Genomic DNA, 72,089 nt, shown 5'->3' on the forward strand with positions numbered 1-72,089 from the left:
CAAGAGAAAGCAGGCATGTGCATGTAGAGACTCCTTCCAAAGAAGGAGCTCAAAGACTCCTTTTTAAGTGAAGATGTATAAACTTTCTCTGCTCACTGGTTACAGACCTTATTTGATTTACTTTTGGTTTTCCTGTCTCATTAGTACAGAGTATTATCTATCAGTTCCATCAGTCTGATACAAATCCGTTTGACAGTTTAACTTAAAAGTAAACAATACAACAAGAATAAATGAAATACAAATCAGTTTGATAGTTCAGACTTGAAAACAAACAATATGATAAGAGTATATGATTTCTGGGGCAGCTAGGTGCCGCAGTGGATAGAACACGGGCCCTGGAATCAGGAGGACCTGAGTTCAAATCCGACCTCAGACACTTGACACTTATTAGCTGTGTGACCCTGGGCAAGTCACTTAACCCCAATTGCCTCACCAAAAAAAAGAAAAAAGAAAGGTATTAACATCTGCTTTGCTGCAGTATCCTAAAGACCACAGGATTTTTCCATGTGACTTGCAGCTGAAACCTTCCACGTGTTCTCAGAATGTGAGCTCTTTTAGAACAGATACCGTCTTTTTTTTTTTTCAAAAACAAAAACAATTTTATTTAAAATTTTGAGTTCCAAATTCCATCCCTCCTTCCCTCCCTTCTTCCCCTCCCCTCTCCTTGAGGCAGTAAGCAATCAGATGTAAGTTATATAAAACATTTCCATATTAGTCATTTTGTATAAGAAAACTTGAATAAAAGAAAAAATGAAAGTGAAAAATAGCATGCTTCAGTCTGTGTTCAATAAATATCATTTCTTTAGGATTTCTTGGATCACTGTATTGCTGAGAATAGCTAAGTCATTCACAATTCTTCATTGAACAATACTGTTGTTACTGTGTACAACGTTCTTCTGGTTCTGCTTTCTTCACTACACATCAGTTTATACAAGTCTTTCCAGGCCTTTCTGAAATCATCCTACTTGTCATTTCTTATAACACCATTATATACCACAGCTTGTTTAGCCATTCCACAATTGATGGGCATTCCTTTGATTTCCAATGCTTAGCCACCACAAAAAGAGCTGCTAGAACTATTTTTGTACAAATAGGTCCTTTTCTCTTTTGGGGGAATGTCTTTGGGATATAAACCTAGCAGTGGTATTGCTGGATCAAAGGGTATGCACAGTTCTGTAGCCCTTTGGGCATAGTTCCAAATTGTTCTCCAGAATGGTTGGGATCTTTTCACAACTCCACCAACAGTAGATTATTGTCCCAGTTTTCCCCACATCCCCTCCAACATACAACATTTTACCTTTTTGTCATATTAGCTATTCTGATAGGTATAAGGTTAGAGGTTAGACATTTCACTAAACAACAGTGATTTAGAGCATTTTTTCATATGACTATATATAGCTTTGATTTCTTTGTCTGAAAACTGCCTATTCATATCCTTTAACCACTTATCAATTGGGGAATGAATTGTATTTTTTTAAATTGCTTCTATTCTCTATATATTTGTTGCAAAAATTCCCAGTTTTCTGCTTTCCTTATAATTTTGGTTACATTGGTATTGTTTGTACAAAAGCATTTTAATTTTATATAATCTATATTATCTATTTTATATTTTGTAATGCTCTCTATATCTTCTTTGGTCCTAAATTCTTCCCCTGTCCATTAATCTGACAGATAAACTAGTCTATGCTCTCTTAATTTGATTATGGTATCACCCGTTATGTGTAAACCATGTGCCCATTTTGACCTTATTTTAGAATACTGTTTGAAATGTTGGTCTAATACCAAGTTTCTCCATATTGTTTTCCAGTTTTCCTGGCAGTTTTTGTCAAATAATGAGTTTTTGTTTCAAAAGCTTCAATCTTCAGATTAATCATATACTAGATTACTATGGTCATTTACTATAGTGTAACTTGTACTTATTTATTCTATTCCACTGATCCATCACTCTATTTCTTAGCCATTACTACTTTATAATATAGTTTGAGATCTAGTATAGCAAGAACACCTTTCTCATCAGGTACTGTCTTATTTTTCCATTTGTATTCCCAGCACTTAGCATAGTGTATTATTGCACATAGTAAGTGCTTAATAAATTCTTCATTCATTCATTTCCTATTTTTCCTTTGCCTTTACTATTACAGTCCAGGAACTAAAGTTGGGCCTGCTCCCTATCTTCCCTTTCCATTTACTTGTGAGTGCAGAAGAGTATTCAGAGATGTAGTCATCAACCATGTAACAGAGTTTAAAACCTTTTGTTGGTAGTAGTAGTATATTAAATAAACTGGTCACAGAAAGATAACTACTTATGAACTCTAAAGAGAGAGAATAATTTCAACTGGAGGAGAAAATTCTAGATGCAAGATAGGGTCATAGATGAAATGGTAAGGTCAGTTACATAGCTTATCTCTATTTTAAAAAGATATTTTTGAGAAACATTGTGATTTTTATCTCTTAACATAAATTATTGTTTGATTCTAGCCAGCCTTTTTTTTTCCTTTTTAACTGCTCATCACTGTCACCTAGAACCACAAAGACCTGAGCATAGGAGGCCACACATGTGCCAAAAGGGCTCTGCAGAGACCACTTGGTCTAGACCAGCTGGTGACTAGAATAGATTGCCACCTGGTGGATAAATTGTCTATTACATCCCATGACAGGTTAATTGTGACAAATCTGTAGGCTTGAGGAAAGCAGCACATAAGCTGATGTGGACTGCTTGACAACTTCAGCACCCCAGGTATCACATCTCAGCATATTGCAAGGCCTTGGCCATTACAGCGCCCAAAACACTTATATCACTCCATGAGAACCAACATGAGGCCCAGGGCTATCAACCTCTCTGAACAGCTGCATAGATTGAGGTTAATTCTGCCCAGCCTAGAATGTATATCCTAGGCACCTCGGAACAAAAATGCTTCCAAGGATCTGAATTGGGACTACCCTTCCTTTCAATAACTCTAACTACAAGATTAGCTACAAGGAAGAATTTGAAACAAAACAAAACAAAACAGATGTAGAATATAACACAATACAATGTGAATAAAACAGAATATAAATATTCAGCAAAAAATTAATAGAAAGAATTCATGCAGGGGCAACTAGGTGGAACAAGAAACAAAAACAGGTGGCAAGTGGCAAAAGCAAGAAACAAAAGTCAATACTGAATGATTATAATACTCAAGTTTATCTCCAAAGACATGACAAAATGCAATTCCCTCCCTTCATTGGTGAAGTGAGGGAACTATAGGTATGGGATATTGTATATATTATTAGATTCAGTTTATGGGTTGGTTCTTGAACTGCTCTTGTCCCTCCCTCCTTCCTTCCTTCCTTCCTAATTATAACCAATAGCCAATTATAGCCAATATAATAGCCAATAGCCTAATTATAACCAATCTGGGAAGGGGAGGGGGAAGGATCTATTCATAAATGAAGTAGATGTGAGAATAAAATATATCAATAAAATAGCCCTAATACTACCTGTAGCTAGGAAGAGAAGACAAGAACTAAAGGTCCACTTAGTCAGAAACTATTCTTTTTCAGTGGCCAAAAAGGAGTTTGTTTTGTTATCCTGAAAGCAGCCAAGTCCTTCAGCACTCACCAGAAGGCAGGGTAGTTCTAGGTATGCTTCATGGCCCCTAATACATTTAAAAATTTTTAATTGGCTGCAAGGGTCTTTACTTGGACACCCTTTCTTCCTTCACATTCGCTTTGTAGTACTGTATTCCTGCTCTACACTCAACTGATCTAAACTCAATTATCTTACTCTCCCATCACACTCTGTTTCACTCAGTAACTGTTCCAGAGCTCAACCCAAACATACCTAGGAGTCAGATCTTGCCACAATCTCAAACCACCAGATCACTACCATCAAAGAAGTATACTGATGCTCTTTAAATACCTTAGGAGCAAGATTTAAAATTGGCCTTACTTAAGATTATTAACTTTGACTAACATTCCTAATGAACTTTCTTTTCCCTTTCCTATCCAATCAGTTTCCAAGAATTCAGATTCTAAGAGTCAGAAAAGACACTTCAGAGAATATCTAATCCAACTCATACCTAAGTCAGGATTGTCTCTACAATATAACAATAGCTAAAATAGTTCATTTATTTTTATGCTTCCTATACATACTGTACTTATACTGTGCTAAATGCTTTATAATTATTATCTCATTTGATCCTCACAACTTTGAGAGGTAGGTGCTACTCTTCTTATCCCCACTTATAGCTGAAGAAACTGAGGCTAACTGGTTAAGTGACTCGCCCAAGGTCACATAACTAGTAAGTGTTTGAGACTGAATTTAAACTCGGGTCTTCCTGACTCTAGGCCCAGTGCTTTATCCAGTGAGCTACCCACTTGCCCCAAACATACCCAACCAGTGGTCGTTCAGCCTCTTCCTGAATACCTGCAGGGAAAGAAAATCCACTATTCCCTGAAGCAGTCCATTCAACCGAGGGATAGCTCTAATCATTAGAAATTTTCCCTGCCTCAAGCTAAATATGCCTCTCATAATTTCTACCCATTACTACTACATCTGACTTCTGTAGCCAGACAAAAATTGAGTCCAATTCCCCTTTTCTATGACAATGTAGACTGTAGACGACTTGAGGATACTTCAAATACTTGAAAAATAATTTCTCCCTTGTCTCTTCTCTAGCAGAATCCTCAGGCCCTTCAAATGATCTTCATGATATGCATCATCCAGGATGTGGCCCTTCCACATCCTGGCTACCCTCCTCTGAAAGCTCTCCAGATTAACACTGCCTTTCATAAAACATGAGGCCCAAAACTGAATACAGTACTACAGAGATAGTCTAGTAAGGCCCAACAGTTATTATCAACTTCTTCCTCTAGACATTCTTTCTCTCTTAACGCAGCATATTCTATTAGGGTTTTTTGATAGCCATATCAAACTGTTGGGTCTGAAATCCACTAAAACCTCCAAATGTTTTTCAGATGAAACGCTATCTAATCATGACTCTGTCTTGTATTTCTGAAGTTGATTTTGTTTTTGTTTTGTTTTTGTGGGGCAATGAGGGTTACTTGCCCAGGGTCACCCAGCTAGTAAGTGTCAAGTGTTTGAGGCCGCATTTGAACTCAGGTCCTTCTGAATTCAGGGCTGGTGCTTTATCCACTGCGCCACCTAGCTGCCCCTCTGAAGTTGAGTTTTTGAACCCAAGCATAAAATCCCTCTTTTTATTTAGCTCTCTGAAGTCAATTAACTTTCATCTTCTTGGATTCAGCCCAGCATCCTCTCTAGTCTAGAGCTCTAGTCAAGATCTTTTTGGATCCTCATCAACACTGACTCTGTTAGTTATCTTTCCTAGTTTTGTGTCATTTGCAAATTTAATAAATATACTATTTATGTCTGTATCCAAGTGTAGCACTTGGGTATCTCCTGCTCACAAATAAGTTCCCCTTAAAAGTTACCTCAGGTTGAAAGTATTCTGTGGATCTTCATCCACTTAAAAAGCATAAATCATGACTTTGCAATAAGATGTTTACTTTGACTAATCATCAAGAGGACACAATTAGTTGAAAGCTAATGTATTTTATGAAATAGTATTAAAGGTAGCAATAGAATGTTTTCCTTGTTAATGTGGGCCATACTCTCCCACAAATAAACACAGCAAAAATTGGATGCGTGCACAGACCTACACTCTCTACTCCTGGGCCATGTTCTCACAAGCAGTTTTGCTGCTCAGACAAGTGACCATGCTTCAAAGATTTTAATTCATTCATCTCCTATTGTTCTGATTGATGAGTTCCTCACCTGGCCTAGTATTTCAAACAAGCCCCAGCCAGGTTTCAGCTTACCCCCTACTCTCTAGCAATCTTCCCAATAACCTTGCCATGACTGAGGTACATTGATTCTACCCTAACTCTACACTTCTGGAGTCATTATTGAATCAACTGCCATTGGGGGCAGCTAGGTGGCACAGTAGATAAAGTACCAGCTCTGGATTCAGGAGGACCTGAATTCAAATCTGACCTCTGACACTTGACACTTACTAGCCGTGTGAACCTGGGCAAGTCACTTAACCCTCATTACCCTGCAAAAATAAATAAATAAATGGAATCCCAAGTCTAGACATACATGTACACACATCTACATAGAAATATACAATGTACATAAGATATATACATGTATATACATATAATCTCATATATACTGAATCAACTGCCATTGTTCCTAGAAGGGATTTGTGCCCTCCCCCATAGCTGTCACCATCCCTGTAGCTTTCCAGATCAAAATGCTACTCCATGAGCACTACTCCTCTATAACTCATCTTTTTCCTTGATATATATATATATACACATATATATATATAAAATACACACATACATGTAACATATAATCATATATTATTATGATATAATCTCCTTAAAGCAGGGACTATCATTGCTTTTGTATTTGTATCCACAGCATTTAGCAGAGCTTGGCATACAGCAAGTACTTCTACATTCATTCACTCATATATAGTGGGATATGTGTAAGCATCATTTAACTTGAGAGTCACACATCAAGGGGTACTCACACTTTTAATGCTGAAAAGCCACTGATACCTTCTGGTGATATAATCTTGCTAATCCTGCTGAGCCTTCTCCCCACTGGTCCAATGTGGCATGTAGTCTTTGCTGGGCAATGTTCCACTGGTGGATGGGGCTTTGTGGGTATCATGGAATTAATCTGCCTCTAGCCTCTGATTTCAGCTCGAACTTTCAAATGAGGTATTTTATCTTCACCATAAAGGAAAAAGTACACTTTATCATTTCTCGTTTAGCTTAGAGGGCTAAACTTCAGCTCGTTTAGGGAGGCAGACCTTACATACACCTTGTTAAAATACTAAGGAAAAACCTGTTACTTTTCTGCCCGTAAAGAGGAGGATATTCATTTATTCTCCGAGTTTTGCTGTGGGTAGCTTTTTTCTCTGGAAGAAAGTTTCCACCTCAAGGAGACAAATTTTCTTGAACATTGAACAGCCAGCTAAATTGAGCCCATAGATATTTAATATTTTTTGAAACTATTCCTCCTCATAAGCAGATTCTCCCCATCTCAACCTTCTAACTGATTAAAGAATTAGAAAGTTCTTATTACTATTTAATTTTATCATGGAGACCTTGTTCTCCCAAAACCCATTTTGGAGAAATGGAAGTGACCAAATGATGTGGGATGGAATTTGGGTCAAATTGATCATGAGTCGTCCCAAAAGAATTACAAGACTCAGTGACTCAGTTTCCCAAGTTTTATTGCAATACTGTGAGTGACCACAGGGAGAGAAACAGAAATGTGGAAAGGCATCTTTTGAACAGTGAAAGGAAAGACAGTTATATTTATAGTATGGATAAATTGATTATCAGTCTCATTATAATCTACACCATGGGGAGGTACAGGGGAGGGCCTGTCCTTCTCATTATAATATTCTCCACTTAGGGGTGTTACAAGAGAGGGCTTATCCTAATTTGGAGTTCCTGGGGGTCCTAAGCCAACCCCCGAGGCAGATACCTTTTTCAGTGGAGGTGTGTTTTGGGGGTTTACACATCATAAGGTGAATCTGGGGACAAATTTGGTCTTTTCTGCACATGTCTCTTTCCGGTTCCTATGGCTAGTTTTAAAATATCTCCATTTTTCATTAGAATTTCTATACCCTTGTCGTTTAGTCTTCGGTCATCATGGCCTTTCTCCCTCTCCCTCTGTTACCGTTATGGGCACTGATTTCTGTGGGTACAAGAACCTAGTATAAGTTGTCCATTAACTAGGATCTGACTCCCTTTTAGAGCTAATATCTGAATTAGAGCTTGGTTCTTAGGTTTTTCTATTAACCTCTTTTTGCCTCCTACATCAGAAGGACTCTTCTAAAGAAAGTGTCAAACAGTGACATTTTATTCTAAGTTGCTTTCCTCTCCACAAAGATTCCTTCATCTTCCACTGAAATGAAAGGAAATGGGAAAAGATAAGAACAAAAACAAGTCAGGTGGTATCACCATTGAACATCACACTCCATCTCAGTCTGTGTCTAAGTTTTAGCCTACAGTGTAAATATGTAACCATAGCCAGTGACAAGGTAAAATTTATTTTCCCTGTTTCCAGAGCTAAGGCCCAGCAAGCAAGTTGTGCCCTGAGCTTGGCAGGACAACAATCCTTTCCAATTACCCTTTGGATGATCTCACCCTCTGGGCTAGTCACACAATTCACCAGGTGTTCTCTGGTCAAAGACAAACACTGGACAAAGTTAGAACATACTGCAGTGAATCAAACTTGTCATAAGTTTGCTACTTCTTCATTTTTAGGGCTAAAATTCACTGGGCAGTCACTAATATAAGTACTGAGATCTCCCCATGCTACTAGGTTACAGACCCCACCAGGGGTGGGGCCCTGGCACATGTGTCTGTAGCTCCACTTTGCTTGCAAGCCTTTTTCTTCACTTAGAAAATCAACTTTCTCTGTAATTCCTGACACCTGTCTGACATAGGTTAGAAAGTGGTTCTGGAAAAAGTCAGGTTGACATTTTTGGTGGCAGTGGTGGGACTAAACACAGAACTGGGGCAATTGGACCTTCTAGAACCAGTGGGAGTGGACTAGGCACCAGAGATTTCTCCAGAGGTTTCTTCCTGCTCCAATCCATTCTGAGCTCTCGCCTTTGGTCCAACCTGCCTTTCCTTTGTGAGTAAAAACCCTTGGGTGTCTACAGCGATTCATTTCAGATCACTCTGTTAAGATGGATACCCTTTTATAATGGCATTCCAGCATTGTATTGTGCTAGCACACTCAGGTCCATTTGCAAAGGTGGTGTGCCAATACACTCAGCTCCGTTTGCAAGCCTCTGTCTCCCCGCATGTCTAAGTTTGCAAATCATGTGCCTCAGGTTCCCTGCACATCTGGTCTAAAATCTGCAACTATGTGTTTTCTGGTTTTTTTTGGTGAGGCAATTAGGGTTAAGTGACTTGCCCAGGGTCACACAGCCAGTAAGTGTTAAGTGTCTGAGGCCGGATTTGAACTCAGGTCCTCCTGACTCCAGGGCCGGTGCTCTATCCACTATGCCATCTAGCTGCCCCTACTATGTGTTTTCTGTTGAACCAGTTAAACCCAAGGTAAAGTTGAGATTTTAATCCCGTGCTCTGTGAATTTGTGGTCTAATTTGTCTTTGTCGAATGGTGCCTGTGTTTGTTGTTTAAATGGTGTTTGTATGAAACTGTAAGCTTGTGTCTGTTGTATCTGTCCTGTCATTTTGTCTGTGCATCTTTGTAGAATATTTGTGTCCTGGGGCAGCTAGGTGGCACAGTGGATAAAGTAAAGGCTCCAGATTCAGGAGGACCTGAGTTCAAATCCTGCCTCAGATACTTGACACTAGCTGTGTGACCCATGGCAAATCACTTAACCCTCATTGTCCCACAAAAAAAAAAAAAATGTCTGTGTCCTGTTTGTGCTGTTTGTAGATTCTGTTACCTTGAAAGATTTAAAATGCAGCCAGCCAGAAAAACTTCTAAGGTCCCTAGCTAAAGAGTTGAAAACACTGGGAAAGATTAATGAACTTTCATACTTGAAGCAATTGTCTCAGTAAGCAGATCTAACTCCCACTTTAGGCTTTCTGTGGGAGAAGGTTAGAAGAAAAGAGGAAAAACCTGCAAAACAGGCATATTTAGCTTGAGGCAGGGAAAATTTCTAATGATTAGAGCTATCCCTCGGTTGAATGGACTGCTTCAGGGAATAGTGGATTTTCTTTCCCTGCAGGTATTCAGGAAGAGGCTGAACGACCACTGGTTGGGTATGTTTGGGGTAAGTGGGTAGCTCACTGGATAAAGCACTGGGCCTAGAGTCAGGAAGACCCGAGTTTAAATTCAGTCTCAAACACTTACTAGTTATGTGACCTTGGGCGAGTCACTTAACCAGTTAGCCTCAGTTTCTTCAGCTATAAGTGGGGATAAGAAGAGTAGCACCTACCTCTCAAAGTTGTTGTGAGGATCAAATGAGATAATAATTATAAAGCATTTAGCACAGTATAAGTACAGTATGTATAGGAAGCATAAAAATAAATGAACTATTTTAGCTATTATTATATTGTAGAGACAATCCTGACTTAGGTATGAGTTGGATTAGATATTCTCTGAAGTGTCTTTTCTGACTCTTAGAATCTGAATTCTTGGAAACTGATTGGATAGGAAAGGGAAAAGAAAGTTCATTAGGAATGTTAGTCAAAGTTAATAATCTTAAGTAAGGCCAATTTTAAATCTTGCTCCTAAGGTATTTAAAGAGCATCAGTATACTTCTTTGATGGTAGTGATCTGGTGGTTTGAGATTGTGGCAAGATCTGACTCCTAGGTATGTTTGGGTTGAGCTCTGGAACAGTTACTGAGTGAAACAGAGTGTGATGGGAGAGTAAGATAATTGAGTTTAGATCAGTTGAGTGTAGAGCAGGAATACAGTACTACAAAGCGAATGTGAAGGAAGAAAGGGTGTCCAAGTAAAGACCCTTGCAGCCAATTAAAAATTTTTAAATGTATTAGGGGCCATGAAGCATACCTAGAACTACCCTGCCTTCTGGTGAGTGCTGAAGGACTTGGCTGCTTTCAGGATAACAAAACAAACTCCTTTTTGGCCACTGAAAAAGAATAGTTTCTGACTAAGTGGACCTTTAGTTCTTGTCTTCTCTTCCTAGCTACAGGTAGTATTAGGGCTATTTTATTGATATATTTTATTCTCACATCTACTTCATTTATGAATAGATCCTTCCCCCTCCCCTTCCCAGATTGGTTATAATTAGGCTATTGGCTATTATATTGGCTACAATTGGCTATTGGTTATAATTAGGAAGGAAGGAAGGAAGGAGGGAGGGACAAGAGCAGTTCAAGAACCAACCCATAAACTGAATCTAATAATATATACAATATCCCATACCTATAGTTCCCTCACTTCACCAATGAAGGGAGGGAATTGCATTTTGTCATGTCTTTGGAGATAAACTTGAGTATTATAATCACTCAGTATTGACTTTTGTTTCTTGTTTTTGCTATTTATATGATTGTCATTATATTTATTGTTTTCCTGGTTCTGCTTACTTCATTCTACATCAGTTTATATAAGGCTTGCATGAATTGGGGGGGGAATGGGACAATGAAGGTTAAGTGACTTGCCCAGGGTCACACAGCCAATAAGTGTCAAGTGTCTGAGGCTGGATTTGAACTCAGGTCCTCCTGAATTCAGAGCCGGTGCTTTATCCACTGTGCCACCTAACTGTCCCCCATTGAAACATTTTAAATGCACAAAAGAGAACAGAATAAAGTTTATAAAGCAAACCAGATAGACAGTTTTAAAAGTAACATATATAATTTATTATACTATTTTTAAAGTAATATTTTATTTTTCCCTGATTGCATGAAAAACAATTTTTAACACTTGGGGTTTTAAAAGTTTTGAGTTCCGGGGCAGCTAGGTGGCGCAGTGGATAAAGCATCGGCCCTGGATTCAGGAGTACCTGAGTTCAAATCTGGCCTCGGACGCTTGACACTTACTAGCTGTGTGACCCTGGGCAAGTCACTTAACCCCCATTGCCCTGCAAAAAAAAAAAAAAAAAGTTTTGAGTTACAAATTCTATTCCTCTCTCCTTACTCTTCCCCCTCCCTGAGACATATTATTTACTATTTTTAAAAAGCAAACAGTATAGGGGCGGCTAGGTGGCTCAGTGGATAAAGCACTGGCCCTGGAGTCAGGAGTACCTGAGTTCAAATCCGGCCTCAGACACTTAACACTAGCTGTGTGACCCTGGGCAAGTCACTTAACCCCAATTGCCTCACTTAAAAAAAAAAAAAGCAAACAGCATAGAATTGAAGCTAGGTAGATAAAATGCCAGGCCTGAAGTCAGGAAGACTCATCTTCACGAGTTCAAATCTGACCCCAGACACTTGCTAGCTTTGTGACCCTGAGCAAGTCACTTAACGCTGTTTGCCTCAGTTTCCTTATCTGTAAAATGAGCTGTAAAAGGAAATGGCAAGCTACTCTAAGTATCTTTGCCAAGAAAAGCCCAATTAGGGTCATGAAGAGTCAAACATGACTGAAAAACAACAACAAAATGAAATGGGGATTCACAATTTTAGATATAATTCTCTTTTGTGTTCTGCTATGTATATGGAAAAGCTCTTTTTGGTGTTAAAGTTCAAAACAATTTTTTTAATTCAATGATTCATTCTAGAATTGTCACAGGAATCAAATTCAAGTTCATTGGGTATAGTTTGTGGACTCTGTTCCCTTCCCTTTTTTAGAAATTAGAACATTTGCTCCAATTAGTGGTGCCTTTCCTGTTTTTCATGATCTTTCAAATACCACTGACAGAGACTGACAATTCACTCCAATGATGTAGACTGCAACCATATATGGATGGCTATTCAACCTATGTGACTCTCAAAAGTTCACTATGGAAGAGTTCACCCAAGATCATCTTTGCTTTCTTCCAACATTACAAGGTACCAGTGGGGCACTCTAGCCACCTACTTATCATATCATACCTCAATCAATGTCAACAGTACCAGCTCATCTTCTCTTTCTGTTCAACAATTCTTTGATAACACTTTTTGCTCTGATTCTTCTTTGAAGTTCCTTTTTGGTCATATATGTTGCCTGCTCATATCCACCATGCACCTTTCCACTGCCTTCTTTGGAAACAATGGCATTCCAGGTCTCATTACCATATAGCAACATCAGGAAAATATAGAAAAGGAGCCTTTGTTGTTATAAGAATCTTAGAGTAGATAAAAGTGTTTTGCAATTTCCTTAAATTATCCAGTCCATTCTCCTCCTTTTCAGTTTCAGTGAACTGAACTGGGCTCAGCTCAGTGTCCATCTGTACTGTCTGATCAAGATATACATTCTGTTGACCAAGATCTATGGGGCAACCATTCACATATATGTTGAAATTTAGGCAAAGAGATATTTTTCATCCATTTGGCCTTTTCTGTTTGGCTGAACTTCTTTGATTGATTACAGATCTCTTACAAGAAGATCTCTAAATCTTGGGGATTGATGCAATTATCACAATATCACCTATAAACAGGAGAATTGGGAGGAATTCATCATCCACAGGGAATATCTTATTGATCCAGACTCAATCTCTTCCATTACAATGATGAATTTTTTAGTAAATGACATCTAGTCTGATGTTTATTATTAGAGGGCCAAAGAATCTTGAATTATCTTGCTATATAAAAGTGAGACACTACCTGTAGGATTTTGTTCTCTCACGTCAAATGTGTTCTTATAACCAACAAACAATAAGAACAATGTGATCTATTCTCTACATCTTTCAATTGTTAAATGGTGAAGTGACATATTGTTGAATACTATTTGTGAAAGGTTGTTTGTTCCCTTAGGAATACTCTTATTAATACTGATGCTATTAATATTGAGGATACTCTGTTTATATATAGATGACCCTCATAAATATTTTATATAGATGGAAAGGTAAGGATATAGGTCAGTAGTTGCTGGTACTTTGTTACCTTTTTTTAAATCAATAGAATCTGAGACTTTTTTATTGTCTTTGATAACCTCTCCTTGTGATTTGGATCTCCCTATTTTATCACTTCCAATTTGAATTCCTCTATATAGAATTGATTCTGTCCAATGACTTTAGGGTCATTTGTAATTCTTCTGTTAAGCACCTCAGAATCTGTGATATTAGGGTTCAACTGTAGTGATTCCAGTACCCTTGACAGAAAGAACAGTTTGTTGTAATAATTTTTGCAAATCTTTTCCACTCTTCTTTCTTCAGTGTCCCTGGGATGACTTTGCTTAGGTAGCTATCTTGCCAGTTTCTCTTTAGACTGGTTTTATAACCTAAACTGCTTCTTTCTACTTTGAGAAAATACTGATCATAATCATCAATCTACCTTTTTTGAAAGCATTACAAAAAAGTTTATATTCTAACACAGGATTGCCTTTGGAAGACATCTTTTTTCCATTTGGGAAGGAAGTCAAAAGTTTGCTAATTATGACATTTTCTGTACTCTTCTCCTGTAGCAGTTAATTAATTTATATTGGTTTAACTTTTGGATGAAATTATTATTTTTATTATGTTGTTGTTGTTGTTGTTGTTGTTGTTTCAGTCGTGTCTGACCCTTTGTGACTCCATTTGGGGTTTTCTTCACAAAGATACTAGAGTGGTGTACCATTTCCTTCTCCAGCTCATTTTACAGATGAGGAAACTGAAACAAACAGGGTTAAGTGATTTGCCCAGGGTCACACAGCTAGTAGTCTAAGGCTGGATTCAAACTCATGAAGATAAATCTTCCTGATTTCAAGTTCAATCCATTGCTATTTAGATGCCCAAAATTATAATCAATATCAATGTAATTTCTGTAGTTCATTTCCTTTTATTTTGAATATCTTGTTTAAATTCAAGGTTAAATCTTCTTAGTTGTGTGCCATATCTTTTTTCTTTACTATTTAGTTGACATGATGATGTTATGATGATGGGGTAGCTGATTTATTATATTGTCATAAAGCCATATCTTTTTCTCATTGTTATATTGTAATGTAACGTAAGTCATTTAAAACCAAAAGAACATCAATAACATTTTTTTTTAAAAAACAGTGTAAAGAAAGATAAAACTGTATCTAAATCAATGTATTATTGACCTATGTATATTTCATTTACTCAGGAGTGTTTTGAGGAGATTATAGTCAGCTACACAGAAAGAAGGAAATGCTAAGTCTCTGGCTTTCCCCAACAGATAGCTCTACTGAACCAAGGTGATTTCATTTATAAACATTTTTATAACTCAAAAAATTAGAATATCAAAGAACAAATATTAATATGGTAACTCTGAGTTTTAGGAATAAATCTGACAGAAATGATTTAATGTTAATCTAATATCCAAGCATTTCTAGCCTACAGAGAGAGAGAGAGAGAGATGTTCAAACTGTCATAGTACCCCTATGCTCCCGGATGTGTCCCTCACCATAAGATTTCAAGGTGATATTATTTACAGGACTATATTATGCTTTTGTCTTCATCCTTCATTACCTGGACTTTCTCTCATCTTTTGGTATATACCATTGAAAAATCTAAATTGGACTCTGTAAATTGGCAAAGATAACAAATGATGAGAATAGTCAATGTTCAAAGGGTTGTAGGAAGATAGGCACACTAATGCATTGTTGGTAGCGCTAATACAACAATTTTAGAAAGAAATTTGGAATTATATAAATTAAAGTGACTAAAATCAATCCTTTGATTGAGGGATTTCATTACTAAGCTTATACTCCAAGAGGCCACTAATAAGAAGAAAGACCCCATAAAGTTATCCATTGATTGGGGAATAGCTAAATAAACAAGAAATTACAAATGTGAATACAGAGAAGCAAGGAAAAAATCTACATGAAATGATACAAAATGAAGTAAGGAGAACTAAGAAAATAATATATACAATGACTATAACAATGTAAACAAAAATAATCATGAAAAAATCAAACATGATATTGCAAAATTGGTAAGATATTCAAGAGATGTGGGACTTCTGGGGTGGAGCCAAGATGGTAGAGGAAAGGCAGTGAGCTTCTGAACTTATGATACGATCACTCCAAAAAACATCCAAATAACACCATAGGAAAATGCCCAGAGAAGCAAAACTCACAGAAGAATGTGCTGAAATCATCTTCTAACCAAGAACAGCTTGGAAGGTCAGAAGGAGGGAGCTGCTGTGCTGATACAGGAGTCAAGCCCAACCCCACAGTCACCCTGACACAGATCCAGTCCCAGGAAGGCCTCACCAGAGAAGCAGACCCCCAGAGCCTCTGAATCAGCTGAAGCGCCAGTGTTGTCTGGAACTAAGCTCACAGTCTGGTGAGTGGGCTGAGCCCCGGGCACTGGGGAGACTACAGGGGTCTATGCTGGTGCTAAGGCAGAACTTGGATTTTACACCCCTGCTTAGAACCAGGAGGTAGGCTCGAGTAGCAGTGGCCCAGGTGGGGGAGGGGCACAGGCTCATCAGAGCTAACAACCACAACACACAAAGCTGGTTGATTAGCAAGTTGGTCTGGGGTCATCTAAGGACCAGGGAACAGGCCAGGTGAGTGAAGAACCTGATTTTCCTTAAATCATACCACCTGGGACTTCTTAAGCTTGGGATACTGCAACAGTGGCCCACTTTAAGGAGCTAAAAGTCAAGTAAAAGAAAGAAAAGATGAGTAGACAGAGAAAGGTGAGGACCAAAGAAAGTTTCTTCAGTAACAAGGAAGACCAAGGGGCACCCTCAGAGGAAGATGTCAACATCAGGGCCCCTATATCTAAAGCTTCCAAGAAAATTACGAATTGGTCTCAGTCCATAAAGGGGCTCAAAAAGTACTTTGAAGATAAAGTTAGAGAGGTAGAGGAAAAAAAGGAAAGAGAAATGAGGGTGATGCAGGAAAGACATGAGAAAAAAGTCAACAGCTTTGAAAGTCAAATTGACCAAATGGAAAAGGAAGTACAAAAGCTCTCTGATGAAAATAATTGCCTAAGAATTAGGATTGAACAAATGGAAGCCAGTGATTTTATGAGAAAGCAAGACACAATAAAGCAAACCCAAATGAATAAAAAAAATAGAAGGCAATGTGAAATATCTTCTGGGAAAAACTGCTGACCTGGAAAATGGGTCCAGGAGAGATAATCTGAAAATTATTGGTCTACCTGAAAACCATGATCAAGGAAAGAGCTTAGACACCATCTTCCAAGATATTCTCAGGGAAAATTGCCCTGAAATTCTAGAAGAAGAAGCTAAAATAGAAATTGAAAGAATCTACCGATCACCTCCTGAAAGAGATTCCAAAAGGAAAACTCCTAGGAATATTATAGCCAAATTCCAGAGCTCTCAGGTCAAGAAGACAATATTGCAAGCTGCCAAAAAGAAAGAATTCAAGTACTGTGGAGCCCCAGTCAGGATAGCACAAGATCTAGCAGCTTCTACATTAAAGGACGGGAGGGCATGGAATATGATATTCCAAAGGGCAAAGGAAATGGGATTACAACCAAGAATCACCTACCCAGCAAAACTCAGCATTATCTTTCAGCAGAAAAAATGGGACTTTTAATGAAAAAGAAGACTTTCAGATATTTGTGATGAAAAGACCTGAACTGAATGGCAAATTTGATTTTCAAATAAAAGACCCTAGAGAACCATAAAAAATTGGAGCTGGGGGACATACCTGGGGTCATACAGTGGGCGACTGTCTTGTGTCTGAGGCCGGCTTTTAGCTGGGATCCCCCTGGGTCCAGGGGTGATGCTTTGTCCACTGTATCACTTAGCTAGGTGATGACATCTTTAGGGTTAAATTGAGAGGTGAAGGGAATTCACTGGGGGAGGGGGAAGGGCAGAAGTGAAATCCTACAGGAAAGTAACAGGAAAAGGCTTATGGAGTGAGGGAAGAGATGGGAGAGGAGCAGGGCAGTAAATGAATTTTACACTCATCAGAAAAGGCTCAAAGACCTTAAACTCATCAGAGCTGCCTCAAGGAGGGACTAACAGACACACCCAACTAGGTGTAGTAATCTGTTTAATCTGGGCAGTAAATGAGCCTAACACTCATCAGAATTGGCTCAAAGACCTCAATCTCATTAGAATTGGCTCAAGGAGGGAATAATGTACACACTCAATTGGGTGGAGTAATCTCTCTAACCCTGCGGGGAAAATAGGAGGGGAAGGGGATAAAGAGAGAGGGGCAAAAGAAGGAAGGGCAGAGTGGGGGAGGGGACAGACAGAAGCAAATCCCTTTTGAAGAGTGCTAGGATGAAAGAAGATGGATAATAGAATAAATATCATAGGGAAGGGAATAGGATGGAAGGGAAACAGTTAACAATAGTAATCATGAAAAAGAGAAAAGGGGGGAAGTTGTACAAAAAATATTTATAGCAACTCTTGGTAGAGGCTAAGAATTGAGAATCAAGGGAATGTCCATCAATTGAGGAATGATGGAAAAAGCTGTGTTATATGATTGTAGTGGAATGGTCTTGTGCTACAGGAAATGACAAACAGAATGATCCCTGAAAAACCTGGAAAGACTAATGAACATAGATATATAGTGAAGTGAGCAGAGCTGGGAGGACAGTGTGAGTAGTGACAACAGTAACTGTTCAATGAGCAACTGTGAATGACTTAACTACTCTCAGCAGTGCAATGATCCAAGACAATCCCAAGGAACTAATGAGGAAGCTTACTATGTACCCCTATAGAAAGAACTGATAAAAAGAACACTTGTGGATTGTACGTATATAACCTGATTGCAATCTTGTGGAAGGGGGAGGAAAGAGAGGGAGGGAGGGAGAAAAATTTGAAACTCTAAATCTTATGAAAAGGAATGTTGAAAACTACCCTTACATGTAATTGGAAAATAAAATAAATGTTTGTTGCTGGAAAAAAAAAAAGATATTCAAGAGGTGTGAGAAGACATGTCCATTCAATCCTTTTGCACAGACAGGAGGTCTACAAGTATTCTACATTACACATATTTTCATGTTTTTTCTCTGCATTGATACATTATGCTGCTTTTTTGTCTTACTTTTTTTGTCTTTAAATAAATGCTTTGGGGGCAGCTAGGTGGCACAGTGAATAAAGCAATGGCCCTGGATTCAGGAGGACCTGAGTTCAAATCCTACTTCAGCCACTTAACATTTACCAGCTGTATGACCCTGGGCAAGTCACTGAACCCTCACTGCCCCACCCCCCACCCCCCAAAAAGAAGCTTTACTGTATGAGATGGCTCCCTGGGAGAAGAAAGACAGATATGAGAAAATTATGGTGATTTATTTTTTAAAAATCAAAGTTGGCCTAAGGGTAGCTAGGTAGAGCAGTGGATGAAGCATAGGCCCTGTATTCAGGAGGACCTGAGTTCAAATCCGGCCTCAGACACTTGACACTTTACTAGCTGTGTGACTTTGGGCAAGTCACTTAACCCTCATTGCCCTGCCCCCCCCAAAAAAAAGTTGGCCTAAGTCTCCCATGCAGCCACATCAGTTTCTTTTTTTTTTTAATTAATAAAGTATTTTATTTTTTTCTGTTACATGTAAAGATAGTTCTCAACTTTTGTTTATACAAGCTTTACAATTTCAGATTTTTCTCCCTCCCTCCCCTCCCTCCCCCCTCCCCTAGACAGCAGGTAATCTGATATAGGTTTTATATATATATATATATATATATATATATATATACACATAATAACATTAATCCTATTTCTGCATTAGTCATGTTATAAGAGAAAAAATCAGAGCAATGATGAAAAACCTCAAAATAGAAAACAACAACAGCACCAAAACCAAAAGAAATAGTATGGTTCATTTAGCATCTATACTCTGCAGTTCTTTTTTTTTTTTTTCTTGGATTTGGAGATCCTCTTCTATCATGAGTTCCCTGGAACTCTTCTGTACCATTGCATTGGTGAGAAGAATATAGTCCATCACAGTAGTCCAACACTCAATGTTGATGATACTGTGTACAATGTTCTGGTTCTGCTCATCTCACTCATCATCAGCTCACGCAAGACCCTCCAGGTTTCTCTGAACTCCTGGTCATCATTTCTTACAGCACAATAGTATTTCATTGTATTCATATACCACAACTTGTCCAGCCATTCCCCAATTGATGGGCACCCCCTCACCTTCCAATTACTTGCCACCACATAAAGAGCAGCTATAAATATTTTTGTACATGTGGGTCCCTTTCCCCCCTCCATGATTTCTTTGGGAAAAAGACCCAAAAGTGGTATTGCTGGGTCAAAGGGTATGCACAGCTTTATCGCCCTTTGGGCATAATTCCAAATTGCTCTCCAGAATGGTTGGATCAGTTCACAGCTCCACCAACAATGAATTAGTGTTCCAATTTTCCCACAGCTTCTCCAACATTTATTATTTTCCTTTTTTGTCATTTTAGCCAATCTGGTAGGTGTCAGGTGGTACCTCAGAGTTGTTTTAATTTGCATCTCTCTAATCATTGGAGATTTAGAGCATTTTTTCATATGGGAATAGATAGCTTTGGTTTCTTCATCAGAAAACTGCCTGTTCATATCCTTTGACCATTTCTCAATTGGGGAATGACTTGGATTCTCTCTTTTTTTTTTTTTCCAGGGCAATGAGGATTAAGTGACTTGCCCAGGGTCACACAGTTAAGTGTCAAGTGTCTGAGGCCAGCTTTGAACTCAGGTCCTCCTGAATCCAGGGCTAGTGCTTTTTCCACTGTGCCACCTAGCTGCCCTGACTTGGATTCTTATAAATTTGATTTAGTTCCCTATATATTTTAGAGATGAGGCCTTTATCAGAAGTACTGGCCACAAAAATTGTTTCCCAGATTTCTGCCTCCCTTCTAATTTTGGATGCATTGCTTCTGTTTCTACAAAATTTTTTAATTTAATGTAATCAAAATCATCCATTTTGCATTTCATAATATACTCTATCTCTTGTTTGGTCATAAACTGTTTACCTTTCCAAAGATCTGATAGGTAGACTATTCCTTTCTCTCCTAATTTACCTATGGTATCACCTCTTATGTCTAAACCATGCATCCATTTTGACCTTATTTTAGTATAAGGTATAAGATGTTGGTCTATGCCTAATTTCTGCCATACTATCTTCCAGTTTTCCCAGCAGTTTTTGTCAAATACTGAGTTCCTATCCCAGAAGCTGGAGGCTTTGGGTTTATCAAACACTACATTACTAATGTCATTTACTACTGTGTCTCCTGTGCCTAGCCTATTCCATTGATCTATTTCTTATTGACTCTATTTCTTAGCCAGTACCAGATAGTTTTGATGACTGCTGCTTTATAGTAAAGCTCCAGGTTTGGTACCGCTAAACCACCTTCCTGTGAATTTTTTTTCACTATTTCCCTGGATATTCTTGATTTTTTGTTTTTCCAGATGAATTTTGTTATTATTTTTTCTAGCTCTATAAAATAATTTTTAGGTAGTCTGATTGGTATGGCACTGAATAAGTAAATTAATTTAGGCAGTATTGTCATTTTTACTATATTAGCTCTGCCTATCCATGAGCAATTGATATCTTTCCAATTATTTAGATCTGATTTGATTTGTGTGAAGAGTGTTTGGTAGTTGTGTTCATAGAGTTTCTGGGTTTGTCTTGGCAAGTAGACTCCCAAGTATTTTATATTATCTACTGTTACTTTAAATGGGATTTCTCTTTCTATCTCTTGCTGCTGGACTTCACATCAATTTCTTTAGACAGTTTCTTTACTTTCTTCTTTTTCCTCCCCAACAAAATTGTTTCTCTTTCTGTCACGAGAAGTTCATTTGTGAGGTCTTCCTATCCTTTCTCAGACTCAAGTCTCTGGAGAACTTTAGTATAATAGATCCTACCTATCCTTCTCTGAATCCTCTGAAATAAGCTCAACGTTAAATTAATTATCGGTATCTATTTTTTTCTCCTCTACTATAAATTCTAAGATAGAGTTTCCCCTCAAGTGCCCTATCATTTCTATTTTAGCAACGAGTGCTTCTTTGTTGATAGGAGTACTTAGTAACATTTTTTTAATTAAGCCATCCTTTTCTATATCACTCTAGACCAGTTCATCTTCTTAAATTTAGATTAATACTCTTGACTACTTGATGAACTCAATACCTCTACTTTGTGTCTCAATCTATTCTATACATCACTACCATATTATTTCTGAAACAGCTTTCATCACTTTCCTCCTCAAGGACATAAAAATGACAAATTCTAGAGGGAATGAGGGAAAATAAGTACATTAATGTACAACTATTGATGGAGTGGTGAACTGGTCTAACTATTCTGGGAGCTATAAAACTGTGTATACCCTTTGATCCAGGTCTATACTCCAAAGAAGCCAAAGGCAAAAAAAGAACATATATGTACAAAAATATTTATAGTTCTTCTTGTGGTGGCAAAGAATTAGAAACTAGGGGATACTTATTAATTGAAGAACAAAGGAACAAACTATGGTATATGATTGTGTAGAAAACTATTGTTGCCATAAGAAATTATGAGGGTAGTGATTTCAGGGAAAAAACCATGGTGGGGAGGGCAGCTAGGTGGCACAGTGGATAAAGCACTGACCCTGGATTCAGGAGGACCTGAGTTCAAATCCAACCTCAGACACTTCGCACTTAGTAGCTGTGTGACCCTGGGCAAGTCACTTAACCCTCACTGCCCCACCCCCCCAAAAAAAATTTTTTTCAGGAAAACAAAACAAAACAAAACATGGCAAGACCTATATAAATTGATGCAAAGTAACATGAGAAGAACTGGGGGAATAGTGTGCATAGTAACATCAATGTTGTAATGATCAACTATGAAAGACTCTGATCAGTATAATGATTCAAGACTATTCATTCCAAAGGACTCATGGTGAAAAAAATGCTATCCACCTCCAGAGAAGAGAACTGATAAACTCTGAGTGCAAACTGAACTATAATTTTCTCACTTTATTTTTGTTTTTTTTTTTCAATATGGCTAATATGAACGTGCATTTTGTGTTATTTCATATGTATAATTGATATACTGTTTGTCTTCTCAGTGGGTGGGAGAAGGGCAGGCAGGAGGGAATGAATCTGGAACTTGAAATTTTAAAAGGATGTTAAAAAAATTTTTTTTTTTAAGAGCATGTCCAGGTCCGCAGAGTCATGGCGGTGGGCAGCCTGGACAAGGACCCCTCCACTTCAGCCTTCGGGGTGGCTGGAACCAGTGCTTTTCCGGATCAAGATACAGCAGTGGAGAAAAAGTCACCCAGAAAGAAGAGAGGCCCACGCAGAAAGACCTTGCAGGTTCCTCTAGAGGTAGAGAAGTCTAACAGTAATGAAGAAAGAGATGAGACTAGCAAGCCAACCTGCCCTGACGAGGAAGAGGAGGAAGAAGATGAGCCTGCTGGAACAGGTTTGGGAAACCTACAGCAGAGGACTCAGTCCAGGATTGAAAAGGTCTGTGAGGTGGTCCAGTACCTGCTAGTGAAGGATCAGACAAAGGTGCCAATCAAATTAACTGATATTGTGAATACCATAATTAAAGAATACAAGGAAATGACCAGAGAAATCATCAACCGAGCTGGGCAGATGTTGCAGCAGGTGTTTGGAATAGAGTTGAAGGAGATCAATGACAAAGCTCCTGCTTATGCACTCCTTAACAAACTGGAGCCCCCTGGAAGATGACTGCATGCAGCCAAAACATGATACAGCAAAGATGGGGCTTCTGATGGTGATTGAGCCTCATTTTCATGAAGGGGAACTCTGCTAAGGAGGCTGTGGTTCGGGATATGCTCAGGAAGATGTGACTTGACCCAGACAAAAAAGCATCCACTCTTTAGGGATGTAAAGAAGCTGGTCACTGATGAATTTGTCAACCAGAGGTATTTGGAGTACAACCGGATTCCCTTCACCGACCCTCAGGAATATGAGTTCCTCTAGGGACCCAGAGCTTTCCTAGAGACCAGCAAGATGCAGGTCCTTCACTTCATGGCTAAGATCCAAAGGAGGGACCCTCGTAGCCAGGCGGTCCAATACAATGAAGCCCTTCGGGAGAAAGTGGCAACTAACTCTGCCTCTGCCTCTGCCTCTCCCTCACCCTCGGTCTCCGGTACGTCTATGCCTCTGCCTCAGCCTCTGCCTCCACCTAGGCTTCAGCTTTGGCAGAGGCCGAGTCTGAGGCTGAATCCAAGGCCAAAGCCTGTGCCTCTGCCTCTGCCTCTGGGAGTTTCCTGGAGTATGAGAATGGCCTATCTGAGTGCCCCATTGAGGTGGCAGTTCCAAAGCACAGAAAGTGTCGTTCCACACGAGCTATGTGCACAATAGTTATGAATTAGGATCCATCCCCTCTGTCGTCTGGGTCCAATAAACTTGCAAGCTGAAAAAAAAAAAGCATGTCTAGTCTTTCCATCCTTAAAACACTCTCAATTGATCCTTTCATCCTGATTATTATCAGTAATCTTCCCTTTGTGGCCTCCCTGAAAAGGCCATCTACAATAGGTGCCTTTCTTTCCTCTTAATCACTTCATAGCCCCTTAATTCAGCTACCGACCTCATCATTCCACCAAAACTGCTCTCTCCAAAGTTCCCAGGGATATCTTAATTGCCAAATCTAATGACCTTTTCTCAAACCTCAACCTTCTTGATGTCTTTGCAGTCTTTAGGTATTGATCACCCTCTTCTCCTTGATACTCTCTTCTCTCCAGCTTTTCAGGACACTACTCTCTCCTGATTCTCCTATATGACCTTCTTAGTCTTCTTTGCTGAATCTTCATCCAGGCAATGTCTCCTAATAATGGGTGTCCCACAAGGTTCTCTCCTGGGCCCCATTCTTTTCTCCTTCTATACTTTTCCAAGGTCACAGTTAGTAAGCGTCTGACACTGAATTTAATTCGTCTTCCTGACTCCCTATCCAATACCCTATCCATAGCACCATGTAGCTTCCATCTGCCACCACCTTTCTAGTTTTCTTAAATCTTATACCCACATACTCTTTGAAGTAGTGACCTTAGTTTCATTGTTCTTCCTCAAACAAGACTCCATCTTCCAACTCTGGTCATCTTCACTGGTGGTATCCCATGTCTGGATTGCTTTCCCTCCTCACCTCTGCCTCCTGACTTTCCTGAAGTCCCAGCTAAAACTCTACCTTCTAAAGGAAACCTGCCCTAATCCCCCCCAATTTTATTGCCTTCTCAAGTTTGTCTGATAAAGGCCTCATTTCTCAAAGATGGAGAACTGAGACAAATTTATTAAAATAAGAGCCATTCTCTAAGTGATCAATGATCAAAAGATATGAACAGTTTTCAGATGAAATAATCAAAGCTATATGAAAAAATGCTCTAACTCACTATTGGCTGAAAATATGAAAGTCAAAACAATTCCGGGGTACTACCTCATATCTATTATATTGGCTAATAGGGCAGAAGAGGAAAATAAGAAATATTGTGGGAGATGTGGGGAAAATGAGACATTAATGCACTGTTGGTGGAGTTGTAAACTGATTCAACCATTCTGTAGAGCAATTTGGAACTATGCCCAAAGGGCTATAAAACCACATATATTCTTTGACCTAGCAATACCACTACTTGGTCTATATCCAAAAAGACATTTTTTTTAAATTAAGAGGACCTATATGTACAAAAAATATTTACAGCAATTGTTTTCTGGTGGCAAAAAATTGGAAATTGAGAAGATGCTTATCCGTTAGGGAATGGCTAAACAAATTGTGGTGCCGTATTATGATGTAATACTATTATACTATCAGAAATGATGAGCAAGATGCTCTCAGAAAAACCTGGAAAGATTTACATGAGTTGATACAAAGTAAAATATACAAAGTAACAGCAATATTGTGAGATGATCAGCTGTGAATGACTTAGCTATTCTCAGCAATACAAGACAACTCAGAAGGACTTATAAAAATTATAATTATCCCCAGAGAAAGAACTGATAGTGTATGAATACAGATTGAAGCATATTTTTTACTTTATTTTTCTTGAGTTGTTTTCTTTCACAACACGACTAATATGGAAATGTTTTGTATGAGACTACACATGTATAATATATTGAATTGCTTGCCTTCTTAAAGGGAGGTTGAGGAGGGGAGGAAGGAAAAGTTTGGAACACAAAGTTTTAAAATGGATGTTAAAATTGTTTTTACATGTAATTGGGGAAAAATAAAATGCTAAATATGAAAAAAATTAGTGCCTTCCCTCTGTTGATTTCCAATTTATCCTAAATATGACTTGTTTCCATATAGTTGTTTGCATTTATTGTCTCCATTAGAGTGTGAATTCCTTGAGAACAAGGACTGTATCTTTTTTTTTATTCCCAGGGCTTAGCATAATGCCTGGCACATAGGAAGTATTTAATAAAAGTTTACTGAGGGACTGGCATAAACTAGGTTACCTCACAACATACATCTAGATAAGCTCTAAATGGATATGTGACTTAGACTTAAAAGGTAACATGGTAAGCAAATTAGAAGTACAAAGAAGAAATTACCTTTCAAATCTATAGATAAGGAGAAAAGTTCATAATCAAACAAGAGCTAGGATCACACAAAATAAAATAGACAATTTTGGATTTGATTATATAAAATTTTTAAAGGTTTTGCACAAACAAATCTAATGTAGTAAAAATTAGAAGGAAGATGGGTAACTGGAGGTAAAAAAAATCTTTGCAACAAGTTTCCCTGATAAAGCTCTCATTTCCTACATATATAAGGAACTGATTCACATTTATAAAATTTGTCATTCCCAACAGAATGCTAGAAAAGTTACACATGATAGATGTCTGGAGAAAATTGAATGGGGATAGAAAGGAATATACCTTTTTCTCAGCAATACATGGCACATTTTCAATAACTAACTATGTATTAGGGCACAAAAACATCATAGTCAAATGTAGAAAGGCAGAAATAATAAATGCATCCTTCTCAGATGATGATGCAATAAAAATTACATGTAAGAAAGAGCCAGGGAAAAGTAGACTGAAAATCAATTGGAAACTAAATTATTTCATTCTAAAGAATGAATGGGTCAAACAACAAATCATAGAAACAATCAATAACTTTATCCAAGAAAATGACAATAATGAGACAACATACCACAATCTATGGGATGCAGCCAAATCATTGCTTAGGGGAAAATTTATAGCTCAAACTGCTTACATGAATAAAAAAGAAAGAGAAGATCAATGAATTGGGAATGTAACTTAAAAAGCTAGAAAAAGAACAAATTAGAAATCCCCAATTAGATACTAAACTAGAAATCCTGAAAATTAAAGGAGAAATTAATAAAATTGAATGCAAGAGAACTATAGAATTAATCAATAAAACTAAGAGCTGGTTTTATGAAAAAACCAACAAAATAGATAAAATATTGGTTAATTTGATTTAAAAAAAGAAAACCAAATTACCAGTATCAAAAATGAAAGGGATGATGTTACCACCAATGAAGTAGAAATTAAATCAATAATTAGGAATTATTTTGGCCAACTGTATGCCAATAAGTTTGACAATCTAAATGAAATGGATAAATATTTACAAAAATACAAACTGCCCAGGTTAAGTGAAGAGGAAATAAAATCCTTAAATAAGCCCATATTAGAAAAAGAAATTGAACAAGCCATTAATGAACTCCCTAAGAAAAAATCCCCAGGGCCAGATGGGTTAACAGGTGAATTTTACCGAACATTTAAAGAACAATTAATTCCAATATTATACAAAATATTTGGAAAAATAGGTGAAGAAGGAGTTCTACCAAATTCGTTTTATGACACAAATATGGTGGTGATACCAAAACCAGGCAGAGCAAAAACAGAGAAAGAAAATTATAGACCAATTTCCCTAATGAATATTGATGCTAAAATCTTAAATAAGATATTAGCAAGGAGATTACAGCAAGTGATCACCAGGATAATACACTATGACCAGGTAGGATTTATACCAGGAATGCAGGACTGGTTCAACATAAGGAAAACTATTAACATAATCAACCACATCAATAAGAAAACTAACCAAAATCATATGATTATCTCAATAGATGCAGAGAAAGCTTTTGACAAAATACAACACCCATTCCTGATAAAAACATTAGAGAGCTTAGGAATAGGTGGAGCTTTCCTTAAAATAATAAGCAGTATCTACCTAAAACCATGAGCAAGCATTATATGTAATGGAGATAAATTAGAGGCCTTCCCAATAAGATCAGGGGTGAAACAGGGATGTCCATTATCACCTCTATTATTTAATATATTTTTTTTACATTTTTTTGTGTGAGGCAATTGGGGTTAAGTGACTTGCTTAGGGTCACACAGCTAGTAAGTGTTAAGTATCTGAGGCTGGATATGAACTCAGGTCCTCCTGAATCCAGGGCCAGTGCTCTATCCACTGGGCCACCTAGCTGCCCCTCTATTATTTAATATTGTACTAGAAATGTTAGTGTTAGCAATCAGAGAAGAAAAAGGAATTAAAGGAATTAGAATAGGCAAGGAAGAAATCACTCTTTGCAGATGATATGATGGTATACTTAGAGAATCCTAGAGAATCAACTCAAAAATTACTTGAAACAATTAACAACTTTAGCAAAGTAGCAGGATATAAAATAAATCCACATAAATCATCGGCATTTCTATATATGACCAACAAAGTTCAGCAGCAAGAGATAGAAAGAGAAATTCCATTTAAAGTAACAGTATATAATATAAATACTTGGGAGTCTACTTGCCAAGACAAACCCAGGAACTCTATGAACACAACTACCAAACACTTTTCACACAAATCAAATCAGATCTAAATAATTGGAAAAATATCAATTGCTCATGGATAGGCAGAGCTAATATAGTAAAAATGACAATTCTACCTAAATTAATTTACTTATTTAGTGCCATACCAATCAGACTACCTAAAAATTATTTTATAGAGCTAGAAAAAATAATAACAAAATTCATCTGGAAAAAAAAGTCAAGAATATCCAGGGAAATAATGAAAAAAAATGCACAGGAAGGTGGGTTAGCTGTATCAAATCTGGAGCTTTACTATAAAGCAGCAGTCATCAAAACTATCTGGTACTGGCTAAGAAATAGAGTAGAGGATCAATGGAATAGGCTAGGCACAGGAGACACAGTAGTAAATGACATTAGTAATGTAGTGTTTGATAAACCCAAAGCCTCCAGCTTCTGGGATAGGAACTCAGTATTTGACAAAAACTGCTGGGAAAACTGGAAGATAGTATGGCAGAAATTAGGCATAGACCAACATCTTATACCTTATACTAAAATAAGGCCAAAATGGATGCATGGTTTAGACATAAGAGGTGATACCATAGGTAAATTAGGAGAGGAAGGAATAGTATACCTTTCAGATCTTTGGAAAGGAGAACAGTTTATGACCAAACTAGAGAATATTATGAAATGCAAAATGGATGATTTTGATTACATTAAATTAAAAAGGTTTTGTACAAACAGAAGCAATGCATCCAAAATTAGAAGGGATGCAGAAAGCTGGGAAACTATTTTTATAGCCAGTACTTCTGATAAAGGCCTCATTTCTAAAATATATAGGGAACTAAATCAAATTTATAAGAATCCAAGTCATTCCCCAATTGAGAAATGGTCAAAGGATATGAACAGGCAGTTTTCTGATGAAGAAATCAAAGCTATCTATTCCCATATGAAAAAATCCTCTAAATCACTATTGATTAGAGAGATGCAAATTAAAACAACTCTGAGGTACCACCTGACACCTATCACAAAAAAGGAAAATAATAAATGTTGGAGAAGCTGTGGAAAAATTGGAACACTAATGCATTATTGGTGGAGCTGTGAACTGATCCAACCATTCTGGAGAGCAATTTGGAATTATGCCCAAAGGGCGATAAAGCTGTGCATACCCTTTGACCCAGCAATACCACTTTTGGGTCTTTTTCCCAAGGAGATCATAGAAAAGGGGAAAGGACCCACATGTTCAAAAATATTTATAGCTGCTCTTTTTGTGGTGGCAAGGAATTAGAAATTTAGGGGTTGCCCATCAGTTGGGGAATGGCTGAACAAGTTGTGGTATATGAATGTAATGGAATTCTATTGTGCTCTAAGAAATGATGAGCAGGAGGAGTTCATAGAAACCTGGAAGGACTTGCATGAACTGATGATGAGTGAGATGAGCAGAACCAGGAGAACATTATACACAGTATCATCAACATTATGTGTTGATCAACTGTGACAAACTGGATTGTTCTCACCAATACAATGGTAAAAGAAAGTTCCAGGGGACTTATGATGGAAAAGGCTCTCCAAATCCAGGGAAAAAAAAGAACTGTGGAATATGGATGCTGATTGAGCCATACTACTTCTTTTATTTTGGGTGCTGTTGTTTTTCTATTTTAAGGTTTTTCCTTATTGCTCTGATTCTTCTCTTATAGCATGACTGATGCAGAAATATGTTTAATATTATGTATATGTATATGTACGTGTGTGTGCACACATGTGTGTGTGTGTGTGTGTGTGTGTGTGTATAAAAATAACCTATATAGGGGCGGCTCGGTGGTGCAGTGGATAAAGCACTGGCCCTGGAGTCAGGAGTACCTGAGTTCAAATCCGGCCTCAGACACTTAACACTTACTAGCTGTGTGACCCTGGGCAAGTCACTTAATCCCAATTGCCTCACTAAAAAAATACAAAAATAACCTATATAGGATTGCCTGCTGTCTAGGGGAGAGGGAAGGGGGTGGAGGGAGAAAAATTTGAAATTGGAAATCTTATATAAACAAATGTTGAAAACTATCTCTACATGTAACTGGAAAATTATAAAATATTTTTATTTTTTAAAAAGTTGTCATTCCCCCTATAAATAAATAATCAAAGGTTATGAATGTGTATTTTTTGAAGGAACAAATCTGAGCTATAAACAATACTATGAAAAAGAATCTCTAATTAATAATGAGAGAAACACAAATTAACCTTTGAGGTTTTATTTCATACCTACCAAACTGGCAAAGATGACAAAAGTGGAAAATGACAAATATTTAAAAAGTTGTGGGAAAACAAATACACTAGAGCATTGGGGGCGGGGAGGGTGTTGGGTTTTTGTTTTTGTTGTTGTTGTTGTTTGGTTTTTTGTGAGGCAATTGGGGTTAAGTGACTTGCCTAGGGTCACACAGCTAGTAAGTGTTAAGTGTCTAAGGCCGGATATGAACACAGGTCCTCCTGACTCCAGGGCCGGTGCTCTATCCACTGCACCACCTAGCTGCCCTCTAGAGCATTGTTGATAGAGCTGTGAACTGGTTCAACTATTCTGGAAAACAGTTTGAAACTGCTTTAACTCAGCTATACCACTACTAGACCTATCTGCCAAAAAAAAAAAAAAGGAAAAAGGGTTATATGTACAAAAATATTTATAGCATATCTTTTCATGGTAGCCAAAAATTGTAAATATAAGGGACTTTCCTCCTATTGGAGAATGGCCAAACAAATTGCAATATATGACTGTAACAATATTATTGTACCTTAAAAATGATGAAATGGACATTCAGAGGGAACTAGGAACTTTAATTATTTTTTTACTTTTATTTTTATTTTCGGTTCCAAATTTTCTCCTCCCTCCACCCATTGAGAAGGCAAGAAATGAAATACCCATTGTATATATGAAGTCATATAAAACATATTAGAAATGTTCAAAATAAAAACAAGAAAAATAAAGAAAATGTGCTTCAATCTGTGCTCTGAGTCTATCAGTTCTCTATCTGGAAGTGGATAGCATTTTTCATCAAGAATCTTTTAGAATTGTATTAGATCATTGTTTTGATCAGTTACTAAGTCTTTTGCAATATTTCACAGTAATCTTTACATATTGTCCTGCTGTTACTCTTGGTTACAGTGTGCTCCTGGTTCTGCTCACTTCACTTTGCATCAGGTCATATGTCTTAGGAAGATTCTTATGAATTGATTCAGAATGAAGTAAACAAAACTAGAATTTATACAATAACATTTTAGATTTAAAAAAACACTTTGAAAGATTTCAGAATGCTGATCAACAGAATGATAAAACTGTCAGTCCAAAAGAATGGCAATTAAACATGCCTCTTATCATCTAATAGAAAGGTGGTAAACTTAAAATACAGAAATATACATTTTCAGTCATAGCTAGGGTAGAATTTGCTTTATTGAATTATGTAGATATATATTGAAGGATTTGTTTTAGGGGTTTATTTGTTTAATGAATATGAGAGAGGAGGAGAGTATGAGGGGCAGACTAATTAAAAAAAAATTTGTTAAATTTGAAAAGTTAAAAACAAAAACAAATATGTAAAGGCCAAAAGCCTTTTTTTGCTTAGCTCTCCATAATTTGGTCCCATTTTGCATATTCAATTCTTGTTTCATACTACTTCACAACAGAAACCACTCTGCTCAGTTTGAAAGATAAATCTTATTTCTAAACCCAGGGTGTTTTAGGTGCTGTTGTTCAGCTATAACTCTGAATTGGTGGAAAGAAGACTGATGAAAGGCTAAGTGCATGTGTGACGAGAGGGTTAGTGAGACAGCTTTGGAGAGGGCAAATGTTATTCATTCTGGCTTCGAGAACAGATACACGAGGTTCTAGACTCTACTGGTGACCAACTCAAGATACATGGAAAGAGAGACAAACTTTGGAAGCCAGACTTGTAAGCAAAGCTGGTCCCTCACCATGTCTGGGATTAACAACTTTCTTCCCTAAACTTTGGGGAATTTCCCCTTAGGTGGAAATTAGGGCCTCTCTTTTGATTGAGTACAGATCTCATCTTGCTCCCTCCTTTTCAGTATTCTGTATATTCGGATCTGTATAACTTCTCCAATTTATGCTTGCTATTTGCTTTAATAAATGGTTTCATTCAACGGCCTGCTTATAGGTAATTAGCATTTGGTCAGAAAAGACCAAACTGATGGACATAAGCTTAGGGTACCCAGTGGCCATGGAAGCTTAGTGGTTTTTGAACCTAAAAACTGTGTCACTAGAGTAGCAATATTTAATAAAGTGGATAGATATAATTCTAGGTTACTAGCACTTTCTCTCAAGAGAATAAAGTGGCCAGTCACATGTTCCTTCTCCCATTCCCTGAAAGGCAAGAATTACATTCTCCCTTAGTAAAATATAAATAAGATTTTTTTTTTTAGTGAGGCAATTGGGGTTAAGTGACTTGCCCAGGGTCACACAGCTAGTAAGTGTCAAGTGTCTGAGGCCGGATTTGAACTCAGGTACTCCTGATTCCAGGGCCGGTGCTCTATCCACTGCGCCACCTAGCTGCCCCCTATAAATAAGATTTTAAAGATATCTATCCATGCTTCTTCTTCTTCAGCTTTCTGTCTTTATTTTTAGACATTCTCTGTGAATACACATGCCTTCCGTGGACAGTACACCTTAAACATAGAATTGTGGGACAAAATGCACATTTCAGGAGCTTAAAGAGTAAATGAGTGGGGCAGCTAGGTGGTGCAGTGGATAGAAAACCGGCCCTGGACTCAGGAGGACCTGAGTTCAAATCTGGACTCAGACACTTGACACCAGCTGTGTGACCCTGGGCAAGTCACTTAACCCTCATTGCCCAGCAAAAGAAAAGAAAAGAAAGAGTAAATGAGTAAAGGAAATGAATGCAGCAGCAGCAAACCAATGTTTACAGTGGGAGAAAAGTACAACTCTAGGTTCAAGATAAAGTATTTTCAATACTTTTTAAGCCAAAGATGTAGAAATCAAGAAGGACAATACTGAAGATGCCTGAAAAAAAGATGAACTTGAGAACAAAGTTCCTTAAGGAATAGCTCTTCTAGGACCTAGTATAGCAGATGAGAGGGAGTTCTCTCATGAACAGTCAAAGGAGACTATGGTTCCAATTATCTCAGTACTGTCTCCTGTTACACAATTCTGGTATGCTTATGGTTTAAACTATACCTAGGTCTAGTTAAAACTGACTGCTGATACTCTCCAGCAAGATTGCTGATGCAGCATAGTTATAATTCCACCTTCCTTGCCCTGGCAAATTTTTAGAAACCCCCTACCTTTTGCTACTGATTCATCCTCCCTGTCCCCATTGTCCCACTAGGCACAAGTCAGCTGCCAAGCTGAAAACTCTATGAAAACCTAGGTTCCAAGGGTCTCTGGGTGTTTGATAAGAAAACAATGCTGAGTGAGATGAGCAGAACCAGAAGAACATTGTACACAGTATCATCAACATTGTGTTGATCAACTGTGATAGACTAGATTCTTCTCACCAATACAACGGTACAAGAAAATTCCAAAGGACTTGTGATGGAAAAGGCTCTCCAAATCCAGAAAAAAAAAAAAAAGAACTGTGGAATATGGCTGCTGATTGAACCATACTATTTCTTTGGGTTTTGGTGCTGTTGTTTTTCTTTTTTGAGGTTTTCCCTTATTGCTCTGATTCTTCTCTTATAGCGTGACTAATGCAGAAATATGTTTAATGTTTTTTATATATACACATATATAACCTATATCAGATTATCTGCTGTCTGGGGGAGGTGGAAAGGGAGGGAAGGGAGGAAGAAAAATTTGAAATTGGAAATCTTATATAAACAAATGTTGAAAACTCTCTCTACATGTGGCTGGAAAATAATAAAATACTTTTATTAAAAAAAAAAAGAAAAGAAAAGAAAACACATCCCACTACCTATTTAGGCTACTACCCAGCATGCTGACTTGTGGGAGTGCCCATCCATATCTACCTCCTGAGCTAGTTGGCTAAGTATCAAAACATCACTCCAACCCATCCACCCAGATTCAGCCTTTATTACTTCCATTACACTCTATGTCCACTTAAATATTTCCTCTTCCCATTAAATCAGCCAGGATGTATTTGGCACAGTTCTCCACATTCCCAATTCTGGAAAGTTTTCTGTGTACCTAGGAAGGCTCAGACATCCTTACACTAAATAGCTTCCACAGATTTCGTGTGACACAGATCTTAATGTTAAATATTACAACATTTACAAGTATCTCATTTTACTCCAACATGGAACCTGAAACTCCTAATTGGCCTGAGTCAGACCTGGTCTGGAAGAATATAAAAAAACAATCCCCACTGTACAAGAAAGTAGGAATGGTTTGCAGTCTGTAGCAGTACTCACATTGATGAGATCACAGATGCACCATAGTATTTAAACTGACAATAGTATGATAATTTCCAATTACTTAGCACAGTAAACCAGAAGGGCCATATTATGACATGTAGCTGAATAACACAATACACAATGACCTGGTCCCAGAATTCAAAAAAAGGAAGAGAATAAACTGAATTGCTTTTCGATAATTATGCACTATGTAAGACAATCCCACGCTACTTCCTGACACAAAAATCCATCTTTTAACACCAATTTTCAAACATGTTGCTATATGACTATGAATTATGACCAAAGTTTCAAAGTCATAATTAGTTAAAAGAGCAATGAAAAGATATATGGTAGCCATAAATAGGTTGCAAAGATATTACAAACAAAGACAAGCACCAGAAGTGGTATAAAGGATGTTATCCAGGAAATATATGTATGAATAATAAAGGTAGCCTGTCACGTAAAGACCAAGGGATTACAGATGAACAGACCTGGGTCTACATTGGTGTTTATCCACCTAGTACAAAATCCTCCAGTAAAATCCTTCATAATGGTGTGAATGTGGAATTATTTAAGACAATGCCATTGGTGCACAAACTTCAGTATGTCCAACTGGCTGGAAATGCTCTAACACATTCTACAAGCTGTCACCTGAGGACTAGCCTAAGCAAAAACAAAACAAAACCCATGACCAAAAGGCTAACCACTTGATGATGAATTTTCTTTGGCCAAAGCACTTCATGAAACCCTACTAAGGCATGGAGATAGCTATGGGCGTAGTATCTGATATAGGTATAGTATCTATACAGATAAACTACTTCTTTTAAGTATTGATTAGGCACTTGTATGCCAGAGACTATGCTAAGCATCGATAAAGACAAAAACAAAACAATCCCTGCCCTCAAGGATCTTACATTCTCCAGGAGTAAGTGGAAATTTTATTAATGAGGCCCTGGAAATAATTATGGGACATATAATAATGTAAAATAACTGACAGAGGTCTTGGTCTGCTCAGAGAAGGGCAGCACCCGGTTCCACAGTAAAGTCCCTCTTCTTTCATCCCTAAACTATTTACTCAGGACCTTGCACAGAGTAAGTGCTCAGTAAATATCTGCTAACACACACACACACACACACACACACACACACACCCCTATCTCTCAACTCTCTTCTCCCCAGTCACCTCTTTTTTCTCTCCTTTCCCTCCCCTTACATCCCCCATAGAGCCTCCACCCTGACCCCGCAACTGCCTCAAAGACGAACCCTTTTCGCGCCACTTCTCCACCTACGCTCCGGAACCTGAGGCCCCGCCATCCCCATTACCCAATCTCTGCTTTAGTGCGGGCCAAAGTCTCCCGGTTGCTAGGGGCAACAGCGGGGCCAGGAACAGCAAGGCCCAGCGAAGGGAGTTGTCATGGTTTCCACTCCTCCTATTTCCCCTCCACCTTAGGCACAGCCCCGCCTCCGCACCCCTTGGCGCCGGCGCCTACGCAATACGCTAGGGTGGAAACCAGCCCCACCTGGCGGAAAGGGGGTGGGGCTGGGGTCCTGTGGCGGAGGGGGAGGGGGAGGGGGAAGGGACGGGAGAGGGGGGTGGTTAAGAAAAGGGAAAGAGAGGAAGCGGAGCCGGCCCGTACGGTGGCCGAAGAGGGACGCGCTGTGCCAGAGGCTGCAGGATGGTAGGGAGTGCGAAGCTGGGGGAGGGGAAGTGAGGGGCGTGGGCTACACCCGCTGGGACATCTCGGGGGCCAAAGCCCGTAGGGGCGGCGCACGCCTCCTCAACCCCAAAGGTGCCCTCCTTAGGACTGGCGGGCCTGCAAGGGAAAGGGGGGAGGGGGGGCGGGGAGGAGAGGAGATCGTGGAAGCAACGCCGCCGCCCCTGGTGGAACTTCCTCCCCCTTCTCCCCCCCCCCCGCCCCGGTCCGTAGGGGCTGAGGGGAGGGGGCGTCTAGAGCCCCTGGACCTGCAGGGGGGAGGGGGGACCAGAACGCCTTAGCGACGAGCCATGCGTGGGCGTGGGGGTTCTAACCGGAGGCACAGAAGGGACTCGGCCTGAGCTGCGGGCGCCCGTATGTGTGGATTGGCACCGGGCAGAGGACGATGGTCAGTCTCGGGGGAGATGCCTCTGCCCCCTCGCCTGCCTCCCCGAAGGGTGGAGAGGGCGGGCTCTTCGGGCAGGAAGTTTCTGCATTTCAAGAGGCACTACGCTCTTGGAAACACAGGCGTCCAACTCCCCACGTCCCACCCTGCCCTCCTACCCTTCCCCAAATCAGACCCTTCCCTTTCGTACTCTCAGCACACAGCTCTCCCACATGCACACAGGCTACCCTTCACTTCTCCCCACCCCGGTTAATTTCCGGCCCTGCTGCCCTCCTCTGCTGTTCAACCACCGCCACCTCAGTGCCCCATTCCCACCAGCACCAGACTCCTACACTCTTTCCTCCCACCTCAGCACCCTGCTTCTTTCGTTAAACCCCAATAGCCATTCCCCACCTGCTTCTGTTCCCCCAAGTCTGTTGTGTAGTTTGCCTACACACATAATACACTCTCCACCATTCTCTGCCTGCTGTACATTTCACTCCCTCCCATTTCCTTCCCACGCCACCATAGCAGCATACTCCGTAGCCCACAGAGAGGAACCCATCGAAAAACACAACTGACCGATCATACAGGGGGTATCTTTGATAGTATTGGGTCTCTTGGAATAGGAAAGACAATGTCATCTTCTGTTTGCCAGATTAAATATGACCTAACCTAACATTGCTGTTTATTTCTCAGTGAAGAACTAGACCTGTTCAAGTTTCTAAACAACTCCATTCCTGTATCTTGAATGAGGACTAGGGGGTCAGGAGTGTGACTACCAAGGAAATGATATTAGAAATGCGAAATTATAGAAATGTATATGTAGGTTGTGGAAGGGATAGGTCGTTGGAGAGAAAGAAAGTGGTAAGCGAATGAAGGTTAAATGCCTGGGGGAAATGAGAGCTTTGTGGGATGAGTAGGATGTTTAGGATCTAAGAATCCCAGAGCTGTAAGGAACCTCAGAGTTTATCTAGTTTAACCCCCACCTGAAGCAACCCCTTCCTAGAGAACCTTTGGTAGTGTAAACTATAGGAATCTTGAATTGGAGTCAGAGGATCTGGTTTCACATTTCTTTTCTGCTGCTTGCTACCTGTTTTATCTCTGGCCTCAATTTCCTTCTATAAAATGATGGGTTGGACTAACTTAGAGGTACTTAACTTGAGGTACAAACTTGTTTTAAAAACATATTTTGGGGGCAGCTAGATGGCGCAGTGGATAAAGCACTGGCCCTGGATTTAGGAGGACCTCAGACAATTGACATTTACTAGCTGTGTGACCCTGGGCAAGTCACTTAACCCCAATTGCCTCAACAGAATAAACAAAAAGAAACCCCACATATTTTGATGACTATTTCTATATAATTGGTTTCCTTTTTAACCCTATGTATTTTATTTTTTGTATTTAAAAATATTCTGAGAAGGGATCCCTAGGTTTCCTCAGACTACAATAAAAGGTTAAGAAACCCTGGACTGGATGATCTCAAAGATCCCTTTCTGTTATGCAGTCCCTTCCTGTCTGCAATCATAGGATTGCATGTGGTTATCTAGCTTATGGTGATGACTTCCATTAGGGAGCTATCTCCTGAGGTAGACTATTCCACTGTGAAAAACTCTTCCTTAGGACTTTTTTCACTATCTTTGTTTTGGTTTTTTGTTTTTTGTTTTTGTTTTGTTTTTGGAGGGGTTTTTTTGCAGGGCAATGAGGGTTAAGTGACTTGCCCAGGTCACAGAGCTAGTAAGTGTCAAATGTCATAGGCTGGATTTGAACTCAGGTCCTCCTGAATCCAGGGCTGGTGCTTTATCCACTGCACCACCTTGCTGCCTCGACTTTTTTCATTATCTTAAGCTAAAATCTGCCTCCCTGAAGCTTTCACTCATTGACCCTAATATTGCTCCCTAAAGAGAGGGTTAAGTCCTAGAAATCTGTGTAGTGGGGGTAGGGGAAGTTGGAAGGGAAAAAGAGGGGAAGAAACAGGATTTCATGGGTTAAGAGTAGGAGACTTGTTTCTTTTATTCAAGTTTTCTTATACAAAATGACTAATATGGTAATGTTTTACGTAATCATACATGTATAATCCATATCTGATTGCTTACCGCCTTGAGGGGGGGAGAGGGAAGGAGGGATAAAAATTGGAACCCAAAACTATAAATAAAAATGTTTATTACTTAAAAAAAAAAAAAAGAGTAGGAGACATGATTTCAGTGCTGTGTATTAGACCTTCAGATCTACAAACACTACTGTCACCTCCACCCCACCCCTAGATGCGGTTCATGCTACTGTTCAGCCGGCAGGGGAAGCTGCGGCTGCAGAAATGGTACCTGGCCATGTCAGACAAGGAGAGGAAAAAGATGGTTCGAGAGCTTATGCAGGTCGTCCTGGCCAGAAAGCCCAAGATGTGCAGCTTCCTGGAGTGGAGAGACCTCAAAGTTGTCTATAAGAGGTGATACCCGATTCTTGGAAGCCCCTATTCTCATCTCACATTTGCCTGGGTCCTACTGAATCTCCATTTGGAGATGTCTGGGAGAGGAGGGGCTGCTTCAGGACTAGGTATGGGGTATAGGTGGGGACTGAGATTAAGGAAAGAATCAGTCTCTGACCCCAATCTCCTTTCATGACCAGACCCTCATTCACAAACTTTTCTCCCCCATATCTCTAAAACCTGCCTTTTGTCACAATATCCTATTCCTGAGCAGCAAGTTCTTCCCCCTCTTCTAACCTTATTTTACAGCCCTATGTATATTGCCTCTGGCCCTCCACTTCACATATTCTAGTTCCTGCTCTGAGGAGGTAAATGATTGAGGTTCTTGCTGGGTCAGACAAAGTAGGTCAGAGGGCAACAAGAAAAGTTTACATATATCTTCCCATTTGTCTATTCCTAAAATCAAAGGATCAGGGAGAGAGAGCTGGGGAGATGTGTCTGGCAGACTGTTAGAGGTGCTCCAGGAAGTCGTGGTTGGGGTTTGGAGAAAGGGGGTAGAGTAGGAAGAGAGCTGGAATCTTGGCGATCAGATATTGGAATCAAAGGCTAAAACAAGTGATCGGGACTGGAGAGTTAGAAACCCTGACCTCACCATCCTATTCCCCAGTTATACAATGTGTCCCTTTCCCCAGATATGCCAGCCTCTACTTCTGCTGCGCCATTGAGGGCCAAGATAATGAGCTCATCACACTGGAACTGATCCACCGATATGTGGAGCTCCTGGACAAATATTTTGGCAGTGTAAGTTTCTCCTCAACTTTACCACCTACCCTCTCTCCCTCTGCCAAAATCAGGGAACCTTTTAGGCTTTCCCCAAGAGGATCAGGAGATGAATTAAAGGCAATAAGAACAGTAATCGCTTTTTTATAAAGATTTAATCCTATTAGCCTTACCTCCTAATAAGCCCTTGGTAGGAGTAGAAAAAGTAAAAATTTACTTCATTCCCCAAGGTATGGGCATTAGACTTCAGAATCAGGAAAGACAGCTCAGATCTCAGATTTCAGGAGATGGTTTGAAAGAGTAGAAAGAGCATTAGTAGAAAAAAAATTGATTTGGGGGTTTAAAGACATAGGTTTGAATGCTGTCTGTGTCACATGTCTCTTTTACCTTAGGCATGTCACCTTGCCTTTTTGTGATTCAGTTTCCTCATCTGTTAAATGAGGGTTAGACTTGATCCTCAATATCCATTCAGGTTCTGGATCCTATGAACCTCAGACAAAGGTTGAGGGCTTGGACATGGACATAAAGAGATTGGTAGTGGGGGTTGTGGCAAAAGTTCGGTAAAGAAAAGAGAAAGGAACAGGGATTGTTGTGGGATGAGGGAAAGTTAGCTGAATGAAGGAGAGGTGGGGTGAGGAGGCTAGGACAGGAGGGTCATAAGCTAAGAGAATATAAAGAAGGAAGTTGGATGGAGACAGGTGGCAACAGGACTGGGAGGATCTATCCTCTAATGGCTCATTCCTACTCCCTATCTGAAGATGATATAGTGGGAAGATTGCTGAATTTGGAGTCAGAGGACCTTAGGTTGAATCTCAGCCCTGTCTACCACCTTCCTAACTATGGGCAAATCACTTAAATTTTCTGGGTCACAGTTGTCCAAAAGGAATTGCATTAGATTATCTCTAAAGCCTTTTTTGGTCCTAAATATATGTTCTTCTGATTCAGGTGTGTGAACTCGACATCATCTTCAACTTTGAGAAGGCCTACTTCATCTTGGATGAATTTCTAATGGGTGGTGATGTCCAGGATACCTCTAAAAAAAGTGTGCTAAAGGCCATAGAACAAGCCGATCTGCTACAGGAGGTATGGGCTGGGGAGCAGTGAGAATGAGAATTATGGGGTGGAGTTCCTTTTCTACACCTATCTGCCACTGATACTGGCCCTTTTCAGGCACTTTATGGGGGTTCATAACTACCCAGATCAACCTTAGGCCCTGAAGAAAAAAAACAGGGTCCTAGAGGGGGTACATAAATCCCAGATTCTTGTGTTTCTCATTTTTGCCCCTTCTCTCCTTGAGAACTAAGGTGTCTAATTCCTCAAAGGTGATATAAAAGGAAGAGAGAGTGTGACCCTGGTTCTCTCTTTTTATCTTTCCCATATGTCCTCAGTGCAGCTTCCGGCCCATCAGGATTATTAAGTTTGTGAACTGAGGTCAAAGGAGAATAGTTATTGGTTCTTCTATTTACTGAGGCCACCAGCCCCCTCTGTGCCACTGCCGCCCAGCCTTCTGGTGCAGGAAGATGAGTCACCAGAATCCGCAGTGATGAGCAAAGCTGACTGGGAGGGAGGGGATAGGGGGAATGGGGGGGCCCTCAGCTCTTTGGTGGGAGGAAAGGCAAGAACTGAACAGCCTTACAGTGAGTATTCAACTCCTCAGATGGTCCCTACCCAGTCTCCATTACACTCCCATTTGCTCATCCTTTATCTCTGACATAGCCCATTCCCCTTCAGGGACCTGGGAGCCTTCAGCTCTGTCCATACCATACTAGCCTTTAACCATCTTATCTAAGTCCCCACTCCACTCTAAAATTTGGTTCTCCGGCCACTCAGTCCCTAATTCTTATAGTATCATTGACCTAAAGCCATGGTACCTGAAAGGCCACCTAATGTAATCCCCTCATTTTACAGATGAAGAAACTGGGCCACAGAGAGGTTAAGCAGTGGGCCCAAGGTCATCTAGTTAGTAAGCATAAGAGGCAAGATTTAAGCACTGATCCTCTGATTCCAGGGCTATTGTGCTATAACTCAATATCTGTGGCACCCAAGCTTATTATGCTTAGTTTTTGACACTCCTGGCTTTGGAGTTTTTTAGGTGGTGATTGACTGACTGGGACACGACATAGAGTGTGCTGGGGGGGGGGGTGTTAATGGATTAATGGGTTAATGGGAACAGGGGAGCTTCCTTATGGGGAGCTCTCAGCTGTCCCAGCCTTGGCCTCACATTACTCTCTCTTTCTCTCTCTCCCCCCCCCTCCCTCTCTCTCTCCCTCCCTCCCTCCCTCCCTCCTTCTTTTTGTCTTTGTGCCCAATCTTTGTCTCCCAATCTTTCTCCCTTTCACTGTTTCCTCCCTTCTTTGTCCCTCTTCTCCATCTCTTCCCCCACTCCCATTTCTATCCCCCTTCTCTTTCTGTCACTCCATGTCTTCCTCACCCTATCACTGCTTTAGGAAGATGAGTCACCTCGAAGTGTCCTGGAGGAGATGGGTTTGGCATAACTTCCCACCCCAATGGGAGATACATTGCAGGGTTGCCATGCCTTGGCAGGCAAGACTGGTTGCTTCAAAGTCCACACACATTCAGATCCCTTTACCCTGTGGAATATGCTTCCCCTGCTCTCTCAGTTTTCTCTTGGAGAGAGCACTGGGCTGGAATCCTTCAAACATTCCTTCTTTCTCTGGCTTCCATCACTTCCTGTTCTTTCACTTTTTCCAGTTGATGTTTGAGAAATTGGATGGGTAGAGAAAGATTATGACCAAGAAGAGAGGTATGATTATGTATGTCTCTCTGTCTTTCCCCATCCTGAGAACTGACTTCACCCAAACTTTATTCCGTTCTCACATAAACTGTAAATATATAAATATGTCAGGTTAAAGGGAAATTGTTTTGAGCCCTCCACCTACCCAAAGAAAAATAATGTACCTCCATTTTCCCCACCTCCCTACTCCAATCAGCCAAGCCTTTATCCTTTCCTGGGGAAAGGGATCTCTAGTATATTAAGGAGGGATGTCTCTTTCCTTACATCTCTCACCCCTGCTCCCCTCTCAGGGAGGGTTTGAACTGTAGGGAAGAACAAAGTTAATTTTTAAAATCTTATGACTTGAGGGAAGGGATACAGAAAGGCTTGGACCTATTGGGATCTCAGTGGAACCCCAGATGCTCTAATTAAGAGGGAGGAAAGAATGGTGTTTATCTGTCTCTGTTTCCTTTCTTCCTGAAATAAAAGGAATATCATTTCTGGACTTTATGCTTATGGTATTAGTAGTTCACAATGCTATAGCACTTCTAAGGTTCACAAAAAGACTTTCCTCACAAGGGAATAGTGCAAGTATCAGTATCTCCATCTTATAACACGAAGAACTTGCCTAAGGTCGTGCAGAAATTGTATGGCATTAGAACCCAAGTTTCTTGTCCAGGTTTAGCACTCCTCCTTATCTATTTCCCTGTCCCCTCCCCCAGCTTCCCTTTGGGAAGCAGTTTCTTTTTACCATGAGTCTCATCTTGTGGGTTTGGAGGAGAGCTTACCACTTTAGCCCAGGTTTGGAGAGTTTTAGGTGCCAGTTTTTCAAGAAAACACTTTTTTGCCCCTTCCCCATGGAAATGACATAGAGAATTCTATGGCCTCCACCCTGGTGGGAGTAGAAAAGGAAAATTAACTCTCACTACAGCCAGAAAAGATTAAGGTTGGGATGAGTTAAGGCCCTACAATATAATTTGATTGACCCTTGATGGCATTGCCTTCTCTGCCTCTTTCTGGCATCATGCTTTTTGCCTAGGGCAGGAAGGAGAGGAAAGAAGTGCTCAATGAGAGGAGAGTAGGAAGGCTGATATTCCCTTATCCCCTTGAGAGGAAGTGTTGGGGGGGCAGGGGTAAATAAAAGAGAAAAAGTCCTAATAAAATAGTCACTTTTATTTCTTAGCAAAACTATTTTCCCCGTGAGGGGTATTTACAACAGAGAAGGGAAGAAAGGGGTTGAGTTGTCTCAGTTTGGGGAGAGTGGATCAGGGTCCTAGGAACCCAGGGGTTCGATTCACACGCGGCTTGTACACAACTGGTATGGTTTTGTTTTTTTCATTTTTCGTTTTTTGCTTTTTATTATTATTGTTCATCGATGGGGAAATCGGAAGAGAAATGGGGTGGCTTAGGGAAAGGGAACGGGACCCGATGGGGAGACAAGTGTAGAGCAAATCTGTACAGTCCGGTTGGGAATTCTCTGCCCTCTCGAGTTTCGCGACTCGTGCTTCCTTTCCGTTTAGGATTGGCTTTTTCTCAACTTACACCCCCACCGATCCTATACCCTACCATGAGTGTGGGGTACTCGTCTCCCACCGAAGATGGTTAAAGGGAAGGGGGAGGGACTGGGAGTAGTGGGTGGGACCAGGTTAGTTGAGACAAGAGGGGTGGGACTTTCCCCACCCCGCAAAAAAGGTCGGGGGACCGCATGCAGAACACCAAAGAGCAACACAGAGGGAGGCTTAGGAAGGTTCGCACAGGGGAAGAGAGAAGAGACCATCACGAATGGGAAAGCAGCGGAGTCACGGGAACAGGCCGGGGCGTCTGAGCAGCACGTGCTCAATATAATTCTCCAGCTCCTCCTCCTCCTGCTGCTGCCTCTCTTCTTCCTCCTCGCCCCGCCGCCCTTGTGGGCTAAGGCCGACGTGGTACCGCGACCCCTCTGCGGGCTGTGCGTGGTAGTGGTGGCGGCGGGTCGGGGAAGAGAGAGGTGGGAGGAGCGTCCGAGGCTGGATGTAGTTAGGAAAGGGGTAATTGGGCTCTGGGGGGAACACCTCATCCCGATCCCAGGGTGGGATCACCTCATTCCAATCCTGCAGCTCATCCTGGGCGGGGAAAGATGGGGGTGGTGGGGGCTTTGGGGAGCGAAAGTGGGTAGGCGCAGGGGGGGCCCGAGGGGGAGGTAGGGGCTCAGGAGGGGCGTTCTTCTTCCGCTTACGCTTCTCCTCCACCTCCTCAATGATGCTGACCACGTCGTCAGCAGGCAGGTGCAGTTTAGTAGACAGCTCAATTAGGCTGTCGATAGTCTGCGGGTCCATCTCTTCTTCATCTTCTTCCTCTTCTCCTTCCACCTGCCCCTTTCGCTTTTGACCTGGTGTCTCCTCTTGGGAGCGCTTGTCCTCAGCCCCAGCTTCCCCTTCCTCCTCCTCTGCGAATAGCAATGCATTCTGCCGCCCTCTCTCAACCTCTTCAGCCTCTGCCTCAGCGTCTTCCTCATCCCCCTGCTCGTCCTCCTCCTCCCCGCCTCGGATCTCTCCCTCTTCTTCCTCCTCCCTCTCCCTTTCTCTCTCCTCCTCCCCTTCCCCCTGAAGTCCCCGGTCTCCCACACCTCTCTCCAGGCCGCCGCCGCCGCCGCTTTGCAGCAGGTATTGGAGCAGCAAGTCAGAGGCAAGATCAGCCAGTCTTTCCTCTTGGGCTGCCGCCTGCCGCGTAGCTTCAGCCTGCCGCCTACCTGCCTCTACCTGGGCCAGTCCCCGCTGCAGGAGGCGCCCTCCAGCTGCAAGCCTACTCATGGCTGCACTTTCTGGGCGGTGCGTTTTGGAGATAGGTGCACTCTCGATCTGGCGCACCTTGTAGAGAGGTGCGATGCTCTCACCTTGGCGTGTTTTTAGAGCAGGCTCGCTCTCACCCTGGCGCACCTCAGGGAGGGACACGCCCTCAGGCAATTGCTCCGGGAACCGCCGAGGAAATGAGGGTGGGGGAGGGACACGTGCCTGGAACTCTCCCCAGGAGGCCCTCCATACGCGCTCAGGCCCTGGACTGTCCAGGTTGACCCGGGTCAGTGTATGGGTATGCGTTTCCGCTTCAGCCGCAGCAGCCTCTGGCTCTCGCTTGGAATTCCCTGGACTGAAAGCGCGTAGCTCTTGGAGCAGGGATTCGAGTGCCTCCAGTTCCTCGGAAGGATCGGAACCGTCTGAGCTGCGCTCCTCTGGGATACGGGAAAGCGTCGGGGGTACCCCTATCTCTGGGGCCGGGCGGCTGTGGGTCTGGCTACGCACAGTTTCTGTTAGCAAAGCCTCTGCTTGCTGTGGCGGTGGCGGTGGCGGCTGCTGCGGCTGCGGCTGTGGCTGCTGCTGTTGCTGCAAGACCCCTGGAGCCGGGGGCGAGGCAGGATGATCTAGCGCCTGTAACAGGACCGCGGCCAGCGCCCGTGGATCTACCCCCTGGAACAGATCTTCCTCTTCCTCAGGCTCGCGTTCTGGGCTTCTCTCCTCCCTTATCTCTGTATCTAGGCTCTCTCTTTCCCCTGGTTTCCCTCCTACAGCTGCCAAGTTTTCGTGTTCAGATATAGGGAGCGACAGTGACTGATCTGGACGCCCCGGGGGTGCTGCTTGAAGACTGTCCATCTGTAGCAAGAGGCAGAAGAAGAGGGCGGCCGCGGGCAGTTGTGGAAGCCTCATGGCTGGGACGGAGAAAGATCGTTTCCAGGGGCTATTGGAAAAGAAAAATAAAGTGGGGAAAAGGCGAGTGAAACGGAGAGGGGCTGTCAGGGCTTCAGGGTGTTTTCTCTGCTTCTTAAATTACCTTCAAATGATCTCAAAATCTGGCGTTTCTCTGGGAGCTACCCTTGACGCGTTACCTACCCCTATTTTCCCGACTTTTCTCAAACCCAGAAGTGTCAAGACAGGTACCCTAAGGGGAAATGGGGCTGTGCTAATCTATGGAGTCCTAAAACTGGGATGGGAACGCCTGGCAGCACTCACGTCTGTGTTCCCCCACCTCCATTTCGCCCCCGCTCCTTCTCGGAGCTATCTTCCTGTCACCGCCCACGTTGCTTCGAGGCTGAGAAAAAAATATCTGCTCCCCACGGGACTCTCGAGATCGAGCGTGGGAGGCTTTATCTGGGAAAAGGTGGGAGATCATCCCCCCCTTCTATCTACCTACTTAAGGTACCCTTGGCATTACCCCTTCCCACAAACTAGAGGAGACATCCCTCCTGCACACAGCTAAATCCTTGGGGAGTGGACAGACTGACAGAATAGTATTTACCAGCTAGGATTCGAGGAATGGGAAGTAGAGGATCGGGGTTGCGAGGTAGGAGAACGCGGATGCTCGAAGTTTCGGTCCGTGTCCTGCGTTCAATCGCCTTGGTCAGTTTCCGGCTGGTCTCTCTTCGCTTGGTCGACTCTCCGTCTCTCTTGCTAGCTCGCTCCCCAAGCTTCAGCACGCTGGACAGCGCCCGCCCCGCCTCTTTATAAAGGGGAGCCAGTAGATCACGTGGGGGGTCTTCTCCGCCCGATTGACGTCAATGTTCATTCATGGGGAAGCGGGGTGAGTGGTGGAGGGGCCTTAATTGCAGCCGGTGATTGGAAGATTCTTCTCCTCCTCCCTATTCTGCGCCTGCGCACTGAAGAGTGAGGACTAACTGGCACGCTAGAACCTAACGCCGGGGAAATGAATGAATGAATAAATGAAGCGAACACGGGGTTGGGGGAGGAGGGCAGTGAATGAATGAAGGAGAATGAGAAGAGAGGGAAGAGATTAATGGATGGATGGAAGGAAGAAAGGAAGGAAGGAAAATGGGGAGGGGCAGAGAGAGTTAAATATAAACCCAGGGGTGAATGTAACCTATAGCTGCCTCAAACTGTCAATCTGTGGATTAAATTGGAGTGGGATTTGGGGGCTTGAGGGGAAAGCCGTAGGACACGAAAATCAGGGCAAAAAGAACGATTCTCCAAAGCTCCCAGTTGCTTGTGCCACACACATTATGAATGAAGGGAAAGACAGGCAGATTTCTGTGCGTGTGTTTATGGATTCGTGTGCTGAGCGTGAGTGTGAATGGGTGACTAGGTGCGTGTGCCTCAGTCTGTGGTTGATGACTAGTGGGGTAGGGTGGGAGAGACGAGTGTGTTAGAAGAAAGAGGAAGGAGATTCAGTGGGCACATTTGGGAGAGTGGACCGTGTGCTATTTGTTCTCGCCTATGGGTAGGGAAAATGTGTCCTTTTGCCCATTCACATACCCCCGCCCCCACTGGCCCATCACGCTGCTGCCCCCATCCTCCTAGTGCCCTCTTCTCCATGCTTCTTTTTCATCCAACACCCCCCACCCCATTCCTTCCTTGCAGGAAGAGAAGGACGTTTGGAGGGCGAGTCCATAAGGGGAGGGGGTTGTGAAGATAGGCTAGGGAATTCAATTCTTGATTTTCCAGATTCTTGAAAGCGGTTTGACTTCAGAGGACCCCTAAGTGACAAAGATCGTCCCTTCCCCATCGCTTCCTCCCTTTACCCTCAGTCCTTGTCCTGCGCCAGGGGTTTGAGCCTGGGGGGCTCAGGGCGGCTGGAGGTTCCGGCTGGGGAGGGGAGGGGGGCGATGACGCACAGATTGCGCAAAGAGAATCCATCAGCAAGCCGGGTCCGGTGAAGGGAGACCGGCCGTGGGCGGAGGGGGTGGGGGTGGGGTACGGGGGGGGGGGGCGGAACGGAAGCTGGGTATAGGGGAAGGGGGAGACGCAGGGAGGTGTGCTGCGTCTACAAGAATGATTCTGAGGTAGGGTAGAGGGCGTTTCTTCCAGGGGAAAGAGAGGCAGGGGCTTGGACAGCAAAAGGAGAGTGACTAGACTTACACAGACACGCTATGAAATGCAGACACAGAGATACATAAGTACACAAAGCTGTGTCTGTAATTATTGCACTGTTTCTGTATTTGTCTCTCTGACGCTCTCAAATACACTTTCATAGTATTTTTCTCCTTCCATCCCCATCTTCTTTCCTCTTTCTCACATTATTTCACTTCCTCCCCCGCTTCTTGTGCCCCCACCCCCACCCCCACCCCCACTCCTTCACACACATACTCACGTGCTTTCCCTCTAAAGCCACCAGTGGCTTCTCAGCTCCATCAGCAGCTTTATTTTCCCAGAAAGAAATGCCCATCAGCGTAGCAGGGAGAGAGGGGGGAGAGGGAGAGGGAGAGAGAGAGAGAGAGAGAGAGAGAGAGAGAGAGAGAGAGAGAGAGAGAGAGAGAGAGAGAGAGAGAGAGAGAGAGAGAGAGAGAGAGAGAGAGAGAGAGAGAGGTTGAAGCTAACGACAGGTGAATGGGGAAGACGAGATGGAGAGTGAAGATGTGTGAAGGCACAAGAGGGAAAGAGCTTGGACGTGGAGCAGGAAAGATGACCCCCTACCCACTTCTAAACTTCTTCCTTCACCCCACTTTCCTCTGTCCAGGACCTCCTTACCTCCCCCTATTCTCCTCCTCTTAATGACTTGGTAATTGGGTTGATGGAGTGAGGGTGGGGAAAGAGTCACATTACCTTCCTGAAGAGAATGAATCAGATATGGCAAAGACCTTTGTGGAGGGGGATGGTAAATGGGTGGGGTTAGTAGGGAGAACACAGAGAGACAGAGACAGATAGACTGACAAAAATAGAGATTGAAAAGAGGCAGAAAGATACATATAAAGGACTGACAGAAGTGGGGGGGGGGGACCAGTGTGTTTCTGCTACCAGCATTAGAAGGCTGGCTAGATGTTGCTGTGTGGAGTTCTAGGTGTGTGGAGTTCTGTTATGGGAGCATCTCTTCAAAGCTGTGTGTATTGGTATATGCTTCCATTTCTGTGTCTATACATTCAGATGTGTATCTATGTTTCCAGATATCTCTTTGTGTGTGTGTGTGTGTGTGTGTGTGTGTGTGTGTCTTAGATTCTGTGCTTGCCCATTTCTAGGCATTTGGGTTTTGGTATGTCTATCAATGGTGATGTATGTGTTTTATATGAATAATCATTTGTCCTGCTACATGTATGTGTTTGTGCCCTTTGTCTAGATGACTAACAGCATCTTCCACAGTGGATACTAAATCAGTGTGTATTGAATGAATATATGAATGGACTGAATGAGTGAGTGAATGAATGAATGAATGAATGAATGAATGTCTGCCTTCCTGGGTTAATGTAACCATGTAGAACTATAGCGTGGATATCTCTTTGTATTTTTTCTACTTCTGGATCATAATCTCCCTAGGTCATTATCTGTGTCTCTGGTATATAAGTTTTTATTTCCCTAGCCTATTCCTGCTTCCCATGATCCCCTTCTTCTTGCCCCACATCTAATTTGCTCTTCCTCTTTCATTCCTACCCCACTACCCAGTCCAAAGTTGTGGGGAGCTAGCCTAGCCTAGCCAAGAATACTGTTTTAATGCTGGAAAATGAGGACCCTAGGTTGTTAGGTTCTGGGGGGGGGATGGGAATTAGGAGCAAAATGCTCTACTTAATCGTTTTTTCTCTGTGACAGGTAACTGAAGTAGAGGTGGGTAGGGAGGAGGCTTGAGGAAATAGACTTTTCATGTCTCTGCATGTCTCTCCCTGTCTGTTCCCATTTTAGTTTAGCTCCCCCTCACCCCCACCACCCCCAAAGAAGCCTTCTGCCCCACCTTGTGCTCTTCACACCCTGCTGCTTTTAACCACTATTGGAGAAGGATTAGATTGAGATGAAAGTTAGGAGAAGGAGCAAGTCCTGGGGAGGTGGGAGGTAGGGCAGGGAAAAAGACCCAGGGATAGAAAGCTGCAGGGATAAAGAGAAAAAGAGACTGTAACAGAGACAAGAGAGATACATTCTCAGGGTATATATGTAGTCTTTCTCTGTGTAACAGTCTATCTTTTCTTTTTTTTAACCCTCTCTGAGTCTCATTTTTCTCTATAGGAGAGGGTAGAACTCCAGGGGTAGAATGGGCAGGATATGGCAAAAGCTTGGGGGTGGAAAGACCAATGAATTCCTAAACTGTGCCCTTGGTTAGGAAGAGGGGGGTTTCGGTCCAGTGACTCCATATCCCCTTCCCTTCCCTCCCCCCTTCCCCCAGCTGGTGACTCACCTCTGCAGCCTCTCAGTGCGTCAGCAAAGGGTGGGGGGCGGGAGGGGGGCTGTTGAGGAGGAAGAGACAGGGGTCTGGACTTCAGAAAGGATACATTGAAGGGTGCTGGAGGGCACCCCACAAATTCTACCATTGCCCTATCCGTAGCCCCACCCCCAGCAGAGAGGGATTTTTTGGGGGGGGTCTTGAGAAGACTTGGGGAGAGGTTGGGGAAATCCTAAGAAAACAGAGGCATTGGAAAAGCTTCTGGATTTGGTGACCTGTCTCCCAAGCCCCCATTTTTGGGGTCTTAGCTCCTTCAGTCTACCCCACCACCACCGGAGGGGGAGGGGAGACCTGGAGAGAGTAGGGAGGGCGAGACCGCCGCAGAGATGAGTCACCAAGAATGGGAGTGAAAAAGACAGAGATACAGAGACAGAGACAGAGACAGAGAGATGCAAAGAGACAGCTCAGAGGGACAGAGAGTCCTCTAGAAAATACACATAAACATCCCTACTGAAAGGTAGAAGCAGATGAGGGGGAAAAAACCCAAGAATTTGTGCCTCCCTAGCTTTTTAATCCCCCCATCTCCCCCCTCCCCCTCCCTTCTTTCCTCTCTCTCTCTCTCTTTCCCTCTCTCTCTCACACACACACACATACACACACACAGAGGAAAGCACTAGAACACACATATACACACAATCTTTCACATATTCACATATGTGTAGGTACATACACATATACATATAGCACACAAACACAATACCCAAAGTCACACAGGCACACCCACATATACATACAGTTTCATTCGGAATCTGACAGTTTCCAAGACTCTGAGTTCCACATACATAGTCTCATGCACTCTCACAGGGCCATGCTGAGGGTGTGGCTAGTGTGGCTAAGACAGAGCCAACTTAACCCTTGTGACCAGAGTTCCTTCACCCAGTATGAGGGGTTTGGGGGGGGGGGGGACACTAAAAACATGGAGTGGATGACATTGGGAAGGAGGAGTCAGTACACTGTGGTTTCATATTTCCCGAACACAGGCTCAGGGACACCAAAAGACCATCCTGGACACACACACGCCCGCGCGCGCGCACGCACACGCATGCACACACACACACACACACAGAGTCAAAAACATTCCAAGAAAACATTTATTCGAATAAAAACATTTACTAAATACCGTCTTCTGTCACACTAGCTTACATACACCCATATAGATGCACATAGTCCTGTATGCATGCACACACTCATACTAGGGGGCACAAAGACATAAATATATATAGACACATTCATAAAGACACCACCTCTCCTGATTCTATCTAACCCTTCTTCGCGTGTTTTGAACGCCCCCGTGTGCTCCCTTTAGGTACTGCAACCTATGCTACCCTTTGAGTTTTGACCTTTAGTGTTGAGAGGCCAGTAGGGAAATTGATAACTTAGTTCCTAGAAAGGAGAAAGGAACTGGAAAAGAGTACCTAAGAGTGTCCCCCAGATACCTAGTTCTTTAAAGGAAATTAGGGATCCAAGATTGGGTCGCAGATGAGTAGCCAGACCAAAAGAAGGAGTCTTTTTAAGGAGGAGAAAGGAGCCAGGTTTAACTCCCTCACTCCCCTTCAGTAATGCCACAGAATGGAACTGTACCTTCAAATCTTGGCAGCCTAAGACTGAAGGGGGAGGGTGATGCAGGGAAAATCCCTCCTTTTCCATTTCTCAAAAACATAGCACCAAGAAACCTAGAACGGAGAAACCAGAAACTTGGTGTAACACCAACTAGGAGAGAAAAGGGAGGACTGGACAAAAAAAGTCAAATTGTATGCTCCTTTCTCCCCTCTCCACCCTAAAAACTAAAATTTACTTAGAGAGGTTTGTCATTTCACATCCAAATGAAAGCAAAATACTATGAGAGCCCTGAAAACCCAGAGGACCAGTTTTGCTGCTAGCTAAGTATTTAATTTTGAGAAAGTCACTCATTTTTCTCTCTGAGGCTTCTAAAATACCATCTAGGTCTGACATTCTATGTCTGTATGATACCAAATGGAAATTAACACAAAGATTGAGGAGTTGGTTTATCTTATTGTAATACATTTAGAGGAAGGGAAAGGAATACATAAGCTGGGTAGGAAAGTTAAAGGGAGACTTGTCTTGTGGGCTAAACAAATCAGCAAAACCTGCTGGGAACTGAGTAGTCATAGGCAAAACTTCAAAGATAAATAAGGTTTGCATCCTTCTTCCATGTCCCAACAGCCTCTCCCTATATTGCTCCCTCCAAACAAAAGCCTGGCTAACTCTTACACAGTTCACTTATCTTAAATGAACCTATTTCTTCCTGGGCAAAATGAAATAATTTGTACTTTCTTCTTGCCAGAGTTGTTATGAGGAAAGAACTTGATTGACCACAATACCCTTGCTGCTTCTCAAACAAAACTCTCCATCTCCCCACTTCAGGTATTTTCACTGGCTGTCCAGTCTGCTGGAATACTCTCCCACCTCATCGCTGCTTCCCAGCTTCCCAGCTAAAATACCACCTTCTACAGAAAGCCTTTCCCCAATCCCCCTTAATTCTAGTGCCTTCCTCTGTTGATTAGTTCCTATTTATCCTGTATATAGCTTGTTTGTACATAATTGTTTGCATGTTATCTCCCTCTTTAGATTATGAGTTCCATGAGAGCGAGGACTATCATTTGACATTTTTTGTATCCCCAGTGGTTAGTACCAGTACCTGGCACATTTTTAAAAAATTTTATTGACTGACTGATTACTCTTTTTCCCAGGTGTTAAGTCAATTGCCTCTTAAGTCAACTCCCCATCAGCAGCATCTTTAAGACAACTCCTCCCTAAGCGAGGTTTGTGTTTTAATAGGAAGCCCCTAAAGAGAAAAAATCCTTCAAAGGAATTAATCTCTAAGAGGACATTTTTTTGGGGAATATGATGTCTTGAACATTTATATCCTAAAACTAGCCAGGGTGGGTCCACAACTTACTTCCAAGACACAAGTACTTCCTAATTAGTGAGGAAAGCCATACATAAATCTGCTGTGCCCCATTCCTTAGAGTACTTCTCAGTTTCATCCAGTTATGATTGAATTTGGAATATCCTGACTGAGGAACCTCTTTCTTGTACCACTGCCCTGTTAACAGGGCATCAAACCCTTTCCTCTGCTTTGAGGAATGAAGGAATGTAGAGAAGTGAGAAGACACTGTCCAATTATCTAAGGCTAGAGGAAGATATGTATGGGGAAGAAGTTAGAAGAAAGGGAATCTTGAGAGAAGAGGAGATGGAGGGAACTGTGTGGAATTGAACACAGAGGAATGGAGTGAAATTGTAATGGCCTTTAGGATTGGGAGGGTTCACATTATAAATGCAACTCATTTACAGGATATATACATACATACATACATACATACATACATACAACACATAAAGAGCTTAGTGCATGTTAGAGTCATACCAGAAGAGCTACTGAAAGTATATTATGTATCTGTATTTATGTAAATGAATGCTCATAAAAGCTGGCACTAAGATGATTAAGAGAAAGGGCCCCAAAAAGATGAAGGAGAATTATTTGGATCCATAGAAATTCTTCTTAGTGCTCTGGTATCAGTGACCTGTCTAGATTTGAGGAGAAACAATAGGGAGGGAAAGGATTGAGGGAATAGACAAAACAGAGAGAGAGAGAGACAGAAGATAGGTGAAGACAGAGAAAATAGGAGAGGACACAGAGGATCAGAGAACTTGATAGAAAGAAAGGACTTAGAAGGAAGTACAGAGAGGTGGGTGGAAATAGTCTTAAAAGAGAGACCAGGCAAAGGATATAAACAGGCAGTTTTCTGATGAAGAAATCAAAGCTATCTATTCCCATATGAAAAAATGCTCTAAATCACTATTGATTAGAGAGATGCAAATCAAAACAACTCTGAGGTACCACCTGACACCTATCAGATTGGCTAAAATGACAAAAAAGGAAAATAATAAATGTTGGAGAAGCTGTGGGAAAATTGGAACACTAATGCAGTGTTGGTGGAGCTGTGAACTGATCCAACCATTCTGGAGAGCAATCTGGAATTATGCCCAAAGGGCGATAAAGCTGTGCATACCCTTTGACCCAGAAATACCACTTTTGGGTCTTTTTCCCAAAGAGATCATAAAAAAGGGAAAAGGACCCACATGTACAAAAATATAGCTGCTCTTTTTGTGGTGGCAAGGAATTGGACATTAAGGGGTTGCCCATCAGTTGGGGAATGGCTGAACAAGTTGTGGTATATGAATGTAATGGAATTCTATTGTGCTCTAAGAAACAACAAGCAGGAAGAGTTCAGAGAAACCTGGAAGGACTTGTATGAACTGATGATGAGTGAGATGAGCAGAACCAGGAGAACATTATACACAGTATCATCAACATTATGTGTTGAAAAACTGTAATAGACTAGATTCTTCTCACCAGTCCAACGGTACAAGAAAAATTCCAAAGGACTCATGATGGAAAAGGCTCTCCAAATCTAGGGAAAAAAAGGAACTGTGGAATATGGATGCTGATTGGACCATACTATTTCTTTTGTTTTTGATGTGGTGTTTTTCTTTTTTGAGGTTTTTCCTTTTTGCTCTGATTCTTCTCTTATAACATGACTAATGCAGAAATATGTTTAATGTTATTTTATATATATAACCTATATCAGATTACCTGCTGTCTAGGGGGAGGGAGGGAGGGGAGAGAGGGAGAAAATTTTGAAATTGGAAATCTTATATAAACAAATGTTGAAAACTATCTCTGCATGTAACTGGAAAATAACAAAATACTTTTATTTTAAAAAGAGAGACCAGGGCCAGTTCTTTGAGGCTAGGGGAGGGAAAGGGAGAAGAGATATAGAGTAATGGCAGAGGTGGAGGGAAAAGAGAAGAGCACAGAGGAAACAGAGGAGACAAGAGAAAGAAAAAAGGAGCTAGGGAAAAGAAAGGAGAGGGAAGGGAAAGGGGAGAACAGAAGGCAAAGTAGAGACAGAAGGAAAAGTATGGAAGCAAGGGGGGGGTGCATCCCTGAAGGTGGAAGATGAAAAACAACTTAGGTTTTGAGAGGGGGGTTGGGGAAGAATTTCTAAAGTGCTTCTTTTCCTCCCTAGGAAAGCTGGGTATGTCTCCCTAACTTTCCCTGGGTATTCCCAATTCCTTCCCCTTTCCCTCAGATGTTGACTGCTAGCACATGTTTTCTAGTATAACCCTTACCATCTCCAACCCCGATCTAGTTTAGGAGAAATTGGTCAACTGTAGCCATGGTGAGGGTGACAGGAACAGATGGCACATGATGTTGAAGAAGCAAGTCAAGGGACCTGTAAGTGCCTCAGTACCTGAACATCATCCTCACAGAAGGCATCATTGTTAAAGTAGCACCACATGCTTGTCTCCATGGGCTAGCCACTACTATACTCCCGTGGAAGCTAGAAGGCTTTTGCTAGGTTGGCAAGGTTTTCAGCCCCCAAAGTTAACCCTGCCCAGGAGTATATTTACCACTCCTGACATTGGTAGCAAAGCTTCAGACACAACTTCGGATAGCAACAGATAGGTGCCGGAGGTCTAAAGTTCCAACAGCCATGCCAACAGAGCTGAAGCATTGAATTGAACCAAGAGGATTCTCTGTAATAGGGGAAAAGCTGAGGAAAAGAAGAGGGAGAAATAAGGGAGGAGAAAGTTGCTCCACCCATTATTGTTATCATCTCTGGGCTAGTCTCTTCCTTTATGAAGTAAGAGAGTTGGACTAGATAATGTTTGGGAATGTTTTCTGCTCTACTACAATTCCATTATTCCTATAAGGAAAAACCTTAGGGAAGGGGAGGATTGCCTAAAGGATTTGCAAAGTTGGCCACCTGGGCCCTGGAGAGAAGGAAGAATAAGTGACAAGTGTGGGAGTCCCGTGGAACTGATGGTCAGGATATCTGACCTGAGTCCCAAAGAGCAGAGAGAGCATTTTTTGGGGGGAGAAGCAATTGGGGTTAAGTGACTCACCCAGGGTCACACAGCTAATAAATGTCAAGTATCTCAGGCCAGATTTGAACTCAGGTCCTCCTGACTCCAGGGCCAGTGCTCTATCCACTGTGCCACCTAGCTGCCCGTAGAGAGAGCATATTAATTGAGGGTTGAATCAAGGTGGGAAAATCAAGTGGCTGGATGGATTCAGAGCACAATGTCTTTCTTGAGGCACTTAATACCCTTTACACAAAATGTTTATTGAATTGTATGACTGGACCCCTAAAAGAGATGGGCCACCAAGAAGAAAGGGGATTGGCTGGAAGCAAGGGAAGAATGACTAAGGAGCTGAGATCCAAGAAATATAGAATGGGGCAGCTAGGTGGCACAGTGGATAAAGCACCAGACCTGGATTCAGGAGTATCTGAGTTCAAATCCAACCTCAGACAATTGACACTTACTACTAGCTGTGTGACCCTGGGCAAGTCACTTAACCCTCGTTGTCCTGCGAAGAAGAAGAAGAAGGAGGAGGAGGAGGAGGAGGAGGAGGAAAGAAAGAAAGAAATATAGAGTGCTGGAGCAGGGCCTCTCTTTGGGATCACCTCACCTGCCCTTTCTTCAGCTCCTGAGGGCCTGTTTCATCATATCATTGAGCAATGCCACCTAGGCAGACAGCCCAGCACATGCTGCCCCTACACCACGGCAGTCTCCCCTGTATGAATTTCATGAACCAAGTCCAGAGTGATCTGGAGGGAGTGTAGCAAGAGGAGAGATAAGAAATTGATTAAGTCCCTCTCTTTTCCCTCACCCTGACCTTTAAGGAATCATCCAGCACCCCTACTGACCTCAAGCCTTCAATGATCTCTTTTGGGGAGAAAGGTTCAAGAGAAAAGTCCCCTGGATCCCCTCATAGGGATGCCCTGGTTCCAGGCATCCTCATCCTCCTTGGTGGTGTTAAAGCTAAAATTCTAGCTAAACCATCTAAAATATCTAATGAGTGGTCACCAATAAATTATAAGCTTTAGCAAGAGTTAGACTTTTAAGCATTTATTAAGGAGAATAAGAATTTGGTAAAGAGAGAGAGAAAGGCCTAGATTCCTATCTATTAAAGGGAGAGCGCATTTCTAGCTCCCTTCTCCACCAGCATCCTCAGGAAAAGAGAGCGAGTCAGAGCGCCCGGCTCCCCCTTCCTCCTCCCACCAGCAAACATCATTTCCTGATGCCAAAGAAAAGATGCATGGTCTTGCCCTCAAAGACCTTCCTTTCATGCTTTTCTGTAGTAAGTCTCCAGTAGGTGGAATCATTCCAATCATTACAGTGGGGCATCCCTCTGGATTCCTTGTAGAACTTGACCTCTCTCACACACACACACAAACACACACACTTTCAATGACCACCCCCTCTTGTGTTCTCCCAGTTACTCAGTCTGTCCTGTGTCTTTATCCCTTCCTATCTTCCATACCTCAGGACTTGCCCTCACCCTTCTTTCACAGCCCAGATTGTCAAGGACTGGTTTCCAGTGTTCCCTACCCAATATTCTGCCAGCACTTGTTTGATTAGATAGCAAAATTACATCTCCAATTGGTCCTGCCCTTAGCCCTCACCACAGTCTTGGTTTGGACCCCACCTCCATGCCCTTTGATCTTTTCTTTCTACTCCATCATCTAGCATTTTCCAAGTCTAATTCCAATTTACTGCTCTCAGGGCATGTCCTCTACCAGGTAAGTTTCATCTAGGAGCTCTCTCTCTCTTTCTCCCTTTCTCCACCCTCTTCATTAACCTAAAATCTTTTTAATGCAATCATTCCACAGTTCACATCATTATTTGTTCCTTTTGGCTCCAGCTTCAGTTTCTTGACCCTGTCCTACAGATTCCTATTGGCCTCATTCTCCAATGCCCCACCTTGGTATCATTCACCACCCCTAGATCCACTAGATCCCACCCTCATGAGCTCACCCTACTGCTGTTCTCCTTTGCCCTGGCTTAGGCAGTTACCACACCTCTGTTGCACTCAGAAACTAGCAACTGGGAAGGTGATGGAGGCTGTTGTAGATATCCCTAAGTGATAGTAACTTTTAATGGGTGGGGACTCTTGCTAGGTGGCCACCACAAAGTCCAAAGGCTCTGCTCCTGTCTCGGGCTTGGACCCTGACCCAAAGTAAGTCTCCACCTCAGCTACTCCTCCCCTGGGCACTGCTCCACTTCTGGCCCTGCCTCTTATTCCATCTCTGGCACTTGCCCTTCAGAGCAACCTTCACCTCCCTGAGGTTCTAAATTCATGGAGAGGTAAGGCAAAGAACACTGTGGCACTGAGGCCCTAAATCCTTTCTTAAAGCCTCCCTCTCTCTCCCCACATCTACTTCCTCTCTACCCTATAAGACAGCATGGAGGGCAGCTAGGTGGCACAGTGGATAGAGCACCGGCCCTGGAGTCAGGAGTACCTGAGTTCAAATCCGGCCTCAGACACTTGACACTTACTAGCTGTGTGACCCTGGGCAAGTCACTTAACCCCAATTGCCTCACTTAAAAAAAAATTAAAAAAAAAAAGACACCATGAAAAGGAAGACTCCTCCACTTTCCATTTAGAGCTTTTTGACAACCTCTACCCTGCCCCTGTCTCAGTCACATTTACTCTTCTAGGGTCTCGATTACTTATTTCCTAACTAATGCCTAATTTTGGACTAACACTAAGACTTTAGTAATCCCATTTTCCAAACCATTCCCCCAACACTAACTTCATTCATTCCATCATCATCACCATCACCACCACCAGACACTCCAAGATCAGCCCAAGAAGCAACTCTGGAGAATAGATTGCCTTCTCTGGCCTCTGTGGTGGGGCACCACCTTGCCTTAGGGCAATGGCAGCCACAGCCGTTTTGGTAGAAAAAGCCTCTGATTTGGTCCTAGGTAACCCTCTAATCGTGCAATGCCTTCATGAAGTAGAGGCTCTCTTGCTCCATCACAGGACACAAGCCTTTTCAGATCAAAGGCTGGCTAAGTATGAAGTAACCCTGTTAGGCAATGAGAATATCACTCTAAAACACTGCACAGTCCTTAACCCAGCAACACTACTCCCTAATTTACCACTCTCGGGGGAGCCATTGCATGACTGAACTTCTTTAGTTGATATGGCTGAGAAACCCTGGGATGATCTTTTGGATACACCTTTAGAAAACCCTGATATTGTCCTCTATACAGATGGTTCTTCATTTATGAAAGAGGGGACCCGTTTCACTAGAGCTGCTGTAGTTTCTGATTATGACACTGTCTGGGCAGCTTCTCTGCCTTCCCATTTTAGTGCACAAGCTGCTGAACTTGTGGCTCTCACACAAGCCTGTACTATAGCCAAAAGGAAGAGTGCCACCATTTCTACTGACTCAAAATATTGTTTTGGAATATGCCACTCGGTGGGCATGCTTTGGCTACAAAGAGGTTTGTGGGGGTTTTTTTTAACATCCTTGGGCAAGGCTATTGCCAATGGGGGCCTTATCAAGGACCTCCTAGATGCCCTGAAACTGCCCTCTGCCCTAGCCATTGTACATTGCCCTGCCCACACAGGGAATAGTGATCCTGTTTCAAAGGGGAATGCACGAGCTGATTCTGCAGCCAAGCTCGCTGCATTAGAAGCTCCTGAACATGTATTTAACCTCTCACCTTCTGAGGATATTCTTCCCAACCTAACCTATGATGATTCTGAAGTAGAAAGGTGGAAAAAGAGATTTAAGGCGAAACAGATCAATGGCATCTGGATGTCTCCGGAAGGCAAGCCACTTCTTCCCCGGAAATTCTATCACCAGGTATGTCTCTCTATTCACAGAAAAGGTCATTTTGGTACACAAGGCACTGTGGAATCTATTAAGAGAACCTGTATAGCACCAGGTGTGACTAACACAGCATCTCGAATCTGCTTGGTCTTCTGCCTTTGCGGTGGTGACACGTGTTCGCTCTGTTTCAGGCAGCTGTTTTCCTTGGTGGTGTGAGCAACTGTAGATTGTCCAGGTGTTGGTGAGTTAATTACAGAAAACCCTAAATTCCTTTGAACTAGCTTAATTGGAAACGGTCTGAGGACTGAATAGGTTAAGTTTAGAGTTAAGAGTATTTATCTGTATTTCTATTTTCCTATTTCCTTATCTTTGATTTTTATTAGTTTCACCTTTGTTGTTTAATTAATTCCCAATTAATAAAATCTGATCCTTTTGTGAATTAAATCTTAAAGGCTCCTTTCTTATTGGCCTGGGAGAAATATCTAAAAGGGCAGTTCAGAGGGGAGGGGGAACCTAAAAGGTCCCTCATATTTCCAGGACCCCAATATTCTGATGAGTCACCCAAATAATGCTCCATATATCAAATTTTGGCCCTCACAGTGGGAAATAGATCCCAGAGGCAAACAAGCCATAGGTTTCTCAGATCCACTCTCTAGTCTACAGGCAACCTCAACAATTGTCCAATTAACCAAAATAATGACTAGTAGTTCAGTGGTGATTCTAGCTATTTTATGCAAAGCTTAAAAAGCACTAGACATTGCAGGCTTACAGATGAGAAGACATAACTCATCTGACTCACTGGCAATAATTCTCTTCTAACAGCACAGGAAGATTTAAGACGGCATGTTCCTTCTATCTTCCAGAGTACATTTTCTGCTGGAGTGGGAAGGAAGGCCCCAGGATCACCAATAATGTAAAGCTTCCTCTACTTTCTGATGCTCTCAGACTCTTCTGCCTTCCCATTTCTAGAAATTTTTTCATTCAGATTCCAAGTCCCATAAGCCAGGTCAAGCAGTGTACTGTCATTGTCTGAAGCCAATGGTGTCCACAACAGGAAAGACTTCAGGGCCTAATGGACTATCCCCACACTCTCTTCCATGCTCTATCTCCACAAAATCACAAGCCACTTTCTCTTCCTCCTCAGAATTATATCTTTCATGAGGCCAAGACTGAGGTCAAAGAGTCAGTCCTGTGCCCCAGAGTTTGAGTATGGAAAGAGAATGAGCTTCCTTTCCTGTCTCCTAAGAACACTGCTACCTTTTAGTCTTTATGAATATGAATATGATATGATTTGAATGGAAAATAAATAAGGTAGCTGAGGATTCTGATAGGTCTGAAGTTTCCCTGATCATGCCTCCCTGACATACACCTAGAATATTGATGCCCTTGATACCAAGAACATCTCAGAATTATTAAAGGAGCAAAGATGAGAGGGAACATAGAAACTGATGCCCAGAGAAAGAAGTAGTACCACAGAGAAAAAGGAGGGAGAGCCAAGAGTGAAGAAAGTAGAGTCCCTTTCAATTACTTGAATAAATTTCTTTTTCTAGATATCTTTGTATTTCAAAGTTCAGAAATACTTCAGAGTTCTCTATTCTATTAAAGATCAATTTCCCCCCAGTCTAGCATTATACTCAACTTTGCAAGATGTTATTCTTAGTTATAAACCTATCTCTTTTACCTTTTAGAAGACTGTATCCCAAGACCTCCTCTCAATTTTGTAGAAGCTGCCCTGCCCTATGTGACCTGACTGTATTTCTTTGCTATCTGAACTATTTCTTTAAAGATACTTTCAGTATATTTTCTTTGAAATGAGAGCTCTGGTATTTAGCTATGATTATTTTTGCTCAACCCTCTGGTTCTAATCAACCTAAATAGTTCTGTTATGATTTCTTGAAAAACAACAACCTATGCTTTTTTTTAAAGTTGGGGTTTTCACAGTCTAGTGATTCTTAAATTATCTCTCCTAGATCTATTTTCAAGTTTAGTCATTTTTTATATGTAGTGAAGACTATCACAACATGTAGCATAGTGGTATCATCTTTGTGGTTCAAAGGGAAGCAAAATAGATATCTTTAGCCTTTACTCCCCCCACCCCCTTCTCCAAGGGAAACTTTATTTCCTTCCAGGAGGGGAATCAAGAGGTTGGGACCAGAGGATTGGCCACTCTATTCTCAGAGAGAGGGTGTACCAGACTAGAGTTATATCTATCTGCTCCTTTAAATAGTGGCAAAGTGAATAGAGTGCCAGGCCTGGAATCAGGAAGACACATATTTTTTAGTATGAATGTGGCCTCAGACATATGGCCTCATACATTAGCTTTGTGACTCTGGGCAAGTCACTATTTGCCTCCGTTTCCTCATCTGTAAAATGAGCTGGAGAAGAAAATGGCAAAACTACTCTAATATCTTTGCCAAGAAATTCTCAAATGAGATCATAAAGAAGAGGACACAGCTGAAAAACAACTGAATAAAAAAAGTTTCCATAAATATTTTCAGGCTCAAGCTAAATTTTTTACTACTATTACTTATTGGGAGAAGCAAGTCCCTAACATTTCTATCCAAGGCTTGACTCCCTTCCCACCAAATACCAGTTTCACATGAACATACATAGTAGGTAGCAAAAACACCCATTTATCTAAGTTGATAGCAAATCAGAAATTTTTAAAAGCATACACAAATACATACACAATATAGAATGAAGGAGTTTTCCCATTAGGAGTGATATAACACATTTCAAACAAGAGAGTCCTAGATCTCATCCTACAGGGAAATTCCCCAAAGTCCCTAGTATAGCAAGCTGGGGTTAGGGATGTGATGGGGACCCAGACTCTTTTCCTTCAGTGACCTAAAGGAAGTGGGGTTGGCATCTTTCATCTTCTCTTTCTCAAAGATGGAAGACAGAAGTGAATTGAGAACCCAAAGAGACTGCACTGAGTGAAAAGACTAAAGAGATGAAAGCTCTCTTCTCTCTCACTCCCTCCAACTCCACTGTCCCCTCTCACAGAGGTGGGGCATTGAACTCCACCAGTGAGAAGAGAGTCCCATATTAATGTACTTTGGGACTTAGGTTACAGATATCTTACATTTTCCTCCATTAATTTCTTTTTCATTTTTTTCTAATATTACTTTCTGTCTCACAAAGTCATTGATTTCTGTTTTGGTCTATTCTAATTTTCAGGGAATCCATTACTTGAGTAAGGTTTACCACCTTCTACTCTATTCTCCTAACAACTCTTTTCTCTAGAGCTTATATTTCATTTTGTACCTCATGTTTTATTTCTTTAAGTATTCATATGATCCTTGTGGAAAATCTTTTTTTTTCTTTGAGTCTCTGAATTCAGTTGGTTTTTTTGCAGGGTAATGAGGGTTAAGTGACTTGCCCAGGGTGACACAGCTAGTAAGTGTTAAGTGTCTGAGACTGGATTTGAACTCAGGTCCTCCTGAATCCAGGGCCAGTGCTCTATCCACTGCGCCACCTAGCTGCCCCCTGTTTGTTTATTTTTAACATCTTTAGATTTGCAATAATTTTTTATATTGGTTGGTGTTTTGTTTTGTTTTAATTTACTCATCTCTCTAGAGATCATCTCAATTACTGAAAAGGCACTTTGTTATAAGGCTAGGCTCCATACCTGCTGAACACTTAGATGCAGTGGTCAGCCTCACTTGGCACCTTCCTGCACTGATTTCTATCTCCTGGGGCTAGGCCCCCCTGTATCCTTGAGGTTTAGAGTACTGGATATTCAAGGTCTTCTCTGCCACCTCAGAACAAAGTGTTAGGGACCCAAGAGCCCCTGAACCTGGACTGTATTCCTAGCACTTAGCACAATGCCTAGCACTTAATAAGTGCTTAATGTTTGTTGAAAATTCACTAATCCAGACACTACCTTCCCTCAAAGAGATCTTTCCCTCTTGTCCTGGATCACTTCATCTGAGTGTCTCATTTCCTCCTCTTATAAGCCAACTAGTGCCACATTTATCTGTGTGCCTCAAGTAGATTGTAAACCTCTTGGGAGCAAAGGCAAGGACTATTCCATTTTTAAATCTTTCTATCCCCAGGACCCAATTCAATGCTTTACACATTTTCCCTTCCTGCTGTCCCTTGCTTCAAGTCCCAACTTAAATCCCACCTTCTTCAAGAAGCCTTTATTAAACTCTAATTCTAGTATCTTCCTCTTGTTAATTATTTACCATTTATCCTATGTATGGGCAGCTAGGTAGTTCAGTGAATAGAACATCAGGCCAGAGTCAGGAAGACTCATCTTCCTTAATTTAAATCTGGTCTCAGACACTTACTAGCTGTGTGATCCTGGGCAAGTCACTTAACCCTGTTTGCCTCAGTTTTCTCATCTGTAAAATGAGCTGGTGAAGGAAATGGTAAATTACTCCAGGATCTCTGCCAAGAAAATCCCAAATGGTGTCACAAAGAATCAGACACAACTGAAACAGCTTGAACAATAAAATCCTGTATATGGTTTATTTCATGGTTGTTTGTATGTTGTCTCCTCCATTAGATTGTGAGCTCCTTGAGGGCAGGCACTATCTTTTGCCTTTCTTTGTATCCCCAGCACTTAACATAGTAGTGGGTGTTTAATAAATGTTTACTGACTGATTGACTGAAAGTCAATGGAAGATTACCTGCACAATATAAAAAAGTAAGATTATCAGACCATATGTTCTTAAACAACAATTGAGTATAATTAAACAAGCTATAAAGAAACTCAGAGTGGGAGAAGGGTGTATGAGAAAGAACGCTACCTGGGAGGATTTACAGGTGAATTATATCAAACATTTAAAGATCAATTAATACTGATATTACATATTATTCTCAAAAATCAAGAAAGAAAACACTCTACTAAATATCTTTCATAAGACAAATAGTCAATGTTGGAAGTCCTGCAGAAAGTTAGGTATACAATGTTGGTAGAAATCTAATAAGTCTAATTATTAAAATTGTAATTATGCTAAAAAAAATTTTAACTAAAATGTCCATACCCTTTGTCAGATTTCCTATACCAAGAAAATGCCTCAGGAAGAACAAAGATAGAAAATTCTCATTTACATCAAAATACTTCTGAATATATCCTTCTATCAGCATGTCTTTCAAAGACATGAAACAAAGACTGAAACATTTATGGGCTGGTTTTACTCAACTGTTTTTCTTTTCTTTTTTTCAATCTTTGATACAAGGAAGGACATACATAAAGGTAATACAAAAATTTAATAGGGGTCTGGCACATTTTTTGCTCAATTGATGCAACCTCTTCAGGTTGAGAACGCTGGAGAGATAGATGGCTTCCAAGAGAGAGAATTATGATGATGTCTATAAGAAAGATTTTGAAGAGTGTCCATGTGGTAAGGGGACAGACTTTTGTCCTTCTTCTCCTCTGACATCTTATGACCCCTTGGCCTTTTCATTCATTCTTTTTCAATCTAGGTTCCAGAAGTGAAGTCTCCAACTTTGACAGTTTCAAAGGCCTGGGGGAAAAAATCATGGGAACTCAGGAGTTGAAATCCAGGATGAGTTTAAAGCCAGCAAGACATTGTGAAAATAGATATCTTGATTTGTTTGAGTCCACCACTTATCCAGGTAATCAGAATAACTTATGAAGACTAGTTGCATTGGCTAACACACCAACAATCCTTTGCAGGAACCAACATCAACCTAGCTGGAAAATTAGTAACTCTGAAGCCAATTAAGCTCATACCAGCATTGAAGCAGATCCTGAACTATTTGGTGATGGGGGTTTATGGACCTTCAAGAGACATCCCCATCTTACCTGTGTAATGATTGGAATGACGCCACCTACTGGAGACTTACTACAGGAAAGCTCCACCATGAGGAGAATGCTCCAGAGGGCAAGGCCATGCAGCTTTTCCTTGGCGTCAGGAAGTAACATTTGCCCATGGGTACTGTCCACCAAGGCTACCAGCCAATCAACTTGAGGAGCCTCCCATTTTCTGGAGGTCTGTCTCTTTTGGGTTCCTGACTTGATGGTGGTGGTGGCGGCAGAGGACTTCACAGGAAATTTGAGGAAAGATAGGAATGCCAGGCTGTTGGAATTCTGTTCTCAATCTTTCTCTTTCTCTCTTTCAATAAACCCTTAAAAACCTAAACTCATTTTATCAGTGATTTTAGTCAGTTTCCCCCAAAACTGGGGGAACAGATTAGAACCCACATTTAGAATCTTAAATTACACACCTGACAGCAAATTGTAAGACTATAAACATAACCTGTTTATGGTCTTATTGTCTCTAGCTCTTCCTCTACTCTAGTTATGGACTCTCAGAATTATCCTGGTTTTTGAGAGGTTTCCTTATCAAGATGACATAGGGCTTAGGATAAATCAGAAGAAGCAATACATCTTCCTGTGAGAAGCAAAATGAAAGATGACCAGATAACAGGACAGATGTATTGAGGAATTAAGGGACTTATTAAAGTTTAAATTGGCCAGCTAGATATCAGGACAGACATACTTAAGAAGTAAGGGGAAATAAAATTCTATAGCAGGACAGTCAACTACCTGACCAGAGCTAGGTGTCAGAGATAACCCCAAAGGTCAGGACCATCATTTTGAAAAAAATCCCTCTTGACTCAGGAATATGACAAGCATCCACTCTTTCCCCACCCCACCCCAAAAGGGAACTTTCCAGTTTTCAAGTGGATACCCCATCTCTCCTCTATAAAAGCTTTTGCCTTCTCTCTGTTAGAGGAGGAGGATTTTTCTAAGCCCTTCTCCCCAAGGGGTAAAGTCTGACTTCCCACTGGGTCACTTTCCCTAGAACCAAATAAAAGGCCATTTTAATTCTAATTGGACTGTGTACAAGAATGTGATTCTTTATTGAAGAATACCTAAGAACCACCACCTTTCCCAAAGACAAAGACATCTCCTAATCAAGCCTTGAACTGTGAACTGTTTATCACCAAGAATGCCTTCTGATTTGTGTATCAAAGGCCACTTCCTGGACCCCTGGAATTCCTCACTCCCCCTCCCCTTGAGAATGGAGCCCACTGACTAAGCCCATCTTTCCCTCCAAAATTCCTTAATTGTCTTTGTTTAAAATGTATATAAACAGGGGCAGCTAGGTGGCGCAGTGGATAGAGCACCGGCCCTGGATTCAGGACACCCTGAGTTCAAATCCAGCCTCAGACACTTAACACTTACCAGCTGTGTGACCCTGGGCAAGTCACTTAACCCCAATTGCCTCACTAAAAAAAAAAAAAATGTATATAAACCCACACAATTTACTACCTGGTGTCCTATTCAGCATAGACTGGATAGTACTCATGCAGCATGTTAAATTTTTCTTTTCTTCCCTGCTTAATAAAAATCTTTCTTTAATTTTACAGGTATTGTCTTTCTCTACTTTCCTTCCCTTTTAGGAAGAAGGGGATTTAAATCTCAAGAGCTGGCCTTTGACCAGAAATTAGGAAAACTATCAGCATAATTGACCATATCAATAACAAAACCAAAAGAAATCATATGATTATCTCAATAGATGCAGAAAAGGCCTTCGACAAAATACAGCACCCATTCCTATGAAAAACACCAGAGAACATAGGAATAAAAGGGCTTGCCTTAAAATAATAAGTACTATTTATCTAAAACCATCTGCAAGCATTATCTGTGATGGATAAGCTAAAAGCCTTCCCAATACAATCAGGGGGGAAGCAAGTGTGTTATTTAAAATCAAAATGTAGGTTCTAATCTGTCCCCTCAGTTTTGGGAGAAAACTGACTAAAATCACTGATAAACGAGTTTAGGTTTTTTAAGGGTTTATTGAAGGATAGTAAAAGAAAGAGGAAGATTGAGAACAGATTTCCTATAACCTGGCAATCCTAGCCTTCCTAAACCTCCCACTTCTGAAATTCTCTGCCACCACGCTGATGTCTCACACCAAAAGAGGAAGAAGACTCTCCCCAGCATCTGCTTCCTGCTTCATGTTCCCCTCCCAGAAATGGGAGGTTCTTCAAGCTGATTGGCTAGTGTCATTCAAATTCATTGGTTCACTGGACCAAAGGTGGTCTCGATGTAAAGTTCAAAGTTTTTAGCTTTTGAGAACAATTACTTTCTTAAGTATCAGCCAGATGTGCTTACAATCTAGTATGTCAATCAGCAGTCAGTCGCTCTTCCCCAATTCAATCAGTTTAGATCAATCTCCAGGTGAACCCCTGAGTTCCATTATCTTGACACACAAGGATGCCCATTATCACTTCTATCATTTAATATTGTACTAGAAATGTTAGCTATAACAATAAAAGGAAAAAATTAAAGAAATTAGAATAGGTAATGAGGAAACAAAGCTATTACTCTTTGCAAATGATATGATGTTATATTTAGAAAATCCTAGAGAATCAACTAAAAAGCTAATTAAAATTAATAACTTTAGCAAAGTTGCAGGATATAAAATAAATCCACACAAATCATCAGCATTTCTATATATTACCAACAAAGTCCAGCAACAACAGCTAGAAAAATATATTTCATTTAAAACAACTGTGGCCAATATAAAATACTTGGGAGTCTACCTGCAAACCTAGGAACTATATGACCAGAAATACTAAACACTTTTCACACAAATAAACTCAGATCTAAACAATTGGAAAAATATTAATTGCTCACCAGTAGACTGAGCCAATATAATAAAAATGACAATCCTACCTAAGTTGATTTAATTATTTAGTGCTATATCAATCAAGCTATCAAAAAATATTTTATAGATCTAAAAAAAAATAATAACAAAATTCATCTGGAAAAACAAAAGCTCAAGGATATCAAGGGAATCAATGAAAAAAATACAAAAGAAGATAGTCTAGCAGTACCAAATCTCAAATTGTATTATAAAGCAGTAATTATCAAAACAATCTGGTACAGCCTAAGAAATAAAAAGGTGACTCAGTGGAATAGAATAGGTATAAATTACACTACAGTAAATGACTATAGTAATCTAGTATATGATAAACCCAAAGATCCAAGCTTATGGAACAAAAACATTATTTGACAAAAATTTCTGGGAAAACTGGCAAACAGTATGGCAAAAACTAAGTATAGACCAACATCTCACACCATAAAGGATGATAACATAAGCAAATTAAGAGAGTATGGAATCGGGGCAGCTAGATGGCGCAGTGGATAGAGCACCAGCCCTGGAGTCAGGAGGACCTGAGTTCAAATCCAGCCTCAGACACTTAACACTTACTAGCTGTGTGACCCTGGGCAAGTCACTTAACCCCAATTGCCTCACTAAAAAAAAAAAAGAGAGAGAGAGAGAGTATGGAATCACTTATCTGTGAGATTTATGGACAGAAGAAGAATTTAAGACCAAAGAAAATATAAAGAGTAAAACAAAATGTAAAATAGATAATTTTGATTAATTAAGAAGGTTTTGTACAAACAAAACTAACATAACCAAAATTACAGGGGAAGCAAAAAACTGAGAAAGAAGTTTTTAAACAAATATTTCTGATAAAGACCTCATATTTCTCAATTATATAGAGAACTGAGTGAAATTTATAAAAATACAAGTCATTCTCCAGTTGATAAATGGTCAAAGGATAAGAACAGGCAGTTTTCAGACAAAGAAATCAAAGGTATCTATAATTATATGAAAAAATGCTCTAGATCATTATTGATCAGAGAAATGCACATTTAAACAACTCTGAGGTATCACCTCACATCTATCAGAGTGGCAAATACAACAAAAACTGAAAATATTGAATATTGGAGGGGATGCGAGAAAGCTGGAAAGCTAATCCACTGTTGGAGTTGTGAAAAGATCCATCCATTCTGGAGAGTAATTTGGAACTATGGCCACAAGGGCTATAGAACTTTGATCCAGCAATACCATTGCTAGGTTTAAATCCCAAAAACATCCCCAAAAAGAGAAAAAGACCTATTTGTAGAAAAATATTTCTAGCAGCTCTTTTTGTGGTGGCTAAGAATTGGAAATCAAAGGAATGCCCATCAATTAGGGAATGGCTAAACAAGCTGTGGTATATTATGGTGATGGAATATTGTATGAACTGATGTATAGTGAAGAGAGCAGAACCAAGAGAACATTGTGCACAGAGACAGCAATATTGTTGGGTGAAGAACTGTGAATGACAACTATTCTCAACAATATAATGATCCAAGACAATCCCAAAGGACTATTGATGAAACATACTATTCACCTCCAAAGAAAGAACTGATATTGATGGAACACAGACTGAAGCTTGCTATTTTTCACTTTCTTTCATTTTTCTTCTTTTATTCAAGTTTTCTTGTACAAAAAATTTGTTTTACATAATCATTAAAAAAAAAAAAAAGAACTGGCCTTTGTGTTCTCTGATCTTCCCCTTCAGGGAATGAGAGATCTGCATTCCATTTAAGAGAGGTTTGCCTTGGTTTACATCAATACCCCCCCCAAAATAAGTAGTGATCTTTGAAAGTGACCATTCAAAAACATTAGCAGTGGACTGTTAATAAGGAATCTGATCGACTGAGGGTGAAGTTTAGAAAGACTTTAATGTACAATATACTAAGCCTGGTACAAAAAGGGAGAAGGAAGGTAACATTTGGGGGTAGTGGGGGCTGCTCAGGCAAACAAGTAGTGGAGGAGCAAAAAGGATTTGGTATATGGGCATCTGAAGGAGGAACTGATCCCGTAGGAAGAAATCCCCCTATCCTTTTAAGACTCCAGAAATAACCTCTCCAAGTCAATAAGGGAAATTAGGAAACCCTGAAACTCCTGAGTTACAGGCCAGTGAAGTTAAGGATGTGAGACAGACAGTGGAGACAGAGACTGGGTTTGGAGATTCAAATGCTTGGATGGAATGGGTCAGCACTTTGGGAAGACCAGCTACTCATACTCTAAGTCCACATTTTAGCCTGGAGGGGTTCTGGTGTCTCCTTCAATTATACCAGAACAGGCTGGCAAAGGGTGAGAGTTGCAGGGATTTGGAGCTACTCTTCCGTGTAATAACAAGGACTACAGAAAAGATCATACCCACTTTTGTTGGAGTCCCAGGAAACCATCTTGCCTGTCTCTCCAGATGGGTGAGAGGTTTTCTGGTCTTGGGTAATATGAGTTGTGTCCAGACATGGGAAGTAACTGAGAACAACTCGGTAGATTTTTCATCCCTGATCCTCCCCCAGCCAACCTATGGTGTTATTGTGGTGGAAGATCAACCTTACCCCCTAACTGGGCTGGGACTTATGGGCTGGTGCGGCTGGCCACCCCCTTTACCATGGCATCTGAGCATTTCTCCAAATCTGAGTATAAATCAAGAAAGAAACACAGCCCAGAGGGGCAAAAAGGGTCATCTGATGCTCTAATCTGCCCAGATAGCATAGGATTCACAGATTTAGACCAAAAGGCAGAGGAGATATTCAATAAATGTAATGAGAAGAGCCAAATAGTCAAAAATAAAGAGGAGGGATTGTGAGAAATGTATAGTTGTCTCCTCTCAATGTGGATATAACAGTCAGTCATACTTTCCCTGACCTGTTTGTAGGACAAAGGTCTCAGATCCCCTCCTTCCCCTCAGGTTAGCAAGGTCACATGGTTCAAGGAGCCCTGGTCTCAATAAGGTCCGCTCCAGAGTTGTGTCCATATAAGGAAGTATAAGGTCCACTCCTGAGTTATGCCCATACAAGGAAGAGGGGTGGGAATACTGCGTTCCAATTAGCTAATTTTTGCGTGTAGATTGTAACCCTTGAGTAATCGGACCAATGATGAAAAAGGGGAGGGCCCATTTGCG

General features: G+C 41.3%; 2 protein-coding genes and 1 pseudogene across 3 annotated transcripts; 2 read left to right on the forward strand and 1 right to left on the reverse strand.

Moving 5' to 3' along the window:
- Nucleotides 1-22,618: 22,618 nt before the first annotated feature.
- On the forward strand, nt 22,619-36,051 carry LOC122754903 (annotated as a pseudogene).
- A 59-nt stretch (nt 36,052-36,110) lies between these two features.
- AP1S1 (adaptor related protein complex 1 subunit sigma 1) lies at nt 36,111-43,069 on the forward strand. 2 transcript variants are annotated; one of them, XM_044001868.1, is made up of 5 exons: nt 36,111-36,228; nt 38,893-39,071; nt 39,743-39,851; nt 40,776-40,913; nt 42,278-43,069. In XM_044001868.1, exons 1-5 carry the CDS (start codon nt 36,226-36,228, stop codon nt 42,323-42,325), a joined length of 477 nt encoding a protein of 158 aa, XP_043857803.1. In that variant the 5' UTR covers nt 36,111-36,225; the 3' UTR covers nt 42,326-43,069. The 2 variants fall into 2 exon arrangements, with proteins under 2 accessions (XP_043857803.1, XP_043857802.1); XM_044001867.1 differs by lacking the exon at nt 36,111-36,228 and adding an exon at nt 36,520-36,652.
- Nucleotides 43,070-43,719: 650 nt separating this feature from the next.
- Nucleotides 43,720-47,046, reverse strand: VGF (VGF nerve growth factor inducible). The gene is made up of 2 exons (XM_044001865.1): nt 46,831-47,046; nt 43,720-46,272 (listed from the first exon to the last, which is right to left on the reverse strand). Exon 2 carries the CDS (start codon nt 46,239-46,241, stop codon nt 44,364-44,366), a length of 1,878 nt encoding a protein of 625 aa, XP_043857800.1. The 5' UTR covers nt 46,242-46,272; nt 46,831-47,046; the 3' UTR covers nt 43,720-44,363.
- Nucleotides 47,047-72,089: the final 25,043 nt, after the last annotated feature.

This window comes from Dromiciops gliroides, chromosome 4, assembly GCF_019393635.1.
Source record: "Dromiciops gliroides isolate mDroGli1 chromosome 4, mDroGli1.pri, whole genome shotgun sequence".
Lineage (NCBI taxonomy): Eukaryota > Metazoa > Chordata > Mammalia > Microbiotheria > Microbiotheriidae > Dromiciops > Dromiciops gliroides.

Coding starts and splice junctions, on each gene's coding strand:
- VGF (XM_044001865.1), bottom strand. CDS start 46,241: ATGAGGCTTCCACAACTGCCCGCGGCCGCCCTCTTCTTCTGCCTCTTG.
- AP1S1 (XM_044001868.1), top strand. Junction 39,852..40,775: donor TGGACAAATATTTTGGCAGT/GTAAGTTTCTCC, acceptor CTTCTGATTCAG/GTGTGTGAACTCGACATCAT. Junction 40,914..42,277: donor AAGCCGATCTGCTACAGGAG/GTATGGGCTGGG, acceptor TCACTGCTTTAG/GAAGATGAGTCACCTCGAAG.